Genomic DNA, 72,089 nt, shown 5'->3' on the forward strand with positions numbered 1-72,089 from the left:
TTCTTTTCCTATAACATATGCACTGTCCAATGACTAATTCAATATAGAACTTTCTGTATCATATAGATAGTGAATTTGAAACCTAACAACATAGCATACATATTGAATTCAAAGTTCTCCTAAATCCATTGAACTTGTCTCATAGCTTTACTCTGTATTATACTGCAAATGTGCCTTGAAAGACTTATTAAAATGTGAAGATAGTTTTTATGACATTAAACTAGACTTTAATTTTGAATCAGAACATAGATAATCTATATTTAAACAAAGTGAGCACTGAGGTAAATTTTATAGCCCTAGCAAACCATCCCAGAGAGGAAGGAGATAGATAGCCTGAGGCGACACAGTCACATATCACTTAGGACCTGCTGTGCCTGCAGAAGATAGGCTGGCATAGTATGATGTTCACTGCCTAGTATATGTATACTAGATGGAGATGACCAAGACAGACCACAGTCTGGCAAAACACCTGGGAGCCCAAGTAGGTGGGAGCCCACAAGATAACCAGCCAATCTTTCTTTTGGAAAACAGCCTCTATGGAATCGAAATGCAAGAGAGTCTTTTCCACTTGTGACATTCAGAAGTACATAGGTAGTGACTTGCTCTGAAGCAACTAGAGCAATTATTCAGCTCTAGAAATACTGCTAAGATCTGTTCATACAGGGTAGGGAGACACATTTGGTTTTCACATAGTCTGGTGTTTGATAATCTGGTCCCTCACTCATATGCTTCTTCTTGGGTTATAATAGTACTAGGCATTAATTAAATTTATCACCCTATCCCCCTCCTGCTTCCCTTTCCCCTCCTCCTCTCTTTGGTCCAGAGCCTTGATATGTATCCCAGACTGATTTTGACCCAGTGAGTCTGCTGCCTCAGCTTACAAGTGTTGGTATTACAGGCCTGCACTGCTGTCTGGATAAATCTCCATCTTGGCAGGATATACAGTTTGTTTCTTTTGCATAGCTATCATGTGATCAACCCATCTCTTCTGTTTCCATAACTCAGCTTTACTTTACTGGGTCTTAAAATGAACTTTGTTTTATCTAGATTATAAGATTTCTGATCCTTCATGGAACTGAAATGTGTTCAACGTCCAGGTCATCCTTGGATGGGAAGTAGCATCAGTACAAAATTCCTCATGCAATATTTAAATTCATATGCAATGTTCAGCCAGCCATAGTGTTTTCCATGGTACCTAATAACTCAGAAGTCCCCACATAGGCAATATGGTATTTGACTGCCTGGTATATCATATTTCTCTCTACATGTAGCTATCTAAAGATAGGAAAATTAATTTGAAGTAGATTCATATGTTACGTTTACTCAAATATTTATTTGAACTCATAAAAAGTTAACTGAGATCATTTAAAAGGTGAAGAAGACATTTCAAATATTGACCAAAAGACTGTGGGAAGTAACTTATAGTACTTAACATCAAAATCACTGCATGCACATTGCCATATCCCCTCCATAAAAATCACATCTCTCCTCAAAACCACACTCCCCAGGTGGTAAATTCATGTGCTGATTTGCTCTGCAGGGTGCCAAAAATGTAGCTAAGGTGAGAAATGCAACCAAGTAGAAGGAAGAAATATAAATGTACAAACAGGATATTTTTGCTAGAGTCTTGGGCATTCAGGAGGTTCGTGATCATCATACAAATATATAAAATTTTCAGGAAGTTGTTTATTTCAACCCATTGTTTTCTTCCTTGGGAAAACCCTGCAAAAGAAAAAGCAAACATATCATTAGGGTTTTTTTTCTCTTTAATTGTATTAAGATATGACTAACAAACAGAAACTGTATATTTACCATGCAATGTTATATGATGTTTTGATATATGCATACACCATGAAGTGATTAAATCAAGTTAATTAGCATCTATAACAACTCACACATTTTTTGTGGTTAGAACACTGACAATCTACTCTCTTAACAGTTTTCAAACATGTAATACATTATTAGCAGTAGTCACCATGCGGCACAACATTCCTGCCATGTAACTGACATTTTGTGTCTTCTCAACATTCTCCTTCTGCTTCTTCAAACTCAATATTTAAATTTCACATACAAGTGAGATCACATAGCATCCTTCTTCTGTATCTAGCTTAGGTCACTTAATGAAGTATCCTCTGAGCTTATCATTTGCTTTAGTTTTCATAAAGATATTTTTAGGGTCAGCTTATATAACTTATATGATAAGTACAAGTCAAATGAGGCGTAAGACCCCATTTTTACTTACAAATGCATCTCCCACTTCTAAGCATCCAATGTGACCTGTGAAACAAGGCATAGTTTGGCCATCAGCTTTGGTTCGAGTGAGAAATAATTGCAGACTAAATTAGGATGATGTTATTGCAAAGAATTTAAAAATGTATGCTGACTTTAAAACCATGACTTGGTAAAACCTAGCCTGGTAAAAGTTTTCATTCATGACTTTAAAAAAATTCACCCTCTTCTCTGTCCATTTCCACTGCCATGTAGCTATAGTTCCCTACCATTGTGAGTAGGGTATATGTTCTAAGGCCTGAGTCCAGACATGTGATTTGCTTTGGTCAAGGAAATTAAGCAGACGTGCCTTTAAAAGTATCACATGCTATTGCTTGCTTAGTTGTTCCTCTGCTATTGCCATAACAAGAGTATGCCCAGGCAAACCTTTGACCACAGAAGAAAGAGGAACCGGTAGCAAAGAGCTAAACGGCCTCAACCAGCCCCCACCTAGCACACAGCTCCAGAAGACTGAGACCCGAAGACTCAGAAGTGACTACAACCAAGATCTGCTAAACACAAAACACATGAGCCAAAAGGAAAACATCTTTTGTTTTAATCATTGGCTTTGGGAGCTATTTGTTAGGCAGCAATAGCTAATAATATTGTGCCATTTCTTTTCGAAGCTTTTTCGTAGCAAGTCTCAAGTATCAACACATTCGTTTTCCATTTGGCTTTAGTGCTATTCTTCATGTGTTTTGCTTATGTGAGTGGAACAAATTGTTTCTGAGTAGAATAAATACATTTTTATTACCAATGACTGTATTTAAAAAAAAAATCTGCAGGCAAGGGTGAAATGTCTCCTGGGGCAAAAACTCAGGCTTGGTTCTCTCCACGGCCCTTGCTTTCTTCTCTACTTCAAAAGTTGGTGAGCCAAGTAGTCTATTTCTCCATCTCTCTTATAGCTAGTGGGAGTCATGGAACCCAGACATGGTCTGTGAGCCCTGAGGAGAAGTATGCATCTGACATCTTTTAGAAAGCTTTGCTTCCCAGTATGCATCTGTAGAGTTTGCAGAGCCCTACGTGGTCTCTGACATTTGTAGCGTGGCCGTGATGTGGGCTGCGTTGTTCTCCTTACTGAGATGAAATGTAGAGAACTAAGCGACTTGCTCAAAGCCTCACAGCTTCTAAGTGGAAAAAAGTCAGATTTTAACGTAGGTGTGCTGACTCGGAGGCTCTTTCCTGTCTACTAACAAGGATGATTTGGATGACTTTGAACTAGAGGGGAAAGCTGGAAGCCATCAATATTTGCAAAGTGAAATGGCCTCTTGAATTTCTGTAGAATTTGATATTGTTTTGTGGTAAGAATTCAACATGAAATCTACTTTCAACAAACATTTAATTATAAAAATGTGTTTGGCTTAGGTGAAACGTATAATACATCTCTAAAGATAATTCGTCTTGTTTAAATGAAATTTTATATCTATTAATGTGTAATCACTTGGTTTTTTTTTCTCCCACAATCCCCTAGCAAGAATCTTTGCTTTTGTGAGTTTGACAAGTTAGATAGGAGTCTCATATAAATGAAATTGTATAGTGTATGTCTTTCTGTGAGTAGTATGTTTCGCTTTGCGTAATACCGCTCAGTTCATCCATGTCCTACAGTAAGGACTTTCCAAAACTGAATTGCATTCCCTTGTATATTTAACAGTACCTGTTCTTTATCTATTGCACTGTTAGATATTTAAGGGAATTTTGTTTTATTTTTTCTAGCAACTTTCAAAAGTCACCATGGGGAAGTAAGATGCCACTTTTTTCATTGTCCTGGATTTCTAGATGACATGTAGATCACTGACTGGCTGTCTCACAGACTTATACTAGTGTGCCACGCTGGTCCTATCTCTTATCATCCCTTCTCATAGTTATGCCCACTGAGTTCACTGAAGCACATATGGACCACTTTTGCAACATGATGAGGCCAACAGACTTCCTGCCTTCTGCTTACAACTTTAGACTGAAACCCTACCTCTCTCTCCATGCCATCAACATGTAGCATGTGACCCACAGAATTGTATAAGTCTGCTCATGTGCACCATCTCCTTCCCCTTGCATTTCCCACTATAATTCTCCTGCCCCAGGCTATGACTTTCTGAAGGGTATGCACATGTCCTAGCCATTTCTGTTTCTATCTGATTGCTGGTCGACTGTACCTGACACAGGAACCTCAGGACTGACGAATTGGACCACTGGAGAAATGAGAACTGAGTTGTAGTTACAGATAACCTCACACTCTTCAATGTAAGGCTGCAGGAATGAGCAAGGGGTCAGAGATTCAATAAACCAGGACTGATGATTTGATGTGCTATGTCCCTACTGTGCTGTCAATTCTTCTCTAGACCCCAGAGTCCTAGAGTATGCTACATTCAATTTATTGCAGTGAACGCTGTGCTGGGTGACATATGGCCAGCCTTTCTGGCTAAGTGAGAGGTCCATGACAAGCTGACCTTGAAGCTCAAACATTCCTTGGACTTCTCTGAACAACATAAAAGGGGTGATGATCCATAGCAAATTGTCACTGAAGCATATTCTGTGAAGTGCGATTTCTTGCTGAAAAATGTCCAGACAGTAAAGCACTGTCTGTAACCCAAAAACGGTACCATTTATATGACAGGCTTGATGTGGACTCTGATCACTAGGCATCTTCCCAGCTAGGTGAAATTGTGGCTTTCCTGAGAAATATTATTTAGGCTTCACTAGCCTCGAGGGAACTAGGCTCTTTCCCTTACCTACTGTGACTAAGAGCAAAATCAGTAAAAACCTTGGTAAAACAGGGGGATACTGGATCTATGCCACAAGCCTGTACTTGACATAAGAGTAGACAAAGAGCTGATGGCAATGGTAGCAGCTTTGATTAGCTAGTATGTGCTAGGCACTACTCCCTCTGTCTATATAGAGACAGCCAGTTGTTCCTGTAGGAGCCAGGCAGGAAGTAATAGGCAAGACAGTGGAAATACTAAAATTGTCTTATAGACCACCTTGTAGCCTACCAAGACCCCTTCCCATAGAATTTAAGAGGCCCAGTGATCCCAGGCACAGAAGCGTTTATAGATAAAGTCAGACATAATCTTCCCTGGACTACAAAATCCCAGAGGAGTAGATTCTGTATCACTGGCCTCATGGGACTCACTGTGTCTGGGAATGCCTGGCAGATACCAGAATACAAAAAGTCAAGAATCAAGAGACCAGGACTCTCTTCTCTGAGTCAGGGCTCTAATTTAGAAATGGAATCAATGGGAAGACATCCAGAGCTAAAATTGCCCATGCTGTAAAGCACACTTGTTTGTCAGGGTGTTGGAATGCAAGTGTGTTGGGCAATCGCCAGGGCCACAGTACTTTGCCACCTAGACAACAGTTGTGATTCTGCTGTGTCCTAGCCTCATGCAAGGAAAGTGAAGTGCCCTGCTAAAACCAATTACTCAATATGTCTTTTCTTCCCCCCACCCCCCCCCCCCGCAAAAAAAAAAAAAATTTAAAAGCCCGAAGCCCAAGCTCCAGCTGCCTTTGGACATGGGACATTTTGGCTGGTGCAAGAAATATACTAAATACCTCCCCGGTGTCATTCTATGTCCAGGCTGAGGCTCATGTGATGTTTACGCCTAACCATGACCCATTTATAGCTGCCTTACTCATAGTCACTGTGATCCCACATACATCATATGGGAAATGGAGTCCACTCAACACTTGTCTGCATTTGTTCCTTTAACCACACACTCTGTGGGTGGTGTAGCAATTACTCCCTCCTATGTGGTGCTAAATCATACAGCCATAAACACAATGACACTCAAGAGTAGTGACACTCAAAGACAGGCAGTGCCTTGTGCTCTGGTTTCATTTGCAATGGCTAACCATGTACTCAGAGCACACTGGTTCAAACTTTCTCATGTATTGGGGGAATTAGCAAAAATAAGACAAGGTCCTAGCATTTGTGGAATCTTCTAGAGTTTACAAGGTATATTCCTATATAGTCATCATGATCACACCATGAGGTCAGTAGTACAAGCTACAATAACAGCATGTAAGGGATACCATAGACCCACAGACAGAGAAGAGGTGTGTGCCATTTATAATTCTATCTGGACAACCCCAAGCCCAGAAATCTTTTTAACTTCTGAAACAAAGACTCATAAAGTCACTGAAACAAAACTGTAAGTCAAATATTAGAAGTGTTTTAATAAAGTATATGACAAAATCTCCAGTAGAGCAGAGCTCAGGAACCTCTAAGGGTGGAGTGGACAACATGATAAGTTGAGGGGATGATGGTCTGAATAAAGATTTTTCCAAAGATAAAAAAAAAGCCTTCGATATCATGTATGCCTTAACACTCTAGGACTAGAGACAATGGTGTTTATATTAAAAATACCCAGAATCCTCTTAAAGCTGTCAAACAATGGTCTGTAGCAACCATAGGTTCTAGAACAATCCCAATGAATAGCCAATGTCTTGACATATAATTAATGGAAAACGAAAAAAAGTGGGTATCCCTGCTTTCTTTCATTACTGAATGACTGAAAACCATTGTCCTAGAGACCATCTTAAAGCTGATTGACTCTCCTATATTAACAATGATCACGACGAACAGTTCAAACTCTCAGCATTGAGAGAATTGTAACTAGCTAAAGGCTAAAAGCTCTTTCACCTATGCTTAATTATTTTTTTTTAAAACTTTCCTAAAATGAGAATAGGTAATCTGCACAGGCTGTACAGCTTGGTGTACATTCATCAGTACAGCAGTGGAATAACAGGATACAAAGAAATACATATGTGTGTGTAGATAACAGATAGAAAGAAATAGATCTGTAATGTAGGAAGAAGCAATGAAGACAACCCCTGAATGGACCAAACCAGCATGCTGCTATAATATACCTATGTTCAGCGCTGACGTCCCCTGCCACTGCCATGCCCAGAAGAAAGGCTGAAAGGGGTGCTAAAGGAGACAAAGCCAAGGTGAAGGACGAGCAACAGAGATCTGCAAGGTTGTCTGCTAAACCTGCTCCTCCAAAGCCAGAGCCTAAGCTTAAAATGGCCCCTGCAAAGAAGGGAGAGAAGGTACCCAAGGGGAAGAAGGGGAAAGCCGATGCCAGTAAAGATGCAAATAATCCTGCAGAAAATGAAGATGCCAAAACAGACCAGGCAGAGAAAGCTGAAGGTGCTGGAGACGCCAAATGACTATGTGCATTTTTGATAACTGTGTGCTTCTGGTGACCGTACAGTTTGAAATACTATTTTTTATCAAGTTTTATAAAAATGCAGAATTTTGTTTTACTTTTGTTTTAAGCTATATTGTTAGCACACAGAACACTTCATTGTTGGGGGGCGGGGGGGAGCGGGGAGGAGGATGTATCACTAACAAAATATCTCCCAAGCTGGACTGATAATTTGGAAAGGCTTCAGTTGGCTTCCAGGAGAGACATCCTGGTCTTGACATAGGTGGCCACCAAAGCACAAAATGCCTTGTGGTCTGGGAAAACTCTAAATTAATTTTATATCCTCTTTCCCCTGTACCATCAACATAGACTGAATTCCCTTAAAACCAGAGACTTGTTGGAAGCTTACTCCCAAAATTTTTTTCAGTCTATTGGGCTACGTGGACTTTGCAGTGACTTCATTGAGTATCCTCAGAAGAGTGCTGGTTCCTTTTATTAAAGATTTTGGATCTTCAGATTGATAATTCTGCCATGTTCATTTCCTGAAAGTCAGTCTTGCTGTCCATTCTTTGAGTGCCCTTGTTCCCCCAGTTCTCTCTTCCAGGTCCTCTGATCCTGGTTCACCACCCCACAGACTGGGACAAGGGTCTACTTGTGAAAAGTTGTTAAACAACATCTTTAATGTGAAATGTCAACCCTCATTCTAAGCTACTTCCCCCTTTTCAAAGCATTGAATGAAGACTTCATTGGGTTTTATATTGGCTTTCTGATTTGGGTAGTCTATACAAGAAGGGAATTTGGAAGTTATTGTATATTGTTGATTGTCTGCCCATGTACTACCTGAAATACCATAATTACCCATGAAAAATATCTTTAATAAAGCTGGTTACAGTTAGGCTTGGAAAAAAAGATCTGTAGTGTATCAAAACTTTGACTTATATGACTGGAAGGTTAGCTTAGTACTTAAGAGTACTTGCTGTCCTACCAAGGACCCATGTTCAATGCTGAGGACCTGGTTAAGTTTCCAGCACCCATGTCAGGAAGCTCTCAACTGCCTATTAACTTCAGTTCCAGGAGATCTTCTGACTTCTGCATGCACATGTGTACACCCCTCCCCCCACCATCACATATACATGCCCTCGCACACACGTAAATAAAAAAAATAAATCTTTTTAAAACTCTGACCTAAATGTTATTGTATTTGTTCAAATGAATACCAATATTGAATAAATAAGTTTTTCATCTTCTCAGAGTTTAGCAGAGTTTTTAAAACTGTACAAATAAACAAATAACAGATGTATAGTTTGATAGGGGTTCTCTTGTTTGTTCTCATTACACTTCTTTTTTTCTTGAGGCTAGAGGTTGAATCCAGAGCCACACACAGAATAAGAAATAGTCTACCATTAATTTATACCCCTATTCTCTTTGACAAGTGTTACACCCTCATCCCCTTGATGAGTATTTTTTCTTAATTTATATGTAATCCCCAAATTACAGTGGCTTGATTTAAATTTTCTGCTAAAATAGTAATCCTTTCAGGCCTTTGAAAAATATTAAGAAACCACATGTCCAATAATAATTCTATTAGGTAAACTGGCACAGCTACTGGACAAAATACAAGAAATACACTGGTATGATGAACAATAAATGGAAAAAATAATACAAGTAATATTGTGAGTACATTTCCTTTAACCATTGATTAAGATGTTAGTGTTTCGATTCCCAACTTGTAGATCTTTATATAACTATACATTTCATGGGGGGGGGATCCCCTTTTTCCAGACATTTCTCATGCATCCCAGACAAGCTTGAACTCATTCTCATCATGTAGCTGAGAATGGCCTTGAATTGTGAATGTTTCCAACCAACCACTCCAGAAAATGACAGGTATATGGTTGTGGTGACTGATCTTATGGCTTAATGCAAGCACTCTACCACCTGAACTCCAGTCCCTAAGCCCCTTTTTTTGACAGAGTTGTCTGTTGGTGTTTTTTTCAGTTCAAATATTAATTATCAAAAACTAGAAAGATGATTTGGATGGCTAAGAAGCATAAGTAATGCCTTAATCCTCCACCCACTGCCAATTATTCAACTATTTTAAAGGCTAATCCTAACTTTTCAAGATATCACAAAAATATTTCTTTAGACAGGGTCTCTCTACTCGATAGCTCTGGCTTTCCTAGAACTCTACCTAGACCAGACTAGCCTTGACTCAGAGCCTTGAACTCACAGAGGTCTGTCTGTTTCTGCCTCCTGACTGCTGGGATTAAAGCATGTGATATCATGCCTGGCTTCACCAAAATATTTTAACTACATATTCTTAAAAGTTAAAGGGTCAGAAAATGAGGTTCGCAGAAAGAAAAAATAGCAGATCTTAAAGGGCCCATTTATAGGCTATTGTAAATCATTCCTATGGCGTGGGCATTTTTTTTAAAACTTAGAATCTCAAGATTGGCTGTTCACGAGAATCACCTGGAGATTTGTTTGTAATCCCAAAGCCCAGGTTGCTCCTGAGCAATTACACCAGACTCTCTGGGGGTTCAATCAGTTTTTACAGTTTCCTACGTACTCTAATGTGAAGCCAAGGTTGACAACCACAGGTCTAGAAGGTCTCTTCACACTTCAGTGTCTAGATGCCCTAGAGATCTTATTAAACTGCAGATTCTGGCTACATAAGCTCTGGGGATAGAGCTTGAAATTGTATATGTTCCCTACCTTCCAAGGGCAGTGCTGTTGTTCCAGGGACCATACATGGGAAACAAAGGGCCTAAGAGAGGTGATTCTAACCAGAGTTTGCCAGCTCACCATAGACATGTGATGATATTTGAAGACAAAGAGGAAGGAGTGCCAATGGTATAAGCAAGCATCCTTGTGTAATCCTCACAGCAGAGTCTGGCCTTTAAAGTCAACAATACAGAGGGGAAAGATAAACCCCAGTCTAGAGAGAGCTGTTTCTGGTGAAAGAAAATGCTTCCAAACTTGAGCCAGAACAAAGCATTTGGTCTCTGGTGTAATAAAAGGTTTCTTCTGGGAAGCACTGCCAATAAAACCTGAGAGATTTTCTGATAAACTTAATGAGATTAAGAGTCCCTTCTGGAAAATTAGATTTACCTGCTTTGCTAAATTTGCCTTGTAACAGAGTTTAATGATCACTTGTACCCGGGCTCACAATGTTTGCTAGCCTCACTTTTTATTCCTAGATTTGAACAGGATTTCTGTAGCCTCTTTAAGCCGCTGTGAAATAAAGCTTTGATGAATGCTTGGAATCAATGCATCAGAGAAACTGCTTTAACACCCTTAGCCCATCCTGCCTGAGCTCTTGACTAGAGATTTGGTCATGTTTTCTGGGTCCCTGTCATGGAAACCAAACCCAGCCTGCATATCCCAGCTCCCCTGCTTTCTACCTGTGCACCCTGGACAACTTATCTAACCATGTGAGCCCCAGTTTTTTGATTGATTGATTGATTGATTGATTGAAAAATAACAGTGTCAAGCTCATTTGATGGTTATGAGGATAACACATTAAAGCATTTTGCAGACTGCCTCCCACATAGTGTGAACTATGCTATTATTCTCAAAGATCCACACAAAGCTTATAAATCAACACATTCTTCCTCCTCTGTCTTCCAAGCAATATTTCCAGTTTGCATCATCTCAGCTTCAAGCTCTTGATGTTAATAATTGAGAGAGAACTAAATTTACTGAGAGGAGAAACGAAGGAAGCTAACAGAGGGCTTGACAGCCATCAAAATGACTGGGCTGTCATGCAAACCTGTTGACCTGAGTTCAATCCTCAGAACACGCATGGAGGAAGGGGAGCATGGCCTCCTGTCCTTTGACCTCCACATGGGTGCCATGAAATGTGTGTACCATATACATATGCACTCTCACACACTAGCACACACACATACACCCCAACAACAACAAAAAAGCAGCAACAACAATAATAATAGTAGTAATAAATAAAATCATATTTTTAAAAAATGAGTGGGCTAAAACTAAGCTATAGGGGAAAAAAGGACTTAAGAACTCAGTAGAAAACTGAATTTCGGGGGGGGGGGGGGAAGGGCATTTCAATTCCAAATCTCATTATTCCATGGAATGTTGAAGAAAATTCTCATGGGTCGTGGAAACATTACTTGGGGTAGTAAATATAAGACAGCTCCTAACTGACAAGATTCTGGGGCATGCAGTTAGAATTAATACTGAGCACTTATCTATCACTTCAAAGGGCCAGGAGAGATTTTACTTTAAATAATGTAGAAATGGACAGACTCTTGGACCCGTGGCTTAATTTTGAACAGGGAAAATAGACCTTGTGAGGGAGACAGATCCATTCCTAACAATTTAAACATTAATAAAACCCTGCTATAAATGGAACTTGAGAGAAAAGGTAGCTTGTCAGAGGGCAAAGGAGCCAGCCCCATTAGACAAAATAGGTCAGGCAGTGAGAAAGGTGTCATGTCTCCTGACTAGATAAGTTGATCAAGGATGACAGGCCTTGTCATTTTTGAACTGACTTAAAAGGATAAAGAATATACAAGGGGTTTCTTTCTTACTTCCTTTCTTAGAAGATAACTATACCAAATAGGATATTGGAGTGAACTGATAATATTTACCAGTTTCCAGTTTTGTGCTTAAAGCCTGTATATATGTGGGTGTGAATGTGTTTGTATATGTTAAAAAATGTTTGTTTTTTTTTAAAAAATGCTGTGCTTCTTGCAGAGAGTTCTTAGGGCTGAACCATCATTTTGATTTTACTGGTTTTGTTGGTTTTTCTAATTTTTGTCCTCAGAATTCAAAAGAGAGGGCAAGAAAATAACTGCAAATGGAAGAAGTTAAAGAAAGTGAAGAAAATTTTAAATCTATCTCACATGTAAAATTTTTAGTTCATTTTGTAGCCCCCACAACCACCTACTCCCTAAGACTCAAAGACCCAAAGAAATCATATCTCTGTTGCTCTTTGTTAAGATACAGTTTATAGTGGTTTCATCTGCTAAGGGCATCAGGAAAAGTACTTTCATGCTTATAAATAATCTTTCCTATCTTTTCCTAGGTAAAGAGAATTTAATGTTTCTAATACATATACAAAATAGTAAACTAGACATAGTGGCACATGCCTCTAATATTGGGACTTTGGAGGTAGGGGAGGATCATCAGTTTGAGGCCATCCTGGTCTGCATGTCAAGTTAAACTCAGGACTATAAAGTAATACCCTATAGCAAGAGGACAACGAGGAGGAGTAGGAAGGGGAAAGAAAAGGAGGAGGGAAGAAGAGGAGAGAGGATGAGAAGAGAGGGGAGGGGGAGGGAAAGAGGAAAGGAAGGGATGAGAGAAAGGGAGAAGGACAGAAGGAAGAAGAAGAAGGGAGATAGCAAAGAGGAGAAAAGGGAAGAGGAAGAAGGAAGGGGAGGAAGGAGAAGGAGGGAGAAGAAAGAAGTGGAGGACAAATAGTCCTGGGTAAAGTTGATAATGATGGTTAAGGAATTTTACAGACGAAAGTACAGCAAATGTGTGTGTGTGTGTGTGTGTGTGTGTGTGTGTGTGTGTGTGTGTGATTTAGCAAATATCTATACGGCTTAGGGCTTTCTTCTCTGGAACTTTGTCCTCTCAAAAAATAATTCTGAAATAGCCCCTAATAATGTATTACAAAAGTGACAGAGTGTGACTTGCAGCACTAGATCACAAAAGAATTTGCTTGCTTGGATGACTTGGGTCTGTGGCAAGCCAGTTGCTATGGTAGGAAAGCAGCCCAATGGGTGAGGTCCCCAGGGAAGACACAAAAACTTACTGATGATAGTCATCAACACCTACCCAGCAATGTATCACCCTGAGACTAGACCATGTGGTCTTGTGAAGATTTATTCCAGCTTATATCTTGACCACACTAGGCTAGAATCATTTCCCTCACTTTCTTTTTTGTCTCTTCTATAGTATTTATTGTAAGTTGCATTGACTGTGTAATTTCCAATTGTGTTAGTGTGTTGAAACCTGGCATGTCTGTTACTGGGGTCTATCAACCAGCTTTTGTCTTACTGCCCTGAGTATTAAAAAACCTTGATTCACTGAAAAATAGCTTGAAAGTGCTGGAAGAAGTGACTTAGGCTTTAAGCAGAAGTAAGAAATTAGTGGGCTTTATTATTGCTGGTATAACAGCTTTAATTTCATTAATTGCTAGCACCAACTGCTTCTGCAATAGCACTAACACAAGGAGTTAAGACAACTATTTTTATTAACCATCTAGCAAAAACATGTTATTAATGTATTGAGTATACAAAAGAATTTATAAAGGTATCTGAAACAATGGATGATGCTCTATAGCCTATTCAAATTATCTGAAGGAGATTCGGGGTTCAAGAGTTAGGAGCGATCCCAAGTGTCATGACAAATATCATTGGAGTAGTGTTACTTTTGACATTCACAATGATTGTCATTATAATTTTAAAAAAGTTTAAAGACAATTGTAGGATATTTGGAATAATCCTAACACCTCTCTGGGTGTGTTAACTTTGCATAGTGAGACTATGAATTTAAAGAATGCTGCTCTATTGACCTTTGATGCTGCCGATAATGCCAATAAAATTGTCCATGGCCTGAGGTTAGTATTTCCATTTTGGTCAAACCTCAGGAATGGCATATATAGCTTGATTGGGCTATCTAGCCCTTCTTGTCCTGGGAATACTTCTATTCCTGCCCATTGTGTTAAAGCTTGTCTCTAACTACATCAACAGGTTGGCAGCCAAAGTACATGACTTGAAACTGAGAATGGGCCCCCAGACAGAGTTATAAATTTAACAGGTTGACAAGCCAAGAATGGGTAAGAGTCTGCACAGAGCCTTATCAACCTAAGACAGAAATGCATTGCCTTTCAAAATGCATATTCCATGACAGCTAAGGAAGGCATTCTTGTCAGAACAGAGGACCTAAGACAGGCTCAGTGTTGTTAATGAAATAAAAAAGGGGGAGAGGTGGATAGCCTTTGGGGCTGCTTGGCAAGAAGCTGACATGGGACAAGGACAAGGAAAGGAGCTGCTTGGCAGGAATACAATGACATTGGCCAAGGACAAGGAAGTAGGCTTCAGGCAGGAATCTGACATTAGACTAGAACAAAGAAGTAATTTCAGGCAGGAATCTAAATCATAGGCTACAACAAAGAAGTAATCTCAGGCTGGAATCTAAATATTAGGCCAGAACAAAGAAGTAATTCCAGACAGGAATCTAAATTTTAGGCTAGAACAAGAAAGTAGGCTTCAGACATGAAAATGACCTTGGGCTAGGACAGGGAAGTAGGCTCAGATACTTTGGTCATCCTGATAAGCCCTTAGAAACAGTGATCATGGGAGTGTTCACGTAACTGGGTTTATTGCCTTGCTTTCTTTTTGACTATTTGTGTTTATTGTATTGCTTATTCCTTGACTGTTTGCATCTATTGTATTGCTAGACCCTCAACCTAGAACTGACCTTAATACATGCATGTAATCAGAATGGTATAAAAGCATAAAGGTAGAGGGGGTATAGGATAGGGGGATCTGGGGAGGAAAAATGGGGAAAGGGGATGACATCTGTATTCTAAATAAATAAAATATCCAATTAAAAAAAGTGATTCTTGCCCAGAGCCCAAGCCTAGACAACTCAATTGTTCAGAAATCAACTTCAGTTCTTATGTCATAATATTTTAAAATATGCTTTAAAGCTGTCTATCACTTATCCAAGTAGCTGTGATCTTTTGGTTCTGTCTGCTCTTGGATAGGAAAAGTGTTCAAATTTAGAGCCTCCTTTCTGTTTTACTTCCACTACTTTACATCCATAAAAGTATGTTTGAATGAAGATTATCAAATCCAGCTCCTTTGTATTATTGCATGCCTAGAACTTAGCAAAGCCTTCATTAGAAATGTTTTCATAATAGACTTAATGTCTGTTACACAAACTTGAGGGCCTGAGATACCCAATGCCCACATAAAAGACTGGCATAGCTGTAACCCAGGCATGGAGAGCAAGAGGGAGCAGAGATGGGTAGATCATTTTAGCTCAATATCCAGCCAGTCTAGCCTTTATGAATAAGCTCTAGATTGAATGAGAAACCTGTTTCAAAGGATCAAGGTAGAAAGTAATCAAGGAAGGCATCCAATGCTGACCTCTGGCCTCCAGAAGTATTTGAACATACCCACACAAACACCCCACATATTAAAGGTATATTTTCATAGAAGTGGCAAAATGATTTCTTATCATCTCAATTATTTCATCCAGAAGATTTTCTGTATTATTCTTACAAATGTATATAAATATAGAACCCTCATCAGAATTTTAGAAAGAAGAGGCACTGTCATACTGAGCTGTGATTCGCCAACCTCTGACTTATAGCACTGTGAAGTACTTAATAAACATTTATAGAAATTAAGAGTGTATCTATGAGTCTAAGTAGTGAGTAGGTAAATCTATAACGTTGGCAGAAATCCTCATCATTTATATGAGGATTGTCTCTTGTGATATACAAAGACTATTAAACTACTTGGGAGCTGTCCTATCTGCCACCCAGAAAGCCTGCTTAGGAGATGATTAAGTGTTGCCCAGCCTGAATCCTGGCTTCTACACTGTCTAGCTGTGCCACATTGAGACAAAGCATATATGTGCTCTGTTCCCCTGTTTTCTCACTTATACAATGACATCATCCTTACATGCATTTTTTTGAGTCACATGTATACTTAGAACAGAGACTGATCATTGGAAATAATATAATAAGAATTTGTGGTTATTTTACGGATTTGTAATTTATCTGAATTTCAGTGAGAAACTCTGACAAAGCTTCTTACTACACATTTGAATATTGGCTATAAACCTGGGTAGGTGGATGGATAGGCACATGGTATGTTAGTGACTCTCTAAGTATAATCCACAACCCAATACCAGTAGCAACAATGACCACCATGAACACTTGTCACAAATGTACATTCCTGGACCCATTCTCAACACTGAGTTTTAGCCCAGAAGTCTAAGACTCAGCAATCCTTCCAGATAATTTTAACGTAAAATTTTGAGAGACTGTTTGGGGAAAGAAAGGAAGGCATATTTGTGCAGAGAGGACATATGTGGGAATGGAGTAAGGAGAAAATGTGAGCTAAGTACAATATTGCATATGGATGAAAATGTCACAGCAAACCCCACGGTTTTGTATGCTAACTTAAAAATAGTTTTAATTGAAAATCATCATTCTCATCTAAGAGTTTTCTTCATACGCCAAGGCCCCTGCCAAGAATGCTGTCCTTGGTGCTGCCATGGTCCCCATTCTCCTCAAGATCTCAGTTAAAAATAGGAAAAGGCTTTCTTCTTGAATTGGCAGGCCATCCATGCAAAGTCAGCCAGGAAAAATAACTACACTGTTGGATTCTAGAATCTAAACCTGCAATGATCTCGGCAGGTTGGAAAGTGTCTGCCAAAATTCGCAGAGCTGTTTTGATTTTTAATGGAGACAGCTTTGTATTTCACCTAACTCAAGGTTCTTGGCATTTTGCCTCCTACATGTTCAGCAAGGTTGTCAGGAGCGAGGCTGGAAAACAGACTCTGTGGCCCTAGTTCATACAATAATAATAAGGCTGCAGAATTGCCGCAGATTATGCAAAGTTGACCTGTAGTGCAAGAGATGAGTCATTGGTGACTACCTCTTGATATTTCAGAATTTCATCACCTAGTGAGAAAGAGAGCAAACTGGAGACTAAGCTATGAAATGTTGGCAGGGACAGGATGTGTTACAGAAGCTACAGCAGCACTGTGATGTGGATGCATTAGCAAACTTCATTGGTCAAGAGCATTATCAGCATTTTGGACTCATGCGCTCCTCTTCCTGCCCACCAGGGGCTCTGAAGCCAGCTGGGATGGTGGAGTGACGTGCTCCTGGTAGTGGAAGCATGTCTATAACTGGTTCATTATTGGTTTGAATTTGACACAAAATGACTTCCAGGTTCTCTGCCTCCTGGCAGGTATTAAGAGGCAAGCTTTATATATGATGCTGCAGGGAATCTAAGACACCTTTCTTGTCTGCTAGTGATGATGGAAATCTTTCCAGAAGAGCTCACTTATAGAATGGTGATTTAGGGCATTCTGAAGTAAAGCTGTCCTCCACCCCCAGAGCTATTGTTTTCTACCTAGTACTTCTGATATTAAGACATTCAGCCCAATTTACCTAATTCTGGATGTTTTGTGTCAGTGTGTGTGTGTGTGTGTGTGTGTGTGTGTGTGTATGCATGCGTGTGCCTATGTGTTGCTTTGGTGCTTGTATGTGAATAAATGCTGAAGTATGATTTTCCATTGTTTTGCTTATTGGCATCACAATTCACATGCAGCAGTTAGAAGGCATCTTTAGGGAATAGGTTCTCTTCTACCATGGAAGTCCTGGACACTGATCTCAAATTGTCAGGCTTGGTGGTGAGTGTCTTTATCCACCGAGCCATCTCACTGACATAATTATTTTTTGACTAGGCATCAGGTAGCTCAGTGATAGCACTGGCATTTATAAAGTCCTGGGTTTGGTCACCAGCACAAGACACAGGATGCAAGAAAATACTAAATATGGGCAGAAATTGATTTCTTTTGAAATACATCTGTCATGATACAACATTATTGGTAGGAAAAGATTATTACCCCTATTGCATATGAACTTAAATAGATGTACTTCATAACCAGGCTTAAAATTATCTTTCTCTGACGGGAAATGACAACACATCCCACAATCTTCCACCCTGTGAAGTTGGAAGTCACAGAGGCATGAATTGCAAATCCAACTCTTGTCTAACTGATCTTCCAGCACTGATGTGAGGCTTGAAACAGAATTAACATGGAAATACTTTTGAATTCTCAAAATCAAGTCTGGAGGTTTGCAAATGTTATTCCTACTGCTAGATCCTAGTTAAAAGATGTGATTTAGAGATTTTTTACAAACCCCTAACAAACCGCTTTTTCCTCTTTTTCTTTATTTCCTGCTTATGATACCCCTTTTAAGCAGCCATTTCATGAAGTCTGTAGGTTCCCATATTATTTCATTAGCACCTGTATTTGTTCATGATGGCCTGCCTGTTTCCCTCTTCTTGCAATGGAAACATTACTCAATTGCCAAATTAAGTAATGGAGGGAGGGAGATGGACAGAGAGAAGAGAGAAAGAGAGAGGAGAGAGAGAGAACTGAGAGAGGGAGGGAGGGGGGAGCCGGAGAAGGAAAGAGGGAGGGATGAACGGAGGGAGGGAAAGAAAGGGGAAACCATTCTGTATGGCACTAATTGGATGTAAGTGGGCACTTAAGGTTAAGGCAGGATGTAATAGAGAAAACAACCAAAGTCTGTCTGGTTATCCAGACTAACATGGTTCTCATTTTATTCCCTGGACCAGGTTCTACATAGTCTTTGCATGAAAAAGATTACTGAAATAGGTGAGGTGCCTTTGTCTACCAAGCCTATCTAAAAAAAAAAAAAAAAAAAAAAAAAAAAAAATGCCCAGAAAGTAGTCTATGAAACACCTCGACTTTTCTTTGACATCAGAAAAATAATAGCTCAATCTCTAAATGTTCTTAACACTGACCACATTCAGGGGGAAAAAATCCAAAAGTTACAAACCATTTAATAGTTGAAAATGGGGAGAAGAGAAAAATTCCTTGAAGTTTTCAGTAAAAACCGAAAGTGCTCTGTTGAAAAGCTGTCAATGCCATCTGGAGCAAAGGGCTTTGGAAAACTGCCACCGAGCAAGCTTTGAAAACTGGTGCTGCAGCGCCTCCTCAAGGAGAAAGAGAGTACTTGCAGGCTGGAAATCATCTCACCAACAACGGAGGCTCTGGCAATGCAAAGTAGGAGGAGCCAAAGAAAAAGCAGGTCCTCCGGGATGCTTGGGAGCCTCTGGGTGAGCTCAGATTAGTCACAGATAATTAGTGCCTTTTCATGTTCAGCACACTTTCTTCCCAATCTCTACAGAAATAGGCTGAGCTACTCTTTAGGGGGCATTTTATTTAAAAGCGAAACGATTCCCAGCTTTGGAAGCAAGGGGCAGAGTGCAGAAACAGTAATAGCAATGTACGTTTGCAGTGTTTGCTTGTCTTAGGCACCCCATCTATAACACCTCACTGTCCTTAGGGTTCCACCGTTTACATTTGCATTCGGCTCAGAGTGGTCATGGAATCCCAATACAGCAATAAGTGGAAATGGAGTACAAGTGTGTACCAGAACACGTAGTATCTAGTGGCTTCTCTCAGGTGGCAAATTCTGTTTCAGGAAGCCTGTGCACATCATCTTGTGCAATCACAACTGACTGCTCTAATCACCCCATATACTCCTTGCTGAGTCAGACTGGAAACCTTGTTGCTTCTTCATTTCCCCTGTGAGCAAAGGTCCTTTCTCACATCCACACCCAACTACTCCAAGTTCTCCACATTTACTTCTAGTGTAGTCGTGTCTGACACAATGGGTACACACATACTTTAAATTTTTCCTGATCAAGTGCAGTTCGTGGTGCTAACATGCATTTTGAAGGGAAAAGGCTAATCCAGTCAGGGTAAATTCTACCTAGCCCATGTAGAAAGTGATTAAGAAATGAAAATGGATTCTGAATAAATAGATGTGTGAACACGTGGCATTTAGTAAACCTGCTTGGCAAGTTTTTAGGAATTGTCTTTGGAACTAAAGGCCAGGCACCTTTTGTACTATTTTGAGAGTCAGGCAAGAGCTAGATCTTAGGGGCTTGCCAAGAATTGAGCTGCTCCTGCTGTATCATGTCAGGGCAGGTCTTCCACGGTGTAAGGAAATTATCACTGGCCCTCCAACAGAAGGCTGCCAGTGACTTTCTGGCAATAGGGCATGCTTGCTTTCTGCTGTTTTCCAGCAGTCAAGAATTGTTGTGAGCTGCCTTGGTGCCACCTGCCTGGATGAAAGAGACTCTAATTTGTCGACTGCTTAATAGAAAATTCACTCAGTGGGAAGCCAATTGACCATCCCTGCCTGGGATTAAACCAGCTACCACCTCACCATCTGCATAAAGATATAAACCAGAGCATGTGGATTAATGAGTTCACAGGCAGGGGACACTGGCAAGGGAGCACAAGTAAATCTGCAAGTCTTGATTTGTTCCTCGTGATGCCTTCTCAAACGCCACAGCATGAGTGGGGAGTTGAAACGAGCAGCATTGTCACGATGCAGCCAAGTCTGATTAGACAGCCCAGAATTCACTTTCCTGGTTTTCTGCGTGGGCTGAACACAGCGTGAGAGGGGAATGGGAGAAAAAAAGCTTCATGGCTGGAAGACAGCTACACTTGAGAACAACACAGCCCCGCCTGACAAGCCTTCGCTCATCCTGGGAGCAAAGGCAGACTCTGCAGAGGCCTGGCTTTTCTCGGCAGCAGCTGGGTTGACCCTGGCCAGAGCCCACACCATAGCCTGTGGTTATAACCTTGTTCTACTCTGTCTCCTCTCCTTCCCTGCACTTCCTTTCCTTTCCTTCATTTACCCTTTAGTCTCCTTTCTTCCATGCTTTCACATTTTACAGGCATTAACCATTTCCTTTTCCTAAGACCTTTAAGGGACAACAAATTCTTGTGTTCTCATACAACATTGCACATATTCAACTATGAGCCAGGCTATATGCTCTGATCCCCTGTACCTGATCATCTCTGAACCTGGGGGATCCTTTACAGTTACTAGATGCTGACTGAATGAATGAATGGGTAAACATTCAAGCAAAGAAACAAATAAACCAGCACATGAGAGTTGTGTCTCAGTACCCTCCTTGGTGGGAGGGAACAGTTTCTGCAGTCTTGTAGCCTTTGCTTGATTCACTAAGAGCTGGCACAGAAAAATATTTGAAAGTATTATAGTTGACTAAAAGGACATTTTTTTTTTTAAAGAATGCAGTGGGTGACAGTGATACAAAGGACTGGGTGACTAGTATTGCAGATGCTGGAGTGACTTCCCAAGTGGGGTGACTCTAGTGCAAGTGAATAACCATTCTTAGCACTTACTGGGCCGTAAATGAATAAGCCATCCCTTGTGGTTAACACAAAAGGTAAGTGAAATATGAATGTGAAACACAGGATGCTGCATCAGCCGTACCCAAGCATATAACAAATTGGGACTGCTCATGGTGATGAAGAAATTATAATGGTTATTGATATTTGCTACTAATACGTAACAATAATTTTAAAAGTTTGCAGTACTGCTGAGATAACTGTATAACCCAGGTAGATATATTAGATATATGTTATAAATATCTAATTTCCTAATGGATAAAAAATTATATCTGAATGCATTATTTCCACAAAGTTAATTATGATAAAAACTATACATGTTAGGTAGTTAATTCCTATGCCTTTTTAAATTTAGCATCTTAAAGTACACTGAAGAAACTGCTTGGAACAGAAAGTTTGCTGGATGCGACAATAATCTCTCAAGCAGAAAACTGGGTTTATTCTTTTCTAGCACTACTGACTTTTGGGGTTGGATAATTCTTTGTGTAGGGGACAATATCCTTGTCTTCTTTCCCACCTGTAGACCAATTTGTCTAGACAATGCCAAATGTCCTCCAAGGGACAAAACATACACATACACACACACACATCCTATAGCCTAGTTCATAAAGCACTGATAGAGAAAAAAGCTTTACACAATATTGAAAGCAAAGCATGTGCCAATCATGACTGCCCTCTGGCCCAGGAAAAGTTAGATCTCAGCATATTCAAATATGCAGAATTGGGTCCTAAGCCAACTGTTTCTATGCAAGTTATAAATACGTCCTAACACAAAAGCTTTATGAGACAACAAAACAACTAAATGAAACCCTGAAACCTTAATGTAGTTAAGAAACATTGAAGAAACTGTCCTTCTCCCGACCAAGTGCAGAATAGAAAAAGGAGGTTACAAATAAAAAGAAAGGCCACTTCACTAAAAGTTAAAAAAAAAAAAAAAACTCTCCAACCATTTCTTTTAGAGAAAGAGAAAAGAACCTATGTAATTGGGTCAAAACAGGGAACACATCAAAATTGAGGACAAAAAAAATATGCCCAGCAAACCACTGAGAAGACATTACAAGAAGCTTTTTGGTTTTGTTTTCCTTTTTACATATAGTTCTATATAAATCAATAAATCAGTCCTCTGTCTTCTGCAGAGGGAATAGCTTCTGAAATCATGATAAATCAGACTATGAAAAATAAATCATCTTAGTCCTGCAGGCTGCAAAGCAACATAAAAACAATCAGTCTTACGATAAACTGTATGGTGGAAAAAGCAAGATGCAAAACTGTGGAAATGCTATAAATGACAGTATGTCAGGAAAAGAGGCTAAAATCCCCTGCTCTCATTATATGAGTCATTGCCTAGCCTAGGCATTGTGCTTACATACACTTTTTCTAGAAGCATCTCTCTGGCCTTCAAAGGTACCACAAACAGGGTATGCTATTTTCTACTTATTATGGTTTAACAAAATAGAGACATTGAGCCCCAAGTTGCAAAGGTAGAAGGAACTGAGACCATGCCTTTATGACCCCCAAATCTCCATATTGTTAACAACTTCACTATAGTGTCCCTCATATTTACATGCAGGGAATAAGAGGAAATAGGTCAATGTATTATACTAAGAAAGGAAATTATTTGGGGCAATTACTTTTCATTTCCAAGATTCTGTTATATTATTTTAGTGGTTTCTTGGGGGATTTTTTTTTTTTTAGTTGGGTTTTGTTCTGGGTTTTAAGGCAAGATAACACTCTTTAGCCCAAGCTGACCTGGAGATCACAATAATCTCCTGCCCCACAGCCTCCCAAGTGTTTATATTATGGGCATGAGCCATCCGGCTTTACTTTAGGGTCTATATAAATTGATTTTAAACTTAATATTCTTTGTCATTTCACAAGGATGCTTTCATTCACAAATTAATTTAATATTAACCATATTACCCAAGTACAGAGCTATCATTGATTTGGTTATTGATGTGAGATTTTCTCTTTCAGCCACAAAGATCTATATGAAATCACTCTCTATAAGCTCTGATTTCATTGCATCCCATATATTTCAGTAAGCTGGAGATTTTTCTCATTATTCTGAAGAAACTTTCTAATTTTTCTTGTGACATTTTTGTTGACTCATCTGTTATTTTGGAATGTGTTATTGGAGTTCCACAAGTTTGTGAATTCCTAAACTGTCCTCTGTTATTGAGTCATAATTTTAAATAATTTGATTTATTAGACATGACTTCAATCCTTATGCACTTATTAAGACTTGTTTTATATTCTACATCACAGACAATGTTCCTTGGGTACAGGAGAAGGATGCACACTCTTGACTTGTTCAGTAGTGTATATGTGCCTGTAAGGTCTAGTTAGTTTCCATTGTTCAGATCTTCTATTTCTTGGCCTTTGACTAAAAGTGGGATCCTTTTAGTCAGGATTTCTCTGTAGCCAAAGCTGGCCTGAAGCTCACTAAGGAATAGTCCATGCTGACCCCGAACTCATGGCAATCTCCCTTCCTTGATGTTGGGATTAGAGATACGAGCAACCATACCCACCTATTACTGCATATAGAGATTTCAAGTCTTCATTATTAAATGTCTATTCTCAGTTCACTTCTGTCAGCTTTTGTTTGGTGAACTTCGGGAGTCTGCTAGTAGGTGCTAATTGTACTTCTTATCAAGGATTTGGGCACAAGAATTTGCCCTCCTGTCAGCACTCTCAAAATTAGCACTTGAATAAACAAGACTGACAGTGATGTGTACTGTTTACCATTTAAGAGTAATGAGCACCTTATGCTCTCCTTCTCCAGAGATGACATCTCTCTGGATGATTGCTGATTAGCAAGTATGTCTCATCTGAACATAAATGTTCTTTTAAAAGTAAACCAAACAACTTGCTGAAAAATTAAATTTTCTTTGACTTTATATATTTTGCTATACATTTGCATGATAAATAGACTTGCATTAGCCAAAATGGAAGTGTCTTCCCTAGTTGGTAACAGCACGTGGTAGTAATTCTACAAATGATTACTTTCATACATTACCAAAATCTATTAAGTGAATTGCTAAGAATTATTAAAAGTTTGTATTTTTAAAAAGATTTCTCTATTTTTATTTTATGAATGTTTTGCCTGCATGTACATATGTGAATCATATGCACACCCAAAGAAGAGGGCAGAGAGGGACTACCTCTGGAACCGGAGCTACAGACCATTGTGAGCTGCCCTGTGGGTACTGGGAACCAAAACAAAATCCTAGGCAAGAACATCAAGTCCTATTAACTACTGAGACATCGCTCCAGCCCTTAGTTTGCATTTTTAAAAATGAAATGATGAATGTAGTGATAAATAGATACACAAAATGTGACATATACACACAGTGGAATAGTATTTGTCCATAAAATGTGAAAGTCTTTGGGATTTGAAGCAAGATGGATGGAGCTGGAGGACATTATGTTAAGTGTTTTAAAAGCAAGGCTACATGGTTCCTATTCATATGTGGAAACTAAAAATAATGGGTTTTGCAGAAGTTGATTGTAGAATATTGTTTACTGGAGATTAAGAAACGTAGGAGGAACGTGAACAGAGAAAAGTTAGGTAATATTTCCCAAAGGGTAGTTATGTTGAGAGTAATGGTTTCTAGTGTGGTACAACATAATTGAATAACAATACTTTACAATGTCTATTACATATGTTATAATGAACTAAGAATGTGAAGCTTCTCAGAATAAAAATTACAAACATTTAAGGAGACATGCTAATCACCCTGATTTGATTATATGTACTGAATTACCACATCACACCCCATAAATGCCCCATGTGTACTGATTTAAAAATGACAAGCCACAAAAATGTTTTCCATTTCTCAGAGGTCCTAGGTTAGTACAATACCGTATGATGTCTGTCTGCCACAAAGCATGTGGCCAGGGTGCCATGTTCACCACTGAGTAGCAAAATCCCTATGACTTCCTGGATAATGGTTTTTCTCTAGAGCTTCATCAGTGCCAGGGCTTTGAATGACTATTATCCTGGTGTTTGTTTGCAAAAATTGGAGGATTCTTCTTAGGTTTTAACCCTGTTAATTATTTCTTTTCTTATAACTGCTGCATTGTTGCCGACTTAATGCTTCCATTGTTCTTTTCTAATGCTCTATTATCAGTGAGCTCTTTTACCTCTGGAAAAATAAGAGATAGTATAGACACGTTGTAAAGTCTTGTTTTGCTCTGCCTTAAATTGCTCTCAAGGGCAATTTGTATTGCCCTCAAGGAACTGCTTTGCCCTAACAAGTGGCTTGTTAGGAGATCCTACAGATCCTATATGTCTAGAGGCTATCCCTTCCCATTATCCTAAAATTGACCCTAACCTTGATTATCCCTTTTCAGAGTAACACTACTGTGTGTCTCTTTTGTCTACTTAGTGGATCAAAGCAACCATCAGATATCTTCAAAGACGAAACCCCTACCTTATGACGCATTTGCCCTCTGATCTAGTCTATCTTTCTACCAAGACAGGTATCCTGAGATCAAGGGCCAAAGTTTCTACATATACATCTTAGTTCTGAGAAAAGAAAGTACAGAAGTTCTACAAGCTACTCATAAATGTTTTTACCAAACACGTTTTCCAACAGGAGAGTAAAGGAGTCAGTAAAGGAGTAAATAGAGTCTGTTTGCTTTTCAAACTCAAGCAATTCTTCAGGTTCCCCAGCTCCTTGATAGGTCTATGGAATTCCCAACAAAAGGCATGAGGAGGTCAAAAGATACATGGGGATTTTTATGCCTTTCTGCTAGTCCTGTCTCTTTATCTGCCTCTTGCACTTTCTTTGTTTCTTTGTTTTGTTTTGTTTTTTGGATATTATATTTACATTTCAAATTGTATCCACTTACCACCTAGGAGCCTCCTATTCCAGCCCAGAAGGAACAGAAGGAACGAATTGGGTAGTGTTCCTTCTGTTTCTATTCTGTGGAATAGTTTGAAGAGATTTGGCATTAGGTCTTCCTGGAAGGTCTGATAGAATTCTGCACTAAAACCATCTGGCCCTGGACTTTTTTTGGTGGGGAGGCTTTCAATGACTGCTTCTATTTCTTTAGGGGTTATGGGACTGTTTAGATGGTTTATCTGCTCCTAATTTAATTTTGATATTTGGTATCTGTCTAGAAAATTGTCCATTTCATCCAGATTTTCCAAATTTGTTGAGTATAGGCCGTTGTACTAGGATCTGATGATTTTTTAAATTTCCTTAGTTTCTGTTGTTATGTCTCTCTTTTCAGTTCTGATTTTATTAATTTGAATACTGTCTCTGTGCCCTTTGGTTAGTCTGGCTAAGGGTTTAGCTATCTTGATGATTTTCTCAAAGAACCAGCTCCTGGTTTTGTTGATATTTTATATAGTTCTTTCTGTTTCTACTTGGTTGATTTCAGCCCTGAGTTTGATTATTTTCTGCCGTCTACTCCTCTTGGGGATATTTGCTTCTTTTTGTTCTAAAGCTTTCAGGTTTGCTGTCAAGTTGTTAGTGTATGCTTTCTCCAGTTTCTTTTTGTAGGCACTTACAGCTATGAGTTTTCCTCTTAGTACAGTTTTCATGGAGTCCCTCAAGTTTTGGTATGATGTGTCCTCATTTTCATTAAATTCTAAAAAGTCTTTAATTCCTTTCTTTCTTTCTTCCTTGACCAAGTCATTATGGACTAGAGCGTTGTTCAGTTCCACGTGTATGTGGGCTTCCATTGTTTTTGTCATTATTAAAGACCAGCCTTAGTCCATGGTGGTCTGATAGGATGCAAGAGATTATTTCAATCTTTTTGCATCTGTTGAGGCCTGTTTTGTAACCAATTATATGGTCTATTCTGGAGAAGGTACCATGGGGTGCTGAGAAAAAGGTATATTCTTTTGTTTTAGGATGCAATGCTCTATAGGTAGCAGTTAAATCCATTTGGTTCATAACTTCTGTTAGTTTCACTGTGTCTTGGTTTAGTTTTTGCTTTCATGATCTGTCCATTGCTGAGAGTGGGGTGTTGAAATCTCCCACTATTATTGTGTGAGGTGCAATGTATGCTTTAAGCTTTAGTAAAGTTTCTTTTATGTATGTGGGTGGCCTTGCATTTGGGGCATAGATGTTCAGAACTGAGAGTTCATCTTGGTAGTTTTTTCCTTTGATGAGTATGAAGTGTCCTGCCTTATCTTTTTTGATTATTTTTGGTTGAAAATTGATTTTATTTGATATTAGAATTGTTACTCCAGCTTGTTTCTTGGGACCACTTACTTGGAAGATTGTGTTTTCATGGGAGCAGACCAGCTAGGTGTTTGCTGCTCTGAGTGCAGTGGCTCCTCTAGGATGTCTCGGGATAAGGTGTCTGTTGCTCTGAGGTCAGTGGCCTCTCTAGGATGTCTTAGGATGCAGTTTCCACAGGGGAGCAGCCCAGCTGGGTGTCTGCTCCAGCCAAAGGGACCGGGTGAGGAGTGGAAAGGGAGTGGTATTCCACGGGGGTGGTGTTTGGGTTCCTGGTGGGTTCTGAGCTCTCCCTGCTCCCAGCTGTAGCTCTGGGGCATAGGGCAGTGGGCAACTATTCTTACCTGCCACTCTGAGGTCAGTGGCCTCTCTAGGATGTCTCCGGATATGGTTTCCACATGGGAGCAGACAAGCTGGGTGTCTTTTCCAGCCAAAAGGTGCTCTTGGAGTTTCTTAAGTTAATATCTGGCTGCCTTAAGTTTCATCCAAAAGAATTCTCAGAATGATATGGCTGAATATCATACTTTCCATGTCCTACCCTTGCCTCACCTTGGCTCAAAAATCCTCTTAGAGATAGTCCCACATATCTTGGCTTGGATGCAATATTTGCTATTTTGTGTTTCCATTGCCTGCTCTGGCTCCCAATCTGAATATAGACCCCTAAGAACTATGAAAAATTCAGACATGGAAGCATAGCCCTGTAACCTCAGCAGTGAGTTTGGGGTGACAAGTAGATCCCATGGGCTCACTGGCTGACTAATCCAATCAAAATGATGAGCTACAGATCCAGTGAAGAGACTCTGCCTCAATAAAAATGGTGAAGCTTGGTTATTTAATTTTCATGACAAGCAGATATTACCCAATATTAAGCTAATATTTATAACATGTCTTCCTGCTAGATACCCTTCTTTATTATATTTAATAAATGTGATTTCTTTACTATAAATAAAAATTTAATTAATTGCAACTCAAAAACAAAACAAGGTGAGTTGTAAGAAGTCAAGTTTGAACTAAACTAGAAGATTTCCTTCCTGATGGTTCTGCTCTTAGATGCAGGATGCTGTGAACTAATAGCATCAATGGTCTAATCCATGGTAAACTCTACACACTATACTACCAGGCAAAATAATGGTCATTTACTTAAAGATGGCACAATTATTATGAGAGTAGCCAACCCTCCCTATTTGATACTTTTTCTATGAAAAAATTCATGCTTAATAATGTAAACCTTGTCCAAAAACCATAACAGAAGTGGTCTTATATCCTTCAGTGGAGGGTGGGGAAGTGGCTGAAGTGGTTGTTTACCTGAGTTTATATAACAATAAACCATCTCCTAGAAGGAGAGGAGGACCTAGGTGATGAGAGAGAAAGAGAGAGGGGGGACATGGAGGCAGATGTTCACATGTCTCTGCCAGTCAAAGATAGTTGATATATCTAGGTTGGGTATTAGGTTACACTTCTGATTGATATTGAGCATTACCAAATCTATAAAGCCATTGGTTAACATTAAAAAAAATTGTATAAAAGCAAAAGGGAGAAGGGGTATGGGATAGGGGTTTTCTAGGGAGGGGAAATGGGGAAAGGGGATGGCATCTGAAATGTAAATAAAATATCCAATAAAAAAAAAAAACCATCTCCTAAAAATCTATGCTTATAACCACAGTTGAAGGCTATTCTCAGCTTTAAATCGAGATGCTTCTTACCCTGAATGACTAAACAAAATGTTGTCAATTAAAGAATAGTTGAGTACTTAAGACTCTCCCCTCCCAAGGTTTACTGTCCCTTTAAGGCTCAGGGAATTCTGCAGAAAGTGAAGCATTTTCCTGGGAGGAGGAGTTCTTAGTACTCAACTATTCTATACTGTCGACATTTTGTTCAGTCATTTGTTGTAAGAAAAAGCTTCCCTATTTAAAGCTGAGAATAGCCTTCAACAGTAGTTATAAGCAGATGGTTTACTGTTATATCACCTTAGGTAAGCAGCCTCCTCAGCCCCCTCCCTCCACTGAAGGATGTTGTGTATGTGCATATATATAGAGACACAAATGCGTGTGTCTAGGGCCTGCAGAGATGGCTCAGTGAGTGAAGTGCTTGCCATAGGAACACAAAGAGCTAAGTTCAGATCCCCAGCACCCAAGGAAAAGCTGGCGATCTATAAGTGCTGTGCTTATCTATAACCCCAGCACTGGGGGAAGAAGTGAACACAAGTGGATCCCTGAGAATTTCTGGCTAGACAGGTTAGTCAAGTTGGTGAGCTCCAGGTTCAGTGAGAGACTTGAGCTTATTAATTAATTAATTAATTAATTAAAGAAATAAAAAAGTGACATCAGACATTTTTCTCTGACCTTCACATGCATGATCGCTTATATTCATACATAAATGCATATCTCCCCCCCCCACACACACACAAATGCATGTGTTTAATTAAACAGTTTTGATTGGGTAGTGACAATAAATATAACAAAAAGTTCATATCTCTTCTTTGGTCTTTTTCAGCAAGAAATTCCATAGCTTTATCGACTTTTAGATTTCCTGTTAGTTTGGCAACTCAAAGAGAACTAAGTATGATACTCAGTCATTAGTTTGTTCTGATATTTCGTAAACAACAAGTTCAAGCAGTTATCTGTCAGATTAATTCCCATTCAGATAGCCTTGTTCCATCCAGGTTCCTGAGCTTCTATGGCCATGGAATATAATTTGCTTCATTCGTACTACTTCCTTGTCTTAGGTAATTGTGCTAAAACACTACATGCTGCTAGTTTACTAACTCAAAACAGATTCTAAGATGAGCATGTGGGTACATTCTTCCTATCCCAGTGCTTGAGTGGATGAGGCAGGAGGATAGTAAGTTTGAGGCAAGCCTGAACAATATAGCAAGAATATGTCTCACAAAAAGAAGGAAAGAAGAAAAAGGGAAGGAAGGAAGAGAAGGAGGGAGTAACCAGCCAACTCCCCTCTTCCATTAGGAAATTTTGAAAATATCTTTAGACAATATAGATAATTATGATATAAATATCATGATAACCCACTGGACTGCCTCACAAACCTTCTGTTAGTGCTGCCTATTAAGTCAATATTCAATCCCAGTGCAAGGAGGGCTTATGCAATCAATCTGTATGGTGCAGTGAGATGTGGGAATTGAAGCAGTAGGTGACTGACTGATAGAAATCAGTCTCCCTAAGACACATTTCAAGAATGAAGGTGATAACTGGGTATCGAGAAGCTTATAAGAAATACTGGAACTAAGCATGGTAGACCGTGCATCTCATCCCAGCACTGGAGAGGCTGAAGTAGGAAGATTGTCATGAGTTTGAAGTTGACCTAGATTGCAGAAAGCTTCAGCCCAGCTTCAGCTATAAAGTAAGACCATGTCTTTGGGGGAAAAAAATATATAATGCTCTTCACACAGTGGCAAGTAATAAATCTTTCTGCCATCCATAAATATTGATTAAATGGAGGCAGGGACAAATGAATGAACAGTAGATGAGATAAAAGCCTATTGTGTGTTCCCATATAGATTTTCCTCCAGACTTCTGTTTAATAGATGGAGAAGATTGTGCATGGTGGGGTTTAGTAATGCTGGCCAAGGACAGATTTGCTCCTAGCATCTCCTAGGAGAAAGAGCCATGATTTTGTCAACCCACACTCTGTTGGCAGAATTTCTTTTCTAGTTAATAAAAACTCTCTGCAAACAGAGTTGGATGAATCCTAACCAGGGAATCATTGCTAAACAATTAAAATGAAAATAAGTATTTTAAGTACCTTGTTGGAGCAATGTGCACAGTTTTGAAACCTACCCTTATCCCATCTGCACCCACACTTAATTAGAGGGGTTCTTGGTCTGCTTCAAACATATTCTTGTTATCTCTTCTTTTGAGGCCCGAATGCATACAGTGCTGCCTCCTCCTACTTCCAAATCTACACAGCTACTTGTTTGTCAGATCACCTTGCCAAAGCAATAGTTCACTGTTCTTATGATGTAGAGTGGGGGAAATGTGCATGTGATGACATAGGGTTCATGCCCTAACCTAAGCTTCCCTAACTAGAAGAATGATCAGAAAAAGAACCAATAGGCAAACAACCTTGCTAGTTCCCCCAAGCAGTTATGGAATAAGATATACCCGGATATATGGCTTTCCCCAAAAAAAACATACTCAAAATGTGGTCTAAATTGAACACCCCTGGTAGAGACTCATCTTTGAAAATGGTCTCTTTCAAAGAGACTGCTTTTCTACTCACCTTTTGCTTCCTTTGAACTACTGTTCACCTTTGGGAACGTATTTCAGTTCACTTTTAACGTTTTGTATCTCAGACAGGTTGACAACAGGTCCTGGGAATTTCTTCATTCCAGGAATTGGTTTCTTTTCCTCTGAGGTGGCAGATGCTCCCTGGAAAAAAAAAGAGGGAAGGAATTCAACTCACCCAAAACCAAGGATATTTGATCTCTGGTTCCTGGCATAGAGCAGGAAAACAAATATCAAAGGAAGAATGTCAGAGTGCAATTCTGGCAAGGCAACTTCCTCTGGTGTTAGTGTTCAGACAGCCTTAGAGCTTCAAGAAAATTCCTTGAAGTATGTACAGGAATGTAAAATAATGTTGTGAGGCGGAAAGTCCTTTTCATATAAGTTAAGACATGTTAGCAACAGTTCAGTGTCTAGTAACTAAGAAATACTGCCAACACTTAGATGGAGTTGTATTTCCCACAGAAGCATCTCCTAAAAGCGACTTTAATTTAGTATCATCCCATTATCAGATACCTACTGGCAGGAATCTGTAAACTGTCAGGACACAGGTAGCCCTAATTAGTGCAGAAGTTTACACAACTGTGTTTGAAGTATAGTAGCTATCAGCCTTTTGTCATAGGATGCCTTTGGGAAACATAAACTCAGAAGCACATAAGGAAAAATATCTTTGAGTATGGGCTTTGAATATGGGAGGGAATAACAGAGGAGGCCAACCTTTGCCTGCTGCTTTGAGAAGTAATTTAAATTTCCTATCTATAGCCCGGCGGTGTTGGCGCACACCTTTAATCCCAGCACTTGGGAGGCAGAGGCAGGTGGATTTCTGAGTTCGAGGCCAGCCTGGTCTACAGAGTGAGTTCCAGGACAGCCAAGGCTACACAGAGAAACCCTGTCTCGAACCCCCCCCCAAAAAAAAAATCCTATCTATAAAACATTAAGCTCAGTTGTTGCGTATAGCTCCATCTAGTTACTACAGAAGAAAATTGCATGCTAATCTGTTCTTCCAATCTGCCTTAAAGTAGGTATTGGGGGACATTTGATTACCCTGATAACCAGAATATGGTGCCTTAAATCAGATTACTTCGGGGGTACTGAGCGATTGCCCTAACTCCTTGACACTAAAGTCCATCCATTGCTATGCTGGGGGCACTTTTACCACACCTGTTGTAAACAATGACTAAAGGCAGCAGCATTCCCAAGGTGGCCCACACCTGGGAGACAGGGACACCTCCTAGGAGAAATTTAGGCCAGAGAATTGGGCTTAAAACCACAATGAGGCCTGTGTTTCTCCCACCTAGCCCCTTCCCTCTTCTTCACCTAGATCTGGGTCGAAACAACTCTCTCCCATATTTCTCACACGTGTTTTCTCCTAGTAAATAAATACTCTGCATGTTAAATGTCCGATCTTAGACATTTCTGCATGTTAAATGTCCGATCTTAGACATTTCTGCATGTTAAATGTCCGATCTTAGAGGGCTCTAAGTAACATAGTCCCCAGTGCAAAACTGTCATAACTCCATATGCTTAATCAAGAATTGGATAAACCAGTGATTGTGGGGGGTGGGGGATAAGAAACATCATATTTGCTTCCTGTGAAGAATAGTGATAAAGCTAGTGATGTTAGTCCAGGTCTGGTTCCTGCCTGTGTCTCATTCTCAAATTGGTTAGCACATAGAGAAATAATGTGTTCAAGTTTCCCCAAACTCTGACAAATCACTAGGTAGAGGTATTTGTTATAGAAATGCTTTTTTTTGTTGTTTATTGTGGAGGATGAGTAGGCATTAAAGAGTGTTATTCCTCTGATAAGGGCTAATGGGACTTCCTGTAGTTATTTCCTGTGAAACCAGTACAGTGCTGATTAAGTAGCTAATGTGTCACCCACACGAAATGATAAAGTGACTCAATGTGGATGCTGCAAATCCCTGGAAGATATTGTTTCCTTAGGTCCATGTACAGAACCGTAGGCCTGGTTTCTTTTCTCCATGAAAACACATTCATCATTTGTAAGTGTAGATAGAGAAAAGGTCATTAAAACTGTAACACCCACCCACACACACACACACACACTTGAAGAACCAGGTATTCCAGAATGTTCTTTGCTTGGTTTTCAGGAAGGAATTTTTAACAAGGCTGTAAAGTGTTGCTTCTCTTTAAATATGTGTAGCAATGAAATGAAAAATGTTTCAGCACTTATAAATGCTCCCACGGTTGGAGGTGTGTAGATCTTAATAAAAAGACATGAAGAGAAAAATGTTTCCAGATCCTTCTACTAAGTTCCCGGGTCAGTCACTTCCACTGCTCATACATTTAACACATATAGCCAGTATCTGCACTTGGGTGTCTGGGGTAAGTGAATGTACACAGATTAATGATGGTAATGTTTAATGCTAGATCTCTTCCTATCAACTTATTAAGACCTCAATGGTCTGCTTTTTTTCCATCTCTTTTTATTTTAATCACAATAATGCTTGGCATTTACTTTAGTAAGGTGGTATACAGTGAAGATTGTCATTATCGTTAATAATTTGACAGTATGGCATTGTTTAGAAAGCAGGGGCTGTTTTTACACTGAAGCTCTACCATCTTTAGAAAACATAACTGCAACCAGAGTCCCCTGATTCTGTGAATTTGTTGCTATGGGAATTACAGTGAGCTAAAGCAGGAATGAAGATGCTTCTGTTTGAATAGCGGAGGGTAGCCCTTTTGCGCATATCTCAACTCAGCAGGGAAATAGAGGCTATTGATTCTTTAATGTATATAGAGAGTGCGAGAGAAGCCTTACCAACCACTGCAGTCCTCCCTGTTTCAGTGACAGTGCAGTGACAAGAAATGTCCACCTTAGGAATCACAAACTGTGCAGTATGCTGAAGCATCTCCAAGCTACCTCATCCTCATGCCCTTCTTTATTTGCAGATACCCTACTGAGTTTTCCCCCAGGCTCTCTTACATGAGGCCAAAGAGTTTGACCTACATATTCTTCATGTTGAAAAACTGAAGAAGTCTCACTGAAATAGCATACACTTCAATTGCTGACTATTGTGAGGTACATGTGCTAAGACATTTAATTCTCACACCAACTCTCCACATCTGCTTTTATCCCTGCCTCCTCATTGAGACTAAGGAATTAAAAACCTAAAAAAAAAAAAAAAAAAAGAAATTGTCTAAAGCCTTACAACTAAGAAGTGACTAGACTAGAATTAAATACTATGTTTGCACCTTATGAAGGGACAAAATGAAAAGGAAATATTTAACAATGCCCTTAGAACACTTCAAGCATGCAGCTGCTTTTCTTGCACAAAAGGATTTGAATAGAAGACCCCTGTGCCAGAAATATGCCTATGTCTAACAAGTCGCTGACAGAGGATGCAATTCATGTCTGTAGGCAGAGCAAAGGACTGGTCAGAAGCCGCAGGTACACAAGAGACATCTAGTATTCACAGAGCTTGTCAGACAGCCAATGACTCAAGCTATTTTCCTGCTAGGACACATCCATTTGTTCACCTCTTAGAAGATGTCAAGCTTAAAAGATTATCTGAGTTTACCTGGGAAACTAACTGACTAGAACAGAGGTGAGCTGTGCTGGTTATTGACAGTGTACTACAAACAACACATTCTACTATAATTCTGTTAACATGAGGCTTGGATATGAATCCTAAACCTGTGAATGTAAACAATGCTTATTTTGCAAATACTGATAACAGTAATAAATGTGAATCGGGAAGTTATTATGAATTCATATTCAATTTCCTCATTCAAACTGTGCTACAGAAGGTAGCTAGGGCCTCAAGTCAAGCCACAAAAATCCTATTTAATGCATCCTTATAGCTAAGACAAGCTACTCAACTACTCCCCTTGCAGTATTTCTCTGGGAAATTTATTTTGAGACCCAAGTCAAAGTTTGAGTCATGAGGTCACTTCCTCTCTTAAACTCCCAAACCCTAAGAGTTCCTATCTGCTTGTATTGGATAAGGAACAGCCTTAGCTCTATATGTCTACCAAAAGAACCCCAAGAACAAAGAATAGCAGAATGCATGGGACATTTCTAGGGTCTCAGGATCTCTGTGGATATCTCATCCTCTGTACCCTAAGAGGAATATCGATTGGCCACTTGAATACATGAGTGGTTAGTGTATGTGGTCACAAACCAAGTGAAATTGGTCCTTGGTAATTTTATACAGTGTGTCCAAACCATCAGACTAGGGCCAAGGAAAGAGTGAAAGAAAAGTGCTTTTCTAGCCTCCAAAGGAAGATACTTACATTGTACAGGGAAGAGCCCACGCCTGCCACTCCACTAAGGGAAAGGAAGAAGTGAGCCTCCCCGTGCCTCAGCTGTTGTATCAGCCAATTTCACATAAAAGCAGAACCAAGCTACCTTGTGACTAACTATTGTAGTAGTGATAGGTACAGATTAAGAGCAAGGTAGGTAGAGAAGGAAAAACTACAATGACAAAAGGAGGTGAGGGCAGAGTCCCGTGGCTATCCCTTCTAAATGTCTCATGATTGGAGGCTAGAGCTGAGGACCTAAGATCATAGTCAGGACCAAAGTCATCTTAGCAAACTTTAAAGTAGTGGGCCAAATAGAAAAGCCATAGAAATCATTACCTTTTAAAAATGCCATAATTTTTGTGGTGATGAGATGATCAAAAATCTTAATTCTTCCCCCCCAACCCCACCCCCTGCTGCCCCCGGAATCAGACCTCAGATTTCAGCAGAAAAGTCACATGCAAGTAAATAAATATAAATACCTGAGGAGGGGCATGTGTTCCTGGTTTTTTGCAATTTTTAGTTTTAGTCTCTATTTTTGCAACATATTTGAACTGGGCAGGAAGTAAAGAATAGGAGAGGGAAATACAGAGAGGGAGTCTAAACACCCTCCTTTGGAAAGCCTTGTTTTCAAAGGAATGTCATGAGCCATCTAGGAAAGGCTAAGGCTAACAGGTAGCCTTCCTAGAGGTGGTGCTCCACCTTTTTTGCATGGCCTAAGATGGGTGACCTCTGAGAGGCAAGGTCCCAAAGAAACTTCACCTCAGGATTGCTTCTTGCAGCTGATATGTCTTTCCTGTCATTACTAAATTAATATAATAATCTCTGGTCATTACCCAACTCTACTGAGAAGATTTTCTACAGATCAACATAAAGAAGAATATAAAGATTAATTAATGCTGTTTAGATGAATTAATGGTTTTATAGAATTCTTGATTTGATTCAAATAATCTTAGGAAGAAAGTTTTAAGAGATGGTCTTAGTTGTTTTGCTAAAAAGATGTAATAAAGTTAGAATCAAGAATAGAATGTACCCACTCCTCAAAATAGTTAAGTAAAGGCTACATAATAAGAAATACAATGAGCTTCCATAATTGTACTAAAAAAAAGAAATAGGCTTGCAACAAATTCATATTCAAGGAAAAGCATTCAGGTCCAAGGATGAAGCCACAGGTGTGCACTATGATAAGGCAAGGACATATGAAACTTTTGCTTTGAACTTATAATAAGCATATAGAATGAAACATTGCTTTGAATTTAGTATCAATATCCTTCTGTAACTCTCTTTAATGTATCGTTTTATCTATGAGGCAATTTTCTAAGAACTTTTGTTTATAAAATGACCAGAGAAAAGAAATAAAGATGTTGTGGTATGATAGTTTGGCTGGGGGTGGGCAGCTCTGTGCCACTCATCCATCTACTCATCCAGCCATCTATCCATCCATCCATCCATCCATCCATCCATCCATCCATCCAAATGTAGTAATGTAGCCACTGTCTGCTTCTTTGTGTGTTTTTTTCTGTGAGAGGGATTCTTTCTTTCCTCTCTGGTTCACAAGGAGTTAACTAGCCTGGTCTGCAGAAAGGCTCCTGGTTGGCTGTTCAGAGAAGGGAGCTCTAGCAATAAATCTTTTATCTCACTGCTATACAACATGTCCTAATTGCCAGAGAATTATATAATAAGTTTATAAAGTAAATAAGAGTTACGTTTTCCAGTGCTTAATGAAGCACAGAATAGTTAGAGAATTAAAAGGCCGTAGATCATCAATCTTTTGACCTGCTTCTGATGCTGTGTCCCATCTCAGCTTGTTCTCCTAAGGCTGGGCAGGCCTCGCAAAGGAAGATCAAGATGACTGTTTGTTTGAATATGACAGCAATTTAATGTGCTTACTTACTGAACACTAATTGAGGTTAATCTCCCATCCGAAGCTGTACCACACACAGCCTGCTCAGTTTAATCATAGAGCATGAGTGTAAACTTACCAAACCAGTGACAAGCAATAACCCATAGTGCCTGTGCACAAAATCAATTCTGATCCCTGGAAGTCAAGCTTGGCATCTTCAAGCATCTTTGTCAAATACTTAACACTGGCTCAAATGGAAGGGAGGCACAGACTTTCTCTGCTGAGAATCCTTGCCTCTGAGAGGACTCTGGAGGACATGGTCCTTGCTGGTCTCTATTATCTATCTTCCTCACCTCCTCAGTTCCAGGAGTACCCTCTTTCCGTCTTGGAGGCTGCCCAGCTCCTGGACGAAAGGCTCCCATTGGAATATTGATATTTGCCTAAGAGAAAAGTCAGGGTAAATTTAGCTCAAGAATAGTAAGAAATTGCACAACATTCTAAGACAGCAATCATCATGAGGAAAATGCTTCTGACAAGTACATCTTCAAAGGTGTTTATCTAAGGAAAATTGCTGTAACAACAGCACAAAATATGCAAGGAGAATTTCACTTCATTTATTCTACATTCCTGGTATCCACCTTTAGGTCTGCACCGTGAATTTATGATTCCTTATTGGATGGAAAAATTTTTGAAGACAGTTTGTTCTGGCCATTGCTCTCCTATGGTGCATATCATTTTCCCCTTTCAGTGATGAGGAAGGAACACATAATGATAGAAAAGGAGGAAAAAGCATCCACAGAAGCTATTCCACATTTCGTTCTCTGTCAGATCCCTTTCTATGTACAATGATGAGGGTACTTTCACACTTTCTAAGTTGCCACCTCCTTCCTGTAACATCCTGTCACTGCTCCAGGATCACCTCGGGTCCCTGAGTCTTCTATCTTCTCCCAACATGCTCATGTGTAGGACAGTAAGAAAAAAAGGAAAGTGTTATCAAATAATTTTTTAATAAAAATTTGATTCTTGCCTTTTATTAAGATAAAATATTAACCTCTTTCAGTGGCAAGCATGAAATACATTCTTGTAAACATAAATACTTCAAACACTAAAGTATAGAAGAATATGTTGACACAGTCATTTGAACTTGAGAACATAGCATATAAATTTAAATTTCACCCATATTTTGACAGACATCAAAAGGCAAAAATGTTTAATACTTACCAAAAATGTCTTCAAATACATTAACAGCTTTAAAAACTAGAACATAATTTTTCCACTAAAGATAAAATGTTGCTTTATAAGTGATTGGGTATATGGGCTTGAAAAGTTAAAACTTCATTTTAATCTGAGTGAAAATGTGTCTAAGCAAAAGGAAAAAAATGCTTTGTTAACTTGCGACGCAGAGTGGATGATTTGGGTACTACATCAAATGAAACAGAGTTTGGAAACACTGGTATATGCTCCATTGCCAAGGTAATGATTAACCCGTAACATAGGAAATAGCCAGTGTCAATGTTCATGTAACATGACAGGTCTGTGTTTGGCTCCAAGGAAAGCAGGTTTGAAAATTCTCCTTCATGCTAGACTAATACTGATCGCACAGAAAGAAAACAAGTTTTAAAATGTTGGTGGCAAATAGCAAGAAAGGTACATCATTTTGATGCCAGGAAGTATTTTCATCAGCATGTATCGTAAGAGAGATACATAAGACAAAGGGAAAGATATATTTTACATTCTGGCAAAGATGGAGCAATATTTTATGAATATCATGAGATCGTGATCTTACTATGTTTCCCAGGCTGGCCTCAAACTTCTATCCCCAAATGATCCTTCCACTTCAACTTTCCCAATAACTGGAATTTCAGGAAGGCATCATCTCTCCAGGTCACCTTTTATCATTTTAATTGGGACAATTTCTTTATTTCTTGGGAGGACATAAAATAACACTATTTACAGGGATATATCTCAGTGATAAAGTACCCTCAGTTTGATCCAGTACCGCAAAGAATCAAAACTGAATGAAATTAATAGGATTTCACACTTGACAATATTGAGATTGGATGACATACATAGAGCTCAAAATAAAACCAAAACAATGTGAACAGCCTCAGAGAAGATGACCTATAATAGACCAATAGACTATTTCCTTGCTATAATTTGGATGAAAGAAGAGAAATCCCAGCACTTTGGTGGCTGAAGTAAAAAGATTGTTTGAGGCCACCCTGGGCTACAAAGCAAGATCTTTACCTCTCTTGAAAAAGAAATTATTTAGAGTACTCCATTCAACCCATTTATTATGAATATATAGGAAGTACCTTCCTTGTGTGAATTTGGATTAAAATACTGTTTCTGAAAGACTCAATTGTTAACCTGTTTAATCAAGTCAATACACATTATAAGCAAATGTAGTTTTCAGTAAGGAAACATACAAAGGAGATCCTTAATAATATAATAGTTCGTGTTGTAGGATAACAATATCTTCTTATTTGGAGAGTATCTTTAGAACTTTTGTTAGCCTTTCCAATAGATTGTTTATAAGAGTGAAGCAGGGCTGGTAGTTGTTATAAATTCTTTTTTTAATTGATGTTTCTTGATATAATTAGTATTTGACAGCTTTTCTGTGCTTCATTATCTTCATTTGTAGCATGAATAATGGGCTACATCATGAATTTTAAACCTCTTGACAATGGAACCCTTCCTTCAAGTAAAGTATTACCAGGATATCTGAAATACAAAATAGTATTCATCAAAAACACTTCTCTCTGCCACAGATAGAGACCATTACAGAAAACCAGAACTAGTCGAAAAATGGAAAACAACTGAGCACAGGGTGTTAGGCTCCTATAGATACATCTACAAAACAACTCCTGTACCTAGGGCTCAGACAACATCACAGAAAAGAGGGTGAAGAAAGAATGTGAGAGCCAGGAAATCTGCTGTGAGATTGTGTTTCCTAGAAATGACAAAAAAAGCTTCATCCATAATACCTCAACAATACGGCTTACCTAAAGAAGACCTAAACAAGAACCACACCAATAGACATGCTAACATTCAAAGGGGACATTTTATGTGTTTGTGTGTGTGCCTGTGTGTATGTCTAACAATAGCAATTAAAGAAAAAGAGGCCATGGGTTTGAGAGGAAGCAAGGCTTGGCGAGAGGAAAGGATAGAAAGTGTGTAATTGTATTTTAATTTCGAAAATTAAAACATATATTGCTTAAAAACTAAAATGCTAAATAGAAAAGGAGGATTCAAACCTTTTCTTCACAACATTCAGTCTTGTGAAGTTAATAACATTATATTTGTTTGACTGATTAACAGAAGAATCCTCAAAGATTTTTTTAGATTTTGTGACCAAGGTCACATAAACAGTACAATAAACGAAGGATACATTTTCAATTCAAACTTTTAAAGTTAACCTTTTTACTCTACTAATCCAGTCTCCGAAGAGTTCTTTTCCCTTGGCTAATGGTAGCTCTAGCCAGCTCTTAAACGGCAGACTTATCCTTTGAGAGCGACCTTTGGAAAGGAGAACACAAAATGCATGATTCTAAAATAGATTCAAAAAAAAAAAGCTACATTGGAAAATGAGCCATTAACTCTGACTTGACCCTTTTTCTTCTTGAAGGCATCACTCAAGAAATCAGGAACCTAAATGGGTTTTGTTTTGGTTTTTTTGGGGGGGGTTTTTTTTGTTTTGTTTTGAGGGGTTTTTTTCCGCCTGCCTCTGCCTCCCAAGTGCTGGGATTAAAGGCGTATGCCACCACTGCCCGGCCCTAAATGGGTTTTTAAAACAGCAAATATTGATGGGAAAGAAAGCAGCCTGAAAACATTTTGGCCATCCAATCATTACAGTGCATCAATAAGGGAATAAAAGAGCAGTGCTTTGTCAACTGTGTCATGTACTATAGTAGTAATAAGGTGATTAAAGAGGCTTTGTTGTTACAATTGTGGGGGAGTGGTATTTGAGTGACAAATTATGGACTACATTATAGCCATAAGAAAAAAAACTTCTTAACTTGAATTTGATGGGAAAATGTAGATCAGCTTTTCTTCTGTCATCTAGAAAATTAGATCATATTCTTGCTCTATGTCTGAACACAAAATAACTTTGCAATACCTTAGTACTTCTATCTGCAAATTGGGTATGGAATTTGCTATTCAAATTGTGTGTAATATAAGCTGTACTTTTTAATCACAGAATAAGCAGACACATAAAATGTTTGACATGTACGACTTAGAATCAATATAAGATGAGAATCTATAAAGATTCTCTATAGATACAAAGAAAGACAGTTCTTGAGATTTATATATGTATATATTTGCATTGTAACTCTTTTATTTCTTGTTCTTATTTTAAGTTTACTCATTTTAGATACCTTAATTTATGCCTCTGATGCAGCAGACCTGGTTCATCACCTTCCCAAGTTATACATAATTTGTTAACATTCTCCAAGCTGGAAATGGAAAAAAATCTAACAGGTCATCTTTGGCTAGAGAAGGATACTGTTTCCTGATAGAAGACCTATCTGATGTGAAATTAATACTGTGCTTGATCTCACCAGGTAAAGAAAAGTAGAAAGAATTCCCTGTAAGTTAATTCCACCACTCCCTTAATTATTTGTATTGTTCTCCTTCCTTGGCTCTAGGCTTTGAGCCAGGAGGATTCTGGAAACAATATTCCCTACTCAGTCACTAGTATATGGCTTACAATAAGATGACATCTTCTTTTCCCAAAGGGTTAGATTTTGATACCTGCTGCTCACTGAGGACTGGCTATTTCTACTAAATCTCATTCCACAGCCACGGATCTCTCTCCCCATTCTTTCTTATCCCCACTCACTAGCTCTTTTTCAGAAACTACTGTGATTTATCTGAACATTGCATGTTTGCCTGAGAGAACTCCCATGCCCACTGATTCTATCTTTTGTTTTCCAATGTCCTAGAACCTCCTGCCAGTTTTGATGTGTACCATTCTCCTATGGCAGGCAGGAAATCCTATAGGGCCGTTTCAGAACTGCTTTCTGCTCTGCCATATTCTCCAGCCTTATGATTCTCTGAATGAAATGCAACATGGTACTTTAAAACTTACAGCATCTTTACAGAAGATTTACAAAAAGAATTGTGCTTTAAGACTAGAAAATGAGAGTCTTTTTTGATATATTAGCCTGAAATAAGAGGTACAGATGAACACATACCTCTATCAACTAAAAGATACCTGATTTGTTTTAAAATAAAATCCTAAAGCTGTAGAATGCTTTTCTTGAAATGTGAAGGAGATTCAGAACATCAAACTTTCCCACTCAACAGTTTTGAGAAACTCCCACTCGTTCACTGTTCTTCACCCATGATGTTTCATGCTGTAAGGTCCTCTCCCCTCCAACACTCTGTTCTCAATATTTTTTTTGTTCTCTTCAGTAATTTCCTAAATGACTCAACTGTAATCTTGCCATCCAGGGTAAAGCACATTTCAAGAATGTACTGTACAGCTTTTAAGACAATGTGCACAATTTGGTTGGGGGGGCAGGTTATATTTATGAGGTACTTGTAAATGGCAGCATTAAAAACATGATATATTTTAGTCAGGATATGACTACTTGCCTCATGCCACAATGTTGGAGCCTTGATCAAAGCATCAGAGGGTATTAGTTGGAGTAACACCAAACCCACTTGAGAGTGAGATGGCTATATTCAAGTTCTTGATGTACTTTAAAGAAAGCAGCATTGTAAATCATAAACAGTATGCTTGAGTGGTTTATGTAAGAAAGAAACAGTAGATCTATGATCACAGAATGGGTCTTGCCTCTACAGTAAAACAAATATCAAATGAACGTTAACGTTTTGTTTTAAATGTAAGTAAAAGATACAAGGAAAGCATGTGTCATCGTTAGAGGTTTTAGCTTAATCAATATACAGATTAAGTGACCAGACATGCAGGGTGGTAGTATGCTCCTTTGTAATGAGGACTGTCATACACTTGAAATCCTTTTATTTTTTTAAACCAGAAATTCAACCCAGAAAAAACAGTCTATAAAACCTGTCTGTAAATAGTCTTTGCTTTAACAGAAGCTGTTTTCTTCTTCCATGGAACCTTTATGCCCTGGACTGTGGAGAATAGAAAAACAGTGTTAATGAGTGGGTAAAATCAAGAAGTACTAAACTCTGTAGTATGGAAATATTTTATTCTATATATGGATTGCGTAGCAAGGGAAAGTTTTCCATAGAAAGTAACCACATACTCTCTAAAAATGCAGGAATCCGGTAATCTTGCCCTTGAATATGTGATAAAGGATTTAGGATCTCACAAAGCTTGATTAAGTCAGTTAAGCCAGACATAATACAGTGGCCATACTGGCTTATACTTCAAGGGCATATTCATCATTGGATTACTTTGCTTTGTGCTTTTCACCTCCAAGTCAACTTGCTTTTAATATGGCTTTAAGTGGCTATCAGCTTCTTAATTCAGACACTATTTATGAATGTTGGTTGCCCAAGTGGGCTTGGTACTTGTGGTTTCCCTTGAGATGGTCCACAGCCATTCACCTCTATCAGGGGTGGGAGGGTGGGGAGCGTTAGAAACAAGCCCATAAAACACTGCATTTTAGGATCACACTGAGTGCCTGAGTCACCTGACTCAGTCCTTTAGACTTGTGATGTATAAAAGTCACATTGCACTGTAGCAGGTACACATTAATTGAATAATGACAGCCATTTTGTCATATATTAAAATTAAGCCTTAGAAGCTACTCTCAAGAGACTCACAGACTACTAGAAGCTGGTCAAGGTCTTAAAGGTCACTTGACACATCTTCTACTTACAAATTATGAGGACCATTCTAGTGAAATCACCACGACTAGGGCATAAAACCTCTTTTCTGGTCAGCTATGATGTTCTTAGATCTCACAGTAAAGGACAAATGTCAGAAAGAATGGATCAATGTCAACCCAGAGATGACTGGTTGTGTGTGAGCTGAGGTTCTGGGAAGGCCTATCATGACTCCCAAAATAGGTGTGCTTAGGAGGACCAGGAGATGCAGCCAATGGCTGGTATCACTTGTTCTCATTAGAGAAAGCTACTGCACAGATGGCTGATGGGATTAAATTTCTCAGCAGTTCTAACTTTCCCTGCCACCTGTCATGTCACATCCCATGACCCAGTCACAGAGTGTACTGATGTTGCCTTGGTTGCAGTTCCCATTATAATCAACAATGGGATTGTCAAGTTGCAATCCACAGGACAAATGCAACCCATCACCAAACTTTTAAATAAGCTGTTGGGAAACAGGCACATTCATCCACTTTATGACCCTGTGACTGCTTCAGAGAATAATAGCAGACATGATAGTTGAAGCAGACCAAACAATTCAAAGCCTAACATATTCGTTGTCTGTCTGGTCCTTTTCAGAAAAAAATTTGTGAACATCTGATATAGATAACTTTACAAGCATCTTAAAGAGCTCTCTCTAGTCCACAGAAAATCAACTGGTTTCTTCAAAATGGTTTTACATCATTGGTTGAGACTTAATGCACTGGAAAATAATGGTAACTTAGACTCTCCTTACAGTTCAGAGGCCATCTTAAGCAAACATGAAAGACAGCTATCTACCTTCTGTAAGGATGAGCTGAATTCTAACCTTCCTGCTACTCTGGCATATGGGGAAATGGAGTTATATGAGGAAAAAGCAAGGTCATTCCTTGAATTGTATAGTAACAAAATAGTCATCTTTTAAGGAGTACATGTTCTAGAAACCAGGGATTTGTCATAAACTATCTAGTTCATTTATTACAACAGTCCTCTTACATAGTAGTGTTTGCCTTGATTTTAAAGAAAAGTAAACAAAGGATGCTTAAAGTCACAGATATTTGTAACTTCTTGACTCTCTATTTTGTGTGTACTCTTAAAGTTGCCTGCCTGTGAGAAGTACAGTTGAAAGAAACTCAGTTCACTCAATCCAGACAAAATAGAGACTAAATCTAAGCTGTTGGAAATTTGTACCAAAAAAAAAAAAAAAAAAAACAAAAAAAAAAAAAAAACAAAAAAAACAGAATTCTGCAAGATTGCTCATTGAAAAGTCCAAAAGGTTTGGAAAACATTGCCTTTATGAGAAGAATAGATGCTATTAAGAAGTAATGGACTCTGAGAAAGTTTCCCAAACAGTATGGAAACTCTTACTCTAAACAACAATATCCCATGAAACTTACGGTATTCTAAAGAATACACTTTGGGAATTGATAAAATAGATAGTGATGATGATGACTGATTGATGGATGATAACAGCCATTTATTAAGTAATTACTATCAGTTAGGCACTAACCTAGCATCTACATTTATTAAATTTATTACATATTTGCAGAAACACTATGAAAGATGTTCTGCTAATCATTCTATTAACAGATAAGCAGAGGATGAAGAACAAAGAGGTTAAGCTACTTGCCCAAAGTCATACAGCTGTTAAGTACTGTAGGCTATGACCTTATCAAGTACAGAGATCAGGTATCAACTCATTGTTGCATACCCTACTCCTGGCACACAATATGCACCCTTCCCAGGAAATTGCAATTGAATTGAATTAGAGATATATTATGTCCCCTGGAAATAGCTGTTAAATTGGATTGAAGATAAGAGTCTAGTAAAAAGAAGTAACTATGGACTGGAAAGATAGATCAGAGGTTTCCACTCCCATCATCTAGGGATGTGCCTCCTTCTTCAGGCTTCTGTGGGTACTGGGCACCAGGCACACATGTGATGCACATACTTTACATGCAGACAAAACATCCATACACATAAAAATAAAATAACTTTTTAAAATTTGAAGTAACTAAAATGTGTTGGTTAGACCATTTTAAAGCATCTGATGATATTTACACAATTAGAATGCTCTCAGATTTTGTGTTTGCTTCAAAGAAACTCATGATCTCATGTTTCTACTATGAACCATTATGTATTATACACTCACTTCCATATTTTGTTTAATGTGCCCTATTTAAGGTTAGTGTAAAGTCAATAGGAAAATACAAGATAGTGCTGATGCTAGTCACAACAAAAAAATATTTCATTTAAAAGTCTACTAAATTGGTCTTTTGATGAGACATCAAATATATTGAATGAGACAACACCACATCCATAAAGAACACTGATTACCCTTGTTGGTAAAGTAGGGGTGTGTGTGTGTGTGTGTGTGTGTGTGTGTGTGTGTGTGTGTAACATAATAATGGCTATTGAGAATGGCCAATAGTGGTATTTTAAATATTGAAGACCTTAAAATACATCAAGGTCAAATTTAGTAAATAAAATGCTGGTGAGTCTTCAGAGGAGATTTATATGAGCCAGAGGGCACTACAGAAGAAAAATCAATACACTTTCAGCTTTAAAAAGAAGAGATGAAAAAGCAGCCTGATAGCGTTCTGAAAAATAAAAAAGGAAATTTTCTGTTTAGCACTTCATGAGCATGGAGTACAGGGATCACAACTCTGATATAAACTATCCTTGTGGTCATAAATAGAATAATGTCTGCTCTCCAATGGTTGCTTCCTATGCTGTTAAAATGTCAGGATCTCATTTGTTAATTACTAAACAGAATTACTATTACCTCCATGTCACAGGTTTGGAAATGGAGGTCCAGAGGGATAAAACAGTAGGAAATGCTTTTTCCTGTTTCTGCACTAGCACAAGATAGACTTCAGTCTATGTTCAGAGTCCTTGCTACTATTTGAATATCATGTAAAACAGAAAATTTAAAGGTTCAAGGTTCACGGATCCAAGTGACAAAATAATGCCCACTACCATTGTTAGGATACATCAGAGACTCACTAGCTAGAGATACCAGAATGTTCAATACATAAAAGGGAATCCTTGCCAAAAGCCTACTTAGGCTTGCTCAGTGACAGGTTTCCAGAGACTGGCAGACATCCCGCTACTTAAGAACTTCATCAATTTAAGGGTATGCATTAGTCATGACAAGTACAGATCTGTCTCTCCAACACCCTTTACCAGTGCTGTAAACATGGATTTCTTCAGCCTTCAATAATGTACTCACAGACTGGTCAAAAGCAGACCCCAAAATTCAGGCAGCCTTTTGTGATTGTGTTTATGCTGTGTTGAGGCATTATTGTTACAAGACTCAGGAACCATTGCCTGCCCTGCAGCACTCAGAAAAGTCCTGGAAAGGAAGAAGTTTCTTGGGAGAAAGCACAGCTAGATTCCATGCTGATGAAAGGAAAACAGGCCGGGCAGTGGTGGTACACGCCTTTAATCCCAGCACTTGGGAGGCAGAGGCAGGCGGATTTCTGAGTTCAAGGCCAGCCTGGTCCACAGAGTGAGTTCCAGGACAGCCAAGTGCTCTTGGCTCAAAAAAACAAAAACAAAAAAAGAAAGGAAAACAGAATTTGACAGGAAAGTGTTGTTCCCAGAGTCTTTCAGGCTGAGAGCTATTTGAGAGTCAAACTCAGAGCCCTCCAAAGAAGAAATAACAGATTTAGTCTTGAGTGAAAACAAATATTGAAAGTTATTTTTATATTATATGTACATTTCAAAATGTTGTATCTCCTCTTTGTGGATGACACAAGTCAGTTAAGCAACCAAAAAGTTTGTTGGAATGGCATGAAGAAAATTAATAACATAAATTGAAAACTCACAAGGGTTTGGGAGAAGAGTTGACTTTAAAAGATTATTGTTTAAAGAAAGATTTCTTTTACTAGTGCTGGGACTCAAATTCAGAGCCTCACATCTACTACTCATGTGCCCTACAACTGAGTTAAACTTCCTGCTTCAAAAGATACATTTGGGACAAGTGAGTCAAGAAACGGTGACCTACTGTTATATCTATATACCAGTTGTGTATAAAACTGAAAAATTTTCTATTCTCTATCAATGGACATAAAATCCCATATATATTTTAATATATATTTCCATAAAAATCCCATATATATTTTAATTAACAAATAATAGCTATACATCTTTATGGGGAACAGTGTATTTTAGCAATACACACACACAACTTATTTACATCCCACTCATTGCCCCTTCCAGGTCACCCTCTCCCACAATCCTTCCCCCGCCCCCTTTCCTTCTCCTCTGAGCAGGTGGGGGGCCCCTGGGTATCCCCCCATTCTGGTACTTCAAGCCTCTGGGAGGGTAGGCACTTCCTCTCCCACTGAGGCCAGACAAGGCAGCCCAGCTAGATAAAGGTAATCCCAAGTACAGACAACAGCTTTTGGGATAGCCCCTGCTCCAGTTGTTCAGGACCCACAGGAAGACCAAGCTGTACCTCTAGCAGTACATTTTAATATAAGCATGCCAGATGATACTGGTCAAATCAGATACAGTAGCATTTCCTACTTGTTATTTTGGAGCCTTTGGGAGCCTCTCTCCGGCTCTTCATAAAGGATAGAATAGGTTATTGTGACTCTAGTATGTTTGGTAAAATGTTAATTCTCATTTTAAAACTTTGATTGTCTTATAATTCATAGCAATTACAAGCAGCTTTGGCTCTCAATTATGCCCTGTCAGTTTTACAGCCATTTCTCAATTCTGCCTCCTTAGCCTTATAAGGAGGAACATTTTATATTATATAGCCTTATATAGAGGAACATTTTCTTCTTAAAGTTAAATAATAAGAGATATTAAAGTTATATAATAAGAGATGAACAATCGCAGGAGGTCAGAAGCCACGGAGCCGATGGTAAAACACAAATATATCTACTTACCTGAATGGCTCTGACGTTGGAAATTGGCTGCTTCGACATATTCACGAGGTCTTATCCCTAAAAAAAAAAAAAAAAAAAAAAAAAAAAAAAAAAAAGACACTGTTAGAGGTGGCAGCCTTCAGATTCAAGGTCGTGATAAATTAGAATTTAACTCATGATTCAACTGGGCAGTCGCCCCTTTCACTAGCCATATATTCTTTCAGTCTCAGTTTCTGCAGTTACTTGGAGACTCTCCTTCCCAATGCCTCGGGGAGAGGGAACACTAGAGCACCCCGATAAATCATTCAGGAGAAGATATACCCAGCCTTGCCCCTGATGAAAATGATAGGTGATGAGAAACTTGAAAGGCCTTATCCTCTCTTCACCTGCCCTCTTGCCCTTCTGCCAAGAGCTGCAAACCAGAGAGGTGGTATCAGTGAAACACCTTTGTTCTACAACAGAGGCTGGCTGCTGCGGCTTGAGACTGAACTTGTGGTCTGTGCTCACTGTTGCCGGGGCTGCTAACTCAGTTCAGCAGGGGCAAGCATTCTCCGTGTAATACCTGATGATAACGGCTCGGCTTTTGGAATACTCTCTCAGCTGTGCGAATATACCATCTCCCAGCAACCTTTGAAGATGTTGGGAGACTCTCTGAAAAGCTGAGTTGTTTAAACTCCATACATGTCCCACCCAACCACCCCCAACAAGCCTAGATTATAGAAACAATGGAAGCCAGAATGTTCTGGAGCTGGCTTTCTTAGGCTTTCTTAGAAAGAATGTAGAATTCCATGACCATATCAGATCCCCAAAATATAGAAGCACTTTTTTTTTTCTCAAACCTTCTTTAAACACAGGAGTCCTAACTTTGAGCACTGGAACCAAAGCCCACCTAGAGATATAGGCTATGGTTTACTGGAGCTAAGGGAACAAAGAACACTAATGAACCCGGCTCTGGTCTGTTTTTATAGCTGTCTGTTAAACATCAACCAGACCAAGTAAAACGTTTAAAACCTGTTGAATTCAAAACATTCTGTGTTCTAAATCGTAACTATAAAATGAGTTGACTGAATTCTATCTACTAACTGCTATGCAAGTAGCATAGCATGGGGCTGAATGAACACAGGGAGCAGTGTTAGTATTTCACACAAGGCCCCTGAAATTTGGGCAATGACATTCAATATTTCTAGGCCTGTTTTCTCTTCCTTAAAATGGTCCTGCTTCACAGGCTATGGGAAGATTTGAGTGACATAATTCCTCTGGCAAGGCTTTCTGAACTCTAAAGCATGGTGTGAATATTTATTTCATTAATGCCAATGGCCATGGCTCGTGACTTCTGAGTGCTATATTCATCTGCAACCTTAAACATAGAGCTGAAATTCCGACCCCTGGGAGCTTCCTGAGACTAAGCCATAAACCAAAGGGCATATATGTAGGTGAGGGCTGCCATGTCTGGCCTCCTTGTGAGAGGATGTGCCTAATCCTGTGGTGCCCTTGAGAGGTGGTATTCCCTGGGGGAGCACCCTCTCAGAGGTGAAAGGGAGGGGGGTGGAGTGAAGAACTCTGGGACAGGGTACTGGGACGGGGATATAAATAAATAAAATAATTTTTAAAATTAATGATAAAAAATGTAGAGATGAGATGTTGAGATGTGTCTTCAACACAGAAATGAATTACCAGAGAACTTTGGTAAAAATGAAGAGGGCTTTTTATTTGTTTGTTTGTTGTTTTTTAGAGCTTAGCTTCTATTCTATCAAAATAAAAATGGTAGACTTATTTTTAAAATATCTACAATTACTATAGCTCAATATATAGTTTGGGGAGCTATGCAAATGAAAATAACACACATGAACTTTTAAACTTTCATCTAAATATACTGCTTCTATAATAAGGATCCAGGAAGAACCAACTAATTTTACTATAGTCATAAAATTAAGTAAGAACAACAGGTTGAGCAGTCAAAGATACGTTTTTCTCTATGATCCTTTTCCAGTTGAGTGCTACCTTCCCTTCAGCATCAAAGATGCTTAAAGAACTTTCTAATTTGACATTCTAGAATACACAGATCAATGCCGAAATAATACGCATGGAATAGCTCGATTTGTGATGTTCCATTTGCCAAAAGCTAAAAAATAATGCAAAACTAATAATCCTTAGAAGACTTTAAAGACTTGATCAGTGTTTGCTATGTGTGCATACAAGTAGAGTTTAATTAATTTTTTTATTGTTACTGTATACTAAATTATGAGAATTGGGAAACGCCTTTATGTGATTACAATAGCAGGTTGAAATATGAAAGCAGCAACAATGAATGGTTTTATTTATACTGTGTTGATGTTTGTTTATAGTTTTACTTTTTTCACTAACTGTTTATACCAACTACTAGATTGGAGTATTTGCTGAGAAACTCTGAGCCTAACAGAAGGATGGACCTCGTCTCCCCTGTCTAGTTTTGTGATATTCTCATCTGTACATGGATCTCTTCTTAACATCTTTGTCAATCTTCGATAGAGACATCTATAAAAATGTCAGTTCTCTTCCTGCTCTCATTTCCCACCATCAGGCTAGAGAATATGTGTATAAATCAGTTCAGCCGCAATTCCTGCTGTCCTCATTATTTGCAGAGAAATCAGGGCAACGCACAGTGATGAATAAAAATAGACAGTGTTCCCTGGCTGTTTCCTTGGTTGAGCATTCACCTCCATCAGGATGTATCGTGTAGTGCATCTTCTCTCTACATCTGCACGCTCCTTCTGTGAATGGAAGCAGCATTTATGAACTCACCCCACCACCACCTACATCAGGGCCACTGCTCTTTATCCAAAGAGATACTCTTTACAACATGCAACTGCTGTGTCTGTCTGCTGAATCTGGCTAAAATTTGAAGCACTGCAAGTCCGACAAAGGCATATTGACTTTAATAAACTGGTGATGCTTGCCAACTGAGCGCAGGTAAGTTTGCCTAGCAGTCTGTGGGAACTTTTAATGGTCTTTGTGCTGAGTCATGGATGATAGACTCTGACAAACCCCCCCCCCCATGTGCTTTTGATTGGGCAGCACCTAATATCTAGCTTCTAAATAAAACCCTCCGACGTACTAAAACTGGTCAACATTAATATCACTAATTTCACAAGAAGAGATTGAGGGGAAAATCAATCGCTATTTGGAAAGAAGAGCTTTGTTTGTTCTTTTTGAAAGGTCAAGGAAATGAGTAAAGCACTGTCTCAAAGGGATTTATCTTCTGTCCCGAGGCTAAAAATAATTCCCGAGGAGGGTATAGAATGATGCTCTGACTACCTCAGTATGCTGGAAGGAAAGAGAGAGGTTTTTCACTTCCAATCTGTGCCTATGTAGGCAAGGACACTGAGGGCTGCCCTCAACCCTGCTGGGTACAGGAAAACAGTGACCAAAGCAAAGCTCTCGGAAAGATGGTTCAATCTACACAACTTTGTTGTTAAGACCAAGCCTGGCAGTTAGGGAAGGAAGAAAAGAATTCTAAGCTTATATCGTGTAACAATTCTCACCATCATTTTCATTTAGACAAACACACACACAACATTTAACATTCCAACTTTACTCTGCCCGCTCTTCTGATTCTCAGCTTAGAGAATGTTGTCAGTCTGCAGCTGACTGTAACACTGACCAGCAGAGCTTCAAGGTCACAGTTACCATGTCTGGACATTTTATTAACAGCCCTGTCAGTGAAAAATCCCTTTAGTTCAATACCCTTTCAAAACACACACACACACACACACACATCCAAGCATACACATACTTCATAAAATAGAATCTGGGATACCACTAGTGAATAGGGAATTAACAAAGAAGCCACCAGTACTTAGCAACTTACAAAGTTATGAGTAGTTACTTTAAGTTAGGAATCAAGAAAATTTCCTCGTGAAAGCTGGGAGTGAAAGCTGGGTCCTTCTGCTTACCTGCTCTCTGGATTTGTTTACTGCCTGAGGACAGTCCCAGGCAGCCAGGTGCAAAAACACACAAAAAAAAAATAAAACACAAAAAAACCGCTTTACAGGGTAGAAGGAACTCCCGGTGTCCTCAGAGCTGGGATCTCAATTCCAGTGCTTTTCATGTGGCTGAAATAGCTGGAGTGCTCTGTCCCTCTCCGGTCCTGAGAGCTGCTCCTGGCTGGGGCTAGAGGGGAGCTCGCTTCAAGGCTAAAGTGTTAAAGAGAATTCCTGTCATAGCTCACAGTTGTTCTTCCTAAATATAGAGTTTGATACAAGCCATAGGCTGGCTGCCTCTGAAAGGCTTGACCATGTGGAAAGCAGGGCTCAGATATCAGCCTGGAGGTGGCTACGTTATCTTACTACCCTCCTAATCTTCACGAGGAGGCTGGCTGCACTCTCTCACTGTTTCTGAGGGGTGTAGTGAACTTCAAAAAAGTAGGAAAAGTCTATCTTTAGCTGTATTATCTAGAGGCCAGAAAATGAGAAAAGGTTCATTAAAAATTGGGGGAAGCAAGGTGCTGATGTCAGACATTGTTTGATTCCAAGCTTGGTAACTTGGGAGCTGTTAAAGTTACTTAATAATTAGCACTCAAAAAACAGTCACCAAATAATGTAATTATACCATAACATCAAACTATAAGACATTGTCCTAGGTCAAACGGTTAAAAAACAGATGGGCTGGCATGGTTGCTAGCCTCAGAGACCTTGCTAACTTGGCTTTCCTGATTTTATTGATGCATTAACCTTAGAGCTTGGCACAAAGGAGACAGCAAAAGAGAATAAAACAAAGGAAAATGGCTACTTTTAAGTTTGGCAAGGGCCAAGATTAGGTACCTGGAAAAGCTTTATTTTTTTTTTTTTTCAAATCCTATGGCTCATGGTCATTGTTTTGAACATGGCTTTGTTGATGAACTTCTTCAGTCTCAGAAATTAACTTCATATAAAGCTTCCCTTTGGGCAGGGCATGGTAGCTCACACCTTTAATTCTGGCATTCAGGAGGAGGCAGAGGCAGAGGCAGGTGTATCTCTGTGATGTGAGTTTGAGATCAGACTAGTCTACATAGTGAGTTCCAGGCAGCAAGGGCTTTGAAGAGTAATCCTGTCTCAACAAAACAACAACATAAATATAAACATAAAGAAAAATGAAAAATGAAAAGCCATCAAAAAAATCTTTCCATTGGCAGAAATACTCAGCAGAACAGACTTAAAATACATTCCCTGAGTGACCACACTTCAAACCACCATGACAGGATATTCTCAGCACAGGCATCATCAACCATTCTTGCTATGTGAGGAAAAGAAGCTTTAAATTCTCTGAGTCAAGCACCATGTCCTGGACAGGGGTGAAGTCACTGAGCATAGAGGACATCGATGGGGTACACACTTGTACAGTGGCGAGTGGTTGTCATCTGAGCATCAGTGCCAGCTGGGGCCTCTCAGAAGCACCAAGAAGGCAAGCACTTTACTTGACTTCATTTCATAACCCCTTAAAATTTCTACTACTGTTGTCAGTTTAAGGCTCCCATAAAAGTCCACACCTGTTGTGCAGGGAGCCACTGTCACATACATCGGTACACATTGGGTTGATGAGTGACAGTGAATGGGGCTCAGAGAGACAGAGGGCAAGATAAGTCTATTTCTGACAAGAACGGTCAAGATGAGGAGTAAAAAAAAAAATGAAGCAAAAAGAGTCTCACTCAAAGTATGGAAAATGGGAAACCAGAGGATACTGGACATTGATGGGACAGCTTAAGACTGACTTTTGGGCATATTTCAGTAAAGATAACCTAAAAGGAACAGGACACAATATTGTTCATAAAGCCATAATTCACTCAAGTCCCTTTTACCTATATACATACCTTCACCTCTCCTGGACCTATACACACACACACACACACACACACACACACACACACACACGCACTTAAAATAAATCTTAAAGGGAGTGGACCTGGAAGAGACAGGAATTGGGGGGTGGGGAGAACTGGGATGAGTGGAGGGGGGGAAACTGCTTGAAATGTATTTTATGAGAGGAGAATAAAATAAATAAAAATTTAAAATAAATCTCAAAAACGAAGATATACAAATAATCTTTTTTCCAGAACCAGCAAGACAGGTCAGCAGGTAAAGGCACTTGCTGTCAAGCCTGAGGACCCCAGTTTGATCCTTAAAACTCACATGGTAGAAGAAAAGAACCAAACCCCACAAGCATGTCCTCTAACCTCCACATGCACACAGTTATACCCCACTCACACAAATAAATAAATATAATAAAAGAATTTAAAGAATCAGTTTTCCAAAGTATGTAATAATTTAATTTCAGAATTCCGCTTGTGTATGTAAGATGCTGTGTGTTTATCTCTGTTTTGTATGTGACGGAATGCACTGAAACAGTTCCAGTCATATTTCTAGAATAAATTACAATAGTCATCGAAAACCCATTAATGATTTGGGGAACTAGTAGAGTAGCAAATGCCAAGTCTAATGGGAAATGAAAGCTGGATCTTGTCAAGGACACTGTGAGGCAATCAACTTCTCTCCTTGGCTCCTGTTTCTGGGCCATGATTCGATCCCTCTCCTTAGACATTAACTTTCTTCCACATGCACCCACTGAGAGGAAACCTTTCAAGGAGAAGCAATGTGTCACTCCACTCATGACTACAATACCTTTCATGTAGCACTTTAACATCTCTTTTCTCCAAAGTCTAAATGATTTTTGTTCCATCTTTGTAAAGTTCGATAGCTTGCTTCCCCAAAGTACTCTCCTTCTATAATAAATGAATTATTTCACCTCAGAAGGAGTTTCAGATCTGCATCCCCCAAACCACACAACCCTGCTTTCTCTCCTTAGAGAAATGACTGGCAACCACCTCTCCATTGTCCTATGCTTTTAACTAAGTCACCTTTTAAATACATTTAGGAATTTTATTTTGTGTGTGTGTGTGTGTGTGCAGGCATACATGCCTCAGCATACATGTGGAGGTCAGAGAACAGCTCTCAGAAGTTCAGTCTTCCGACTACCTTGTGGAATCTGAGGACAGCATAGAAGCCGCCAGGTCTTTGCACAAGTACCTCTGCCCTTGAGCCATTTTTCTGGTCCCAAGTCACCTTTTAACAAAAGGATAACTTCATTCATCACATGCATAAACATTGTCTGTTGTGATCCAGGCACTGTACTAGGTGCTGAGGGCTTTAAAAATCAGCAACAGATAGTCCTATGAGCCTGCTACCCGCAGTCTGGTAGGGAAAACAAATAATGTAATTGTACGTTTTGTGCGCTACAGGAAAACTGACCATTCAAACCTCTATAGAGGTCCATGTGAAAAGGCCTGGATGCTCACACCAGCAAGCTAAGGGCTAAGGGCTTTCTGAGAAAAATTTCTTGCTGAATTTCCCGAACTTGTACCAAGTGCCATCCCTCTCACACCCCCACTGTGGCTGGAGAGAAAACAATGCACAAGGCTGAATAGTTCGCTCACTATCTGGCTTCAGAGCTTATCACTATGGGAAAGAAGCAGACAGAGCCAAACAAACTGGAATAAATCTTTATAAGTTATATATTTAAAAAAAACTGAAAAGGAGAACAAGGGGAGGGGTTGTGGGCAAGCACAACTACAAGAAGTTAAATTGATAAGGTGAAAAAGATCCAAGAAAAACAATACTCCAGAAAGAACTGAGTACACATTTCAAAGTTTCAAGATGAGAACGTATAATCCCAGAACATGAAGCCTAAACGTGGGAAAATGCCATGAAATGAAGTAAGAATGGTAGTCAAGAACTAGCAGGGCTTTGGGGAGGCCATTTTGGCAAGATATGCTGGTTTGTTTTAAGTTTAATGGAATCCATAGAAGGTTTCAAGCAGCGGAGTTGCCTTGGCTTGAGTTTTAATGAGTTCACTGTTGCTGCTACTGATCTACAGAGAACACTATGCTAGAAAAAGCAGGGGAAATGGTGTTGAAAGTACCACCAGTGATGAATGAAGAGGAGCAGAGCAGTTCTAAAATGTACACTAGACAGACACTCAAAAAAAAAATCTCTTGCAGGGCTGGGGAGATGGCTCAGTGGTTAAGAGCACCAGCTGCCCTTCCAGAGGACAAACTCAACTTCCAGCATCCACGTGGCTAGTTCATAGCTGCCTGTGACTCTAGTTTCAAGGACTCTGATGCCATGTTCAAGTCTCTGTGAGCACCAGGCACATATATGGTGCACAGACATACATGCAGTATGAACATTTACTCATATACATATATTTAATGTCTAAAAAGATGAGCTCTTTTCAATGAACTAGATATGGCAGAATGGAAAAGACAAGCGGTGAGTGTCTCTTAAACTTGGATCTAAAGCATGGATCATGAGACTTCAAGGAACTGGTGTACTGGAGAAGGCGTGAAGATAGCATTAACTATCCTGTATGCTTCATATGACCTTGGCATCAGATATGGCACATAGCATGCTCTTATTCTGGGACATTGAGATAACAGACCACAGATTCTGGCTTAACTGACCTCCTGTGGTCTACCTTGTCTCATATTAGATCAGAAGACCCTGTTCTCTCAAGAGCAATCTTGCCCCCTAATCTGAAGAGGGAGTTGCCACAAAGAAAGGCCAAGGAGAACCTGAACAGACAGGCTTTGTTGGATTTACCCAGTCAGTCTCCTATCAAGTATGAATTTGCAACAAAGCCTCCAAAAATCTCAAAAGGTCAAGGTTTGGAGTGCTTCCAACTAGCTGAACACGTAGAGGTTCCAGGGAGGCATAGAAGCTCTGCCCTCTTCCCACGCTTCACCCTGTGCTTCGTATCATCTCTATCCTTTATAATAGCCATACCCAAAGCCAGTAAGCACATTGCCCTAAGTCCCGTGAAACATTCCAAGAAACTAAATGCCTATGGGGGCTGAGCACTCTGATCCATATCTTGTTGGTCAGAACAAAACAGCCTGGGGCTTTTGAGCAACATCTAATGTAGAAGGAACGGGGATCTTGGGAACTGACCCCTCAACTTGTGGGCTCTGATGTATCTCCAGGTAAATAGTGTCAGAATTAAACTAATCAGAAGATACTCAGTTGGCATCCACCTCAGAATTGCTTGCTTTCTGGTGGTAAGAAACATGCACACTTTTTGAGGTCACAGAAGTTATATGTGTTCTTAATATATACGAGAAAAATATGAATCTGAGTTGCAGTTAGTTTTTCCTTGGAGAAATGAAAACTTAAAATGTCACTGCCAACCTTGGAGAGATAAAAGTGTCAACAGATTGTGTGTGCTGTTTGAAAATGAGGCCACGGGCTGGAAGGGATAGTAAAATTAGTAAACTGTTGTCAGGGAAGCATGAAGAACTGAGTTAAACTACCAAGTACCCATGTGAAAAATAGCCAGGCATGGTAGTATGTATCTCTAATCCCAGTGCAGGGGAGGCAGAGACATGAGTGTCTCAAGAGCTTGCTGGTGAGTCAGCCTAGCCAACTTGATGAGCTCTAGGTTCTGTGAGAGACCCTGTCTCAAAAACTAAGATAAATAGATCTTGAGAAACAATACCTAAGGTTGACTAGCCTACACCTCTCTGTCTCACTCTCTCTGTCTCTCATGCACGCATGCATGCACGCGCGCGCGCACACACACACACACACACACACATTACTATGGGTTATATCATGATTGAAGAACTGAAGCAACATGTAGAACCACCTCCAGTGACAATGTTGATTAAGAGGAAAGTATGGTCTGTGCCTCCATTACCCCAGCACAGCTTGCAGGCAGGACAGATTGGAGATAGAAGGTTTTGTTTCTGGGTGGGTTGATGTCCGAGTTCTGCCAGGAGCCTTGCCTGGTTACAAAAGATTGCCAGTTCAGGCTCTGTATCCCCCATTACTAGGAGACTTTGCTAGGGTCACTCTTGTGAAGAACGTCTGGGAGTGGCTAACCAGTGACTGGTACATTCTGAGGCTCACACCACAAGAGGGAGCCCATGCCTGACATTTTCTAGATGTCCAGAAACCAGAGGCAGGATAGCCCAGAGACCCAGAATAGAACCAAACAGCACTGACCAAAAAAGTTAATGAAATGTTCTCTAATGATATTCTGCTATGCTTATAGATCAGAGCCTAACATAATCATCATTAGAGAAGCTTCATCCAGCAACTGATGGGAACAGAGGCAGAGAGTCACAGTCAAACATTGGGTGGAGCTTGGGGAACCCTCTGGAAGAAGGGGAAGAAGACAGAGTGGTCAAGGACACCATAAGAACATAGCCCACAGAATCAATTAAGCAGGGATCAAAGGGGCTCACAGAGACTGAAATGACAAATACAGACCCTCTATGGATCTGAGCTAGGTCCTCTGCATATGTTATGATTGTATAGTTCAATGTTCCTATGGGACTCCTAACTGGTGGGGGTTGGGGGGTGGGTGTCTGACTCGGTGAGCTTGGGACCCTTTTCCTCCTACTATTAGGTTGCCTAGTCCAGTCTTTGTATGAAGGTTTGTGCCTGATTTTATTGTAACTTGTTAGGCCATGTTCCATGAATATCCCTAGGAGGCTTCTTGTATATTTAAGGACATCTCTTTCTTTAGGTTAGGGAACTTTTCCTCTATAATTTTGTTGAAGACATTTACTGGCCCTTTAAGTTGGGGATCTTCACCCTCATCTATACCTATTATCCTTAGGTTTGGTCTTCTCATTGTGTCCTGGATTTCCTGGATGTTTTGTGTTAAGAACTTTTAGCATTTCGAATTTTCTTTGACAGTTGTGTCAATGTTTTCCATGGTATCTTCTGCACATGAAATTCTGTCTTCTCTCTCTTGTATTCTGTTGGTGATGCTTGCATCTATGACTCCTGATCTCTTTCCTAGGTTTTCTATCTCCAGGGTAGTCTCCCTTTGAGATTTCTTTATTGTTTCTATTTCCATTTTTAGATCCTGGACGGTTTTGTTTAATTCCTTCACCTGTTTGGTTGTGTTTTCTTGCAATTCTTTAAGGAATTTTTGTGTTTCCTCTTTAAAGGCTTCTACCTGTTTACCTGTGTTCTCAAATTCTTTGAGAGTGTTATTTATGTCCTTCTTAAAGTCCTCTGTCATCTCATGAAGTGATTTTTATTCTGAATCCTGCTTTTCCGGTGTGATGGGGTGTTCGGGGCTTGCTATGGTGGGAGAACTGGGTTCTGATGTTGCCAAGTAACTTTGGTTTCTGTTGCTTATGTTCTTGCACTTGCCTTTCACCATCTGGTTAACTCTAGTGCTGCCTGCACTCACTGTCTCTGACTGGAGCCTGCCTTTCCAGTTAGCTTGCTTATGTCAAAACTCCTCAGGGTCCAGATGCCTCTGTGATCCTGTGATCCTGTGATCCTGTGATTCTGTGATCCTGAGCTTCAGCTGCTCTGAGTTCAGTGGCTCCTCTAGGATGTCTCGGGATGCCGTGTCTTCACAGGAGCAGACCAGCTAGGTATCTGCCCCAGCCACAAGGACCAGGTGAGGGGCGGAAGGGGAGTGGTATTCTTCAGGGGCTGGGTTTGGGTGCCTGGTGGGTCTTGAGCAACCCCTGCACCCAGTTGTAGCTCTGGGGCATAGGGTAGTGGGTGACTGTTCTTACCTGCCACTCTGAGTTCAGTGACTCCTCTAGGATGTCTTAGAATATGGTGTCTTCAAGGGAGCAGACCAGCTATGTGTCTGCCCAGCCACAAGCAAAATTGATTTTTTTTAATTGATTAATTAATTCATTTTCTAAAATTTCCTTGAGGTTGGAGAGATGACTCAGCAGTTAAAGAGCACTTGCTGCTCTTGCAGGAGACCCAGATTAAGTTTCCAGCAATCACCTGGTAGCTCACAAGTGTTTGATTCTGTTTCCAGGGGATCTGGTGCCCTCTTCTGGCCTTCCTAGGCACCAGATATGCAAATGGTCTACATATATACTTGCAAGCAAAAACACTCACACATGTAAAATAAAAGTGAATAAATCCTTTTTAAATACAAAAGGGTTTCTATGAGAAACGGAGGAACAAGGATTCAGTCTCAAGTCCAATAATAGTCATCTCCTGTGTTACTCCCACAGTGTGTTAACCTGGAGCATATGCTTGTTGGGAGCCGACTTTTAGCAGAAAGCGGCTAGAAAGCAGCTATCATCTTTGCAGCCATCTTGAGCCATATACCCTGATAGAGACTTGTTTTTCAACAGCCTACAACAGCTGAGCACACTCTGACAAACATCTTGTTTATTCCACATAGCTTGTTTTGCTGTTTAGTGACCCCAGCTGCATGATGCATGTGGTAAAATGTCTTCACCTGTGTTCTCCTGCTTGCGCTTATAAATACCTAGGATTTCCTTGTAATAGTGTCAATAGGAGGTGTGAACTAAGAGGTGAATATGGGAGACAGTAAACGAGACTTGACTACAGATCCTCTAGCTTGTCTCTATTCTTTGTGGCATCTCTTCCCCTTCTTCCCCCCACTCTCTCTCTTGCTAGACCCTGACCAGAGCAGCAGAGCAGTCCGGGACATTCTGATCCCCAGCGTGAGGCAGAGTGGTCCTCAACATTTTTGGCCACCCAACATGGGGCAGTGTGGGCCGCAACATATGCTAAACTAGAGCATCTCTTAATCTGGAATATATGCTAATCATAGAGTTGCCCCAACTCAAAGGAGCAGAGGCTGTCATATTTCTATATCCACTAGTCATTGCTTAAATGCCCCACAGGAGAAGAAAATTCCAGAGCTTCTAGCTCCCTTCATTGAATAGAGAGTTTCACTTCAGACTTACGGTGTTAGCAGCAAGGGCACTTTGAAGGCAGAAGCAGACAACATGTTAGAAAAGGAATCTGAAAGCACCTGGGTAAGGGAATGTCATTATCTGCCTGAGCCCCATTGTCCATTGTGACACACAAGCTTTAGTATACTACACTGGCATCTCATTTCAACAAAACCCAATGGATTTGAATGTGTTTTACCAAGTTCTGTTGCTGTAATGTTAAGGTGAGTGTGTGAATTTTATTGGGCATTTTAAAACAAATATTAAAATGGACTATTTTTGCAGAGTTTCGACAGCTGATAAATATACTTAGAGATACATTTTCCTGATCCATCACATAAAAGCTCTGTAACCCGACTCTATTTCAGACATGAGATAATTCTAGTCCCTTGGTGACACAGCACATGGAGTAAAAGGGTATCTTTCTTGTTCTAGCCTCTGAAATCATAACAATAACTAGTGTGGCCTATGTACCAGAAATCTGCAATGTACCAGAAACATTACTGCAAAAACCTATGCATCCATCCTTGAACACTTTTCTTCTTCAAGGTCAAGATCTGTAAAATGAAAGAGAATCTCAGTTGTACTATATACTATGCAGAGCAACTTCCCTGATCTCCTTTCCCTCCTGCCTTGCAAAGCCTTTAAAAAATAGTGAAATATATGAATAGACAAGCCAAAAACTCATAAACAACTAGGAACAAAAAGAAAGAAGACTCAAACTTAAAGCATGCCACATTGACAGTACCCGGAGTTAGTGCATGTTTCCCATCCTGGCATCTGGCACAGTTTTCCAGACATATTCACAAATGGATTAGTGCCTTGTGACTGGATTCTGGCCAATAAGCTCTGTAAGCCAGTGCTTCTTAAAGTGTGGTCCATGTTTGAAAAGGAAGCCCTTTTTCAAACTATCTTCAAAGGTAAGCAAGCCCATTCTTCAACCTATAATACAAGCATCATAGCATGCTTGGGGGATGTTACAGGGTCTGGTGGTAATATTTGTCCTGTGTCATCTTAGCCTACTTCTATTCTTCTCAAGTAATTCTCTTACACCCTGGATCCTTAACAGTTTTATATCTATCAGGCAATATAGCAAACTTTAGAAACATTTTGAATTATCATGTTTCAAGAAGGACCACTACTAGCTAGAGACTGAATGCTAAACTATCAATAAGAGTGAATGAGCCCCATATCTCAAACATGCCAAGTTGAGAGATTCTATTGTATATTCCCTTACACACACATCTGACTCCATCTTCCATGGAGAGGGAAATGTTGATGGGGCAGAAGACAAAAGAGCTACTTGTTATATCTACATTTAATCCCGTGTTGAGGATCCTGTTTCCACTAGCAGGCCGAGGAGACAGCAGAGCTGGTGTCCATATATGAACAAAGCATATACTGCTGACCCATGACATCCATCAGGAAGGGACGCAGAGGCATGGATGTGCAGGTGAGTAGGTCGAGTGATGTGCCAGGAGACAGATGAAGACATTGGCTATAATTGAAAGTACTTTCAATATAGTACTTTCAATTCAGTGAAATAAACAAGACTGTCAATTAAGAGTGAAAAGGGAAGAGATTTTGGTGTATCAAGAGGGTTTTAGAAAGCACTGTCAGAGACATGGAGCTGGGACCAAAAAATGCAGGAGGACTACAAGCTGCCCTTGGTGCCTAATTAACATTGTGCTTTATAGTGAGAAGTGAGTGCACAAAGCAAAATAATAAAATAATAATAAAATGTGGTCACAGTTTTCATCCAAGTATGTATTTCATTAAAATTTCCCTAACAGTGTAACATTTCAGTTTCATTTCCTTTGATTTCACTTATAGATGCAGATTTTGGGAAGATATTTTAAAGTTAGGAGTATTTTTGCACAAATACAAGTACCAAAATATAAATCATCTATCTATATGCCTAAATAATGACAATATTTTGTCAAAACGTATGGTTCAGGAACTGTTTTAGGGTTTCTATTCCTACAATGAAACACCATGACTAAAGCAAGTTAGGGAGGAAACAGTTTAGTTTACACTTCCACATCACTGTTCATCATCAAAGACAGGCAGGGCAGGAACCTGGAGGCAGGAGCTGATGCAGAGGCAACAAAGGTGTGCTGCTTACTGGCTTGCTCCTCGTGGCTCATTCAGCTTCCTTTCTTATAGAACCCAGTACCACCAACCCAGGAATGGCACCACCCACAATGGGCTGAGCCCTCCCCCTTGGATCACTAACTGAGAAAATGCCCTACAGACGGATCTTATCAAGACATTTCCTCAACTGGGCCCCTTCCACTCTGATGACTCTAGCTTGTGTCAAATTGACATAAAACCATCCAGCACAAGAACAAATAACAAATGTTATTAAAAGAAAAACTTCTTAGACCAATTAAATTTAGTGTAATTCATTTAAGTAAAAGAACACACACAGCTTCAGAACCAGGTGCTCCTCAACCAGCACAGGTTTCTGGGAGCTCTAAAAACAGGATCATTTATAGAAAAATGGAGATAAGAAATAGAAAACTTCTTAATTAGTTTCAGCCTAATCAATCAACCAGTAAATTGGTAACAGCTTTACCAGTTAATCATTTATAAATTAGTTAATTGACTACAGTCCACCTGCAACCAACCAAAGCTCAGTTACTATAATTAAATTGTATTACTTTGATCTGTTGGGCCAAATGTTGGTGCCAGTTCAAACCTATGGTCTCATTAAAATAAAATTGAAGTGTTCTAATTTTAAAGAATTTTTTTTGTTTGATTTTCGAGACAGGGTTTCTCTGTGTAGCCCTGGCTGTCCTGGAACTCACTCTGTAGACCAGGCTAGCCTCAAACTCAGAAATCCGCCTGCCTCTGCCTCTCAAGTGCTGGGATTAAAGGCGTGTGCCACCACCGCCCTGCTTAAAGAACTTTTATAATAATAATTCTTCCAGAATTCAGAAAATGACTAGCTAAATTTATATAAAATATTTTAATGTTATAGTTACGGTATATGTATATACATACATTATTTTGCATATGTGTGTATATATGCACAATATGTTATGTCATATTTCTGAATTTTATTAGCATATATTAATAATATGTAATATTGAGTTTCATTATGGCATCCTTGTGCATATATGTATATTTCATTTTGATAATTTTTGCCTCTATTTCCTTCTTCTGCTCCTTCCCCACTGATCGTTTTCCCATTCCCTAGTTTTCTTGGTCTACAGAGTGAGTTCCAGAACAGCTAGAGCCACACAGAGAAACCCTGTCTCAAAAAAACACAAAAAAATTTAAAACTATCATTGTTGTGAGTGCACACACATATGCGTGTGTGTGTGTGTGTGTGTGTGTGTGTGTGTGTGTTATGCCTGTTTGTAAGTGCAGATACATGCATGCAATGGCTTGTGTGTGGAGGTCATAGGGTACCTTTCAAGAGTTGGTTCTCTTTTGGTTCTCTTCTTCCATCTTTTTGTGGCAGGATCCCTCTTGTTTCTACCGTGCTGTGCTCTCCAGGCTGCCTGGCCTGAGACCTTATAGGCTTATTTCCTGTCTCTATATCTTGGTGTAGGGATGCTAGGATTACAGGTGCTCCCCATAAGCATTTGCATTCAGGCTCTGGAGATCCAACTGAGGCTTACTCTGCACGCATCTTTGCCCATGGAACCATCTAACTGACCATGTCTTTACATTCTTTCAACTCTCTCTTCCAAGACGTTCCCCAAGCCTTGGTAAAGGCAAAATAGATGTCCCATTTGTGACTGAATACTCAACAGGCACTTATTTGTAGTACTCTGGCCAGTTATAAATCTCTACAGTAACCACTGACAGCTGAAAAAGAAGCATGTCTGACCAAAGTTGACAGCAGTTATGCAGAAGGCAATTTTATGAGCACATCATGTCTATTTAGCAAAACACCAGCAGCTTCCCCAGTAGGACCTAGGTCCTCGTGAGCTGTGGCCTTTTTTTTAACCACAATTTATAAGCTGGATGCTAAAGAAAAAGAAGGAAACAAACAAACAAAAAAAAAAAAACCAAGAAAGAAACAGAGCTATCTGAAAAATTCTAAAATATTCTTCCGAAAAATGTGGGGACTAGAAAAGAAATCAAATTTGAAATAAGAAACGCGTGTATAAATTAAGAACAGTGAAAACTAGTCCCAGCACTTGGGAGGCAGAGGCAGGAGGATTTCTGAGTTCGAGGCCAGCCTGGTCTACAGAGTGAATTCCAGGAAACCCTGTCTTGAAAAACCAAAAAAAAAAAAAAAAAAAAAAAAAGGAACAATGAAAACAATGTGTGCTCAGAGGGAAATTCATACACTAAATATTTCACTCTTGGTAGAAAAAACTCCAAAATAGTATTTCATGTCTCCCAATCAAATACAAAAGCAAAAACTGGGAAGATTTAGCGCAACACTGGGGAAACCATTGAAATCCATATCTTCTTTCTTAGGTAATGTATTTAATAACCATCCATACTTTCTGCTTGGAATGGATGAACAGAATAAGGACCAGCAGTAATCATAACTTGGTCCAAAAGGGTTCATTAGCCTCTCATCCTTTCCAACTACTGCCATCTCAAGGGGATGGTTAGACCATCTTGTCTGGCTTCATCTTGTGTAACTTATGAAGGATTCAATATTTTTCCTTCTTTGTCTTCCCTGCCGTTCACATAAACAGTCCTTTTCCTTTGTGTTTGGTGATGGAGTTCAATGTGTTTTACAGAAGCGTCCTCTAGTAAACTGCTACTACCTACACAAGACCAGTTGTGCTGGCTTACAAAGGATAATCCCAGCTGGGTTTGTTGTTTGTTTACATTCGCTCATGGACGTTGATGGGGTGGGGAGGGTGACAGGATCCCACCTAAGTATCCAACCACTCCATACAACCAGTTGTTTATAATTTTTCCTAATTGCATGTTGCCTCAAACTCTCAAGGTGGGGCTAGAATATATAATAGGCTGGGGAAAAATGAAGGTTAAAGGACCCCTTCTACATAGTCACGGGGAAGCCATCATCCATGCTGAATGCAGCCCTTCAGGTGTGACTGCTTTAAGGTGAATCATTTTCCCATGTAATCTCTCACCCATAGTCTGTAAGTAAGCCCAATAAACTCATTGGTGCTCCATGGTGATCTTTAGTGAAGTAGAACTTTGGTTTTGTCACTGGGATTGTATTTGTTTGTTTGTTTGTTTGGTTTGTTTTGTTTTGTTTTGTTTTTCGAGACAGGGTTTCTCTGTGTAGTTCTGGCTGTCCTGGAACTCACTCTGTAGACCAGGCTGGCCTCGAACTCAGAAATCCACTTGCCTCTGCCTCCCAAGTGCTGGGATTAAAGGCATGTGCCACCACTGCCCGGCTGTCATTGAGATTGTAGAGAGAATCTCTTTTAAGCATCACCTGTCAAAAAAAAAAAAAAAAAAAAAAAAAAACAAGTCAATGGCTAATGCGCTGAAGCAGGAAATGTGAGGTGGTACACTGGCAGGAAGAGAGAATTCTGGGAAATAGTGAGAGTAGAAAAGAGAGGTTCAAGATTGCCACAAGGAGATGAGCATAAACCTGCAAGGAGATGCTGAAGAGACACTGAAGAGGTTCGAAGAAAGAAGCAGGTCAGAACTGAAGAGAGGTAACTAACCAAAAGGTAGACATAGAATAGTTTAAATGGCTAGATGAGCTACAAGCTAGTGAGGGCAGGAGCCAAAGCTTATGGCCAAGGCATTTATTTGTCAATAATTACTCTCAAAGTCATTATTCTGGGAGCAGGAGCTGGAAAGAAAAAAAAAACAGGTTTAGTTTTTTAACAGGGACTTTTTTAGAAGGAGATAGACATTGAATAGCATCCTCAGGGAGAGGAAATTATTGCAATAAGTAATGTTGGCCCTTACAGCTCATTTAAATACACATGAGGAAAGCCATTTATTTACTCCAGCCTAATTCTTTAGGTCAACTGATCTATCTTTAGGAATATGTCAAATTAATCAGCATAATTATGAAGATTCTAAATGTATACAATGTTCTAGAACAGCGAAATATGTGAAATGAAGTGGGCAGAGAAGTGAGTTAAGTACAGTGAACTGATAGACACAGATTGAATTCAAGAGCACTCACTTCCAGGCACTAGAGAATAGCACATGGCCCATATCTGCAGCACAATTTGGTAGAGGTTCTTTTACAATGTTCATTAAAACTCTTACCTTTGGTGACAGAAAAAGAGTTGAACCTGGAGTCATCAAAAAAGGACAAAAAGGAAATGTTACTTGTGGGATTATTTAAAAGGGAAAGAAACTGTGAATTCTATAGTTTTTTCAATGTTTATGACAGATTCTCCCTTTCTCAGCTGCAATTGATTACCTGTGGCTTTTCCTCGAGGGTGGAGCTTTGTGAAGTGTCCCCTAGCTATGGTGGCAACTCAACCAGTATTATATTTATACAGGTCTTCTTAGGCAACCATGTTGAGAGTTCATGGAGTAGCATTCTTGTCATATCTAAAGACACTATCTTGCAGCAGCAGCCTGGTCCTTTGGCCTTTGCAATCTTTCTACCCATTCTTCTGTATTGCTTCCTGAGCCTTGGATGTAGGGATTGTATTGAAGATGTTCGGGCTGGGGATAGGTACCCCATGGCCACTTGTTCTCTACGTTCTGACCAGTTGTGGATCTCTGTAGTAGCTCCCAAGGGGAAGCTTCTCTAATGAAGGAATGAGAGCTATAGTTACTTATGAGTATAAGGAAACATATTTAGAATACAGTTAGAAACTATACTGGCTTAGAAAATTCATAGTAATAGGTTCTGTTCTGGGGTCTATGACCTCTCCAGCTGTGATTGGTCAGGTGTACATCACCAGGAATGAATTTGTTCCTGTTGAGTAAGCCTCATAATAACTCTCTGATAATACATTGTATTAACTGGCAAGCTGGAGTCTGTTGCCTGAGTTTATAAAGCTTTACTGGACAAGAGCCGTATTCATTTGCCTGCTGCCTATGGCTGCTTCCCTCCTACAAAAGCAAGTGTTTACAACAGAAATGGCCTGGCCTACAAAGGCTGAAATGTTTGTCTTGCCCTGACAGCAACAGATTGCCTGACACTGTGGTATAGTCACGTACATTTTCTCCAGAATGCTCATTTGTGAGTCTTTTTTCCCTGTGGGAAATGAGTGTTTGTTTTCACACATGAAAAAACACCACTCCAGCTCAAAAGATTCTTTATCAGCACGTGAAAAACCCAGAATGGTTTATTTCCAACTCTTACAACAAAACAGGAATACAGAATTATATTATTGCTTATTGCTTTCTATGTTACCAAACTACTGAAAATAAAATTGAGTTTTTATGCATGAAAATGTATTCTACAATGTGATAACTTGCTTTTTTTGGTTTTATAAAAATAAAAACCCGTTTTCCTCTTCAATTTTGACAAACTGTCACATAGAAGAAAGAACTGCTTTATGTTAAGGTGACTTGATTTATTCTGTTTTATTATTGCCAAGCAACCTCTTCTCAAATCCCAGAGTTCTAACTTCTTTTAATAGACATAGAGGCATTATCTGAGTTCCAAGATTTTATATTAAGCTCTTACAAAGTGTATTACGAATGTAGTCCACACAAACATTGAAACATAACTCTATGACAGCTGCATTAGAACCATGGCTGGTTTAGGTTACCATTTACTTTTTGAATATAGCAAATCTGTAGCAGTGGAAAAAAGCCTTCAAGAAAGTAAGATAGTAATTGGAATTGGATTATTCCCATGGTGGAATCTGTTATCAAAATGTTGAGCGAACCTGCGGTGGCGCAGCGCGTAAAGCGGCCGCCCGCCTACAGAGGGCGCGGGGCCCTCTGCGCGCGCTCTCTCTCTCTCTCTCCTCGTGCTTTCGAATCCCGCTGGGTCCCGTCTGTCTCCTCCCGCGTCTCATGGTGGGGGGGAGGGGGAAGAAAGTTTCAGCAAGCCAGCGGTGGCGCAGCGGCTAAGAGAGCTTCCTGCAGAGGGCGAGCCCGTGCCCTTTGCTCTCTCTCTCTCTCTCTCTCTCCCGGTTTGAATCCCACTTTCCCCGTGTGACTCTGCCTGAGTTTCATGGGAAAAAAAATGTTGGAGCTACATTATATGTGTTAGCATGAACCTGAACTTTCTCCCTGCGAAGTATCATTACATATACATTCAAAAAGATCATTTTTCACCTAGAACCAACCAAATTGCTACTCTTTGACATTCTGGTTGAGTTCTGGGGTAGAAGTTTTGTTTTTTATTGATTTTATCCATTTAGTTTGTATTTATGACTGTTTTGCTCACACATACAAATGTTTCCCATGTGCATACCTGGTGCCTGTGGAGGCCAGAAGAGGCCATCAGATTCCCTGGAACTGGAGTTAACGGTGTCTGTCAGCCACCGTGTGGGTGCGGGGAACTCAACCCAGGTTCTTTGCAAGAAGAGTAAGTACTCTTCATTGCTGAGCCATCTCTCCAGCCCCGTGTTGGTCTTTAAACTAGACATTGAGAAACCACTCCTGTGGCCCTAAAGAAATGAGAACTAGGCAAATATCATCTTTCAAAATCTAAGAGGTCATGCCATCCACAGTTATCTTTATTCTTGTCGTTTAGACACATCGCTCCTCCGATTCCTGCCTTCTCCCCTAGTGGTTGCTTTTGATTATCATTCAAGTAATTTTGGCTGGGGAAGCCAGCGCTTGTAGGCAGAGGCTAAGACACTGATGTACAGAGCCCAGTGACCTACACTCTCAGCCTTTCCAGTCAATTTCTATACCTTCTAGCATTTCCTAGATATATCATCCTGAGCTACACATGACCCTGTCTCAAATTTGCAAAACAACAACAAAAGGAACATTGCTCTCTATACAATAACTTCTTAATAAGTGGTCCCTTAAAAATGTAGAAGGATCATGAAATTTTGGCAATAGTAATGATTTCTGAACATAAATGAAAATTACTTTAAAACCTAATACAGAAAGATTCTGAGCTGTTTCTGGCAGGGCTTGCCCATGTGGCATGGTTTGAAGTCCCTGTACCATTGGTTGTGCTTGGGCACTCTTCACCGAGCATGCCTTCACATCATGCAATATCAGTGATCACCGTCCCACCTGAAACATCTCCACTCATATTTAAGACTGCTGTATGTCATGAATTAAAGTGTTCTCCCTGTGCAGACAAAATGTTCAGCTCTTATAGAAACATAATGGTTTAATTATGGAAAACAGACTTTTAATATCTTTCAATGATCATTCTCTAGTATGTATGAAAGAAGTATAAGTTAGGAGAGTTGATTTTAACAATTGCTGTTTGTGGACTGTTAAGGTTCAGCCAGTAATGAATGGCACCTTTTTTTAATGGTGTGTGATATATACATATATATGATATATGTGTGTATATCACATACCAGAAGCATCAGATCCTGTTACAGATGGTTGTGAGCCACCATATGGTTGCTAGGAATTGAACTCAGGACCTCTGGAAGAGCAGTCAGTCCTCTTAACCACTGGGCCATCTCTCCAGCCCCAGTAATGGCACTTCTTATGCAAGCCTGGCATCCTAAGTTTGATCACTAGGAAACCTGTACGAAGATAGAAATAGAGACCCTACCTCACAAATGGCATATATACCCACATACACCCATCATGCGCTCACATGCACAATAATTTTATTTTTAAAAGTATTTATTTTTACCTGTTTGGATGTTTTGCATCATAAGCATACAGTACTGGGGTGGCCAGAAGAGGGCAGCAGATCCACTAAGACTGGAGAGGGTTGTGAACCACCATGTGCTAG

General features: G+C 39.6%; 1 protein-coding gene and 1 pseudogene across 1 annotated transcript; one reads left to right on the forward strand and one right to left on the reverse strand.

Annotated features, from left to right (window-relative positions):
- Positions 1-1,313: 1,313 nt before the first annotated feature.
- On the reverse strand, positions 1,314-53,886 carry Smpx (small muscle protein X-linked). Its single transcript, XM_034485439.2, has 6 exons — positions 53,559-53,886; positions 49,648-49,704; positions 38,296-38,382; positions 31,835-31,983; positions 2,243-2,277; positions 1,314-1,722 (listed from the first exon to the last, which is right to left on the reverse strand). The coding sequence occupies exons 2-4, from the start codon at positions 49,684-49,686 to the stop codon at positions 31,852-31,854; spliced, it is 258 nt and encodes an 85-aa protein (XP_034341330.1). The 5' UTR covers positions 49,687-49,704; positions 53,559-53,886; the 3' UTR covers positions 1,314-1,722; positions 2,243-2,277; positions 31,835-31,851.
- LOC117694498 (non-histone chromosomal protein HMG-17 pseudogene) lies at positions 7,165-7,434 on the forward strand (annotated as a pseudogene).
- Positions 53,887-72,089: the final 18,203 nt, after the last annotated feature.

This window comes from Arvicanthis niloticus, chromosome X, assembly GCF_011762505.2.
Source record: "Arvicanthis niloticus isolate mArvNil1 chromosome X, mArvNil1.pat.X, whole genome shotgun sequence".
Lineage (NCBI taxonomy): Eukaryota > Metazoa > Chordata > Mammalia > Rodentia > Muridae > Arvicanthis > Arvicanthis niloticus.

Excerpts from the sequence above, each read along its gene's own strand:
- Smpx (XM_034485439.2), bottom strand. The coding sequence starts at position 49,686 with ATGTCGAAGCAGCCAATTTCCAACGTCAGAGCCATTCAG. Across the intron at positions 38,383-49,647 it reads CCAACGTCAGAGCCATTCAG|GCAAATATCAATATTCCAAT; the intron begins GTAAGTAGATAT and ends CTTTTCTCTTAG. Across the intron at positions 31,984-38,295 it reads GTACTCCTGGAACTGAGGAG|GGAGCATCTGCCACCTCAGA; the intron begins GTGAGGAAGATA and ends TTTTTTTTCCAG.